At 40.7% G+C, this 72,089-nt stretch overlaps 1 protein-coding gene and 1 long non-coding RNA gene across 2 annotated transcripts; one reads left to right on the forward strand and one right to left on the reverse strand.

Moving 5' to 3' along the window:
- Positions 1-14,480: 14,480 nt before the first annotated feature.
- Positions 14,481-30,259, reverse strand: LOC142167428 (uncharacterized). Its single transcript, XR_012697564.1, has 3 exons — positions 29,992-30,259; positions 27,745-27,812; positions 14,481-14,786 (listed from the first exon to the last, which is right to left on the reverse strand). It is a non-coding gene; the product is annotated as an uncharacterized LOC142167428 (long non-coding RNA).
- Positions 30,260-47,089: 16,830 nt separating this feature from the next.
- Positions 47,090-48,276, forward strand: LOC142167191 (uncharacterized). The gene is made up of 3 exons (XM_075227350.1): positions 47,090-47,435; positions 47,669-47,742; positions 47,887-48,276. The coding sequence occupies exons 1-3, from the start codon at positions 47,090-47,092 to the stop codon at positions 48,274-48,276; spliced, it is 810 nt and encodes a 269-aa protein (XP_075083451.1).
- Positions 48,277-72,089: the final 23,813 nt, after the last annotated feature.

The raw sequence follows: 72,089 nt of genomic DNA on the forward strand, positions 1-72,089 counted from the left end.
CTATAGCCGACCCAATGCACTCTATAAGTGTCAAGCCTAACCCCGACGAGGTAGTAACAAGGATGAGAGAAGACACCTTCAATAAACCTGTGCAGTTAAGTAACGAGAAAGTAACGAGAGATATAACAATTAAGAGAACAAGAAAAATAGTAAGTAAGAAAACAAAATAGGTAACAAGTGAGATAACAAATGTAATAGCAAGAAGAAATAATACGCGAAAAAAGGAAAGGAGTAACTAAGGAATATAATGACAATAACCTCAAAATAACACCAAACAAGCCTTTCATAATAATTCAAGTCCTAGTAATTTTGCAATACAACCATGAAAAAACATAGCCAAGCTCTCAATCAGTATAGTAAAAGCAAGGAATAAGAGATAACAATCGAATGTCACAACATCACCCTTCATACTTTTACTCTTATCTTCACAAGTATGAAAATACCCTTTGTGCATATTCACACTTCCTCACAACGGAAAACACTCTCCGTGCAATAATAATAATATAAAGAAGCACATAAATATCTTTCGTGCACAATTACTCTCCTCACAAGCACGAAAACACCCGTCGTACAATTCACTCTTCATTACCAAGCATAAACATGTAAAGCAGTATCCGATAAGGTGGAAAGCACAAATAATATCAAGAAGAGTGATTGAACATAACTTGCCACATGAAAAATAGTCATCACTTTGTACCAATAGCCAAATCAATATTTTAATCGTTCTACTACCCAATATCACAACAAGCTCAACACGACTACTAAACATGAATAGGAATAGCCAATGAATCACACAATCTATTTAAAGTATACATGAAGCAACAAGATGTACGTAAACTAGTTCTATCCACATGCTTAACCTATAGCAAACGCATATATACTTGTCATCTTGCATATACGCCGCCCACAACGCATATAACACGTAGTAAATAGATAAATTATATTCTAATTTCCTCAAATTAATATTAACCAAGATACTTACCTCTTGGCAGCCTAAATTAACCCTCCAATACCGCCTTTCCTTTAGCAAAAGCTTCCAAACTACTCGGATCTAGCTAATTAACTCAAATAAGTCAAAATAGACTTTAGAAACTATCCTAGTATAAAAAAGGATCGGTCTTTAACATATTTGGGAAAGTCAACAAAAAGTCAACCTGGGCCCACATGTCAACCAATTCCCATTTATTCATTCTCCCCCAAATCCAAATATGTGGTTTATATCAAGATTGGACCATAAATCGAGGTTCAAATCCCCAAAATAATTCATCATAAGTTTTTTCCTAAAATCCCAATTTCTACACTTAAAAGTACTAGATTTAGGTATAAAAATCTCTGAAGAATCATAGAAATAAATCAAAAATAAGTTAAAGTTGCTAACCTATGAAGTTGGGATAAAACTCCTCTCAAAATTCTCCACAATCCGCGATCTAGGTCTCAAAAATGGTGAAAAGTGTTTGAATCTCATTTTTAGCCCTAGTATACCTCGGCGTTAGGTTCTCTTCACGTTCTCCAAGCACCTATCGTCTTTGCGAAGGTCATCGGCTAACTGGCCATCGCATTCGCGAAGGTTATCTCTCCCAAGACTTCGCATTCATGATCCACCGGTCGCGTTTGTGATGAAGACCTATCTACCAGCATGAGGGCTGCCGCATTCGCGAAGGACAAATCCCCCCATACCCTCGCCTTCGCGTGGTTTGGTTTCTAGAATTTTTTGCTATTCACGTCCGCTATTAAGGCACCAGCACTAGAAAACCAACAACTCCTAACATGAGAGAAATAGTCTAAAACATATCTGAAACACACCCGAGGCCCCTCGGGCCCCATCCAAAGAAATCAACAAGTCCTAAAACACAACATAGATTTGCTCGAGGTCCCAAATCACACAAAATAACATCAAAACTATGAATCATACCTCAATTCAAGCTTAATGAAGTAATTCAAATTTCTGAATTCCAAACTTATGCCGAACACGTCTAAACAACTCGAATTGCCATCAAATTTTACACACAAGTCATAAATCACCATACAAACCTATTCTAAGGCTCAGAATCCCAAACGAACATCAATAACCGCAAAGTGAACTATGGGTCAAACCTAAGAACTTCTAAACCTTCAATTTTTCAACTCTCCCTAATTAGAGCCAAATCAACCTAGGAACCTCCAAATTCAAATCCGTGCATACGCCTAAGTCCAAAATCACCATCTGGACCTAATGAAACTATTAAAACTCTACTCCGAAGTAAAATACATAAAAGTCAAACTTGGTTAACACTTCCAACTTAATCTTCCAAACTAAGAACTAAGTGTTCCAATTCAATCCAAAAATCTTTCCGAAATAAAACCAACCATATCCGTAAGTCATATAATAATAAATACACATGCGGGGGAGTATTAAATAGGGGAACAAGGCTCAAATATACAAAACGAACGGTTGGGTCGTTACACACAGCCCAAGAGCCAATCCCTCCTCGGGGATTAAACATGTCACTTCCTCCTCGAGTATGGCGATAGGGTAAGAATCTTCCTCATTGGAGTCGACCATGATAGGGTCAGGATGCACCAACCCCTAGATAAAACCATACCGAGCGGCCTGGGGACTGACCCGAGAAATGTTTCCATCAGTCGTAGAGCGTTATGTATTCTTTTCAGGAGTTCTCTTCGGTTTGGCGGTCCTAGAAAGGGGTGGTACAACAGGGAACTTGCCAGTACCCTCATGCGGGGCTTCAATAAGTAGTTACTGGATATTTTGATAACCGTATACCCCAGACAAAAGGATAGGAGCCCAAACTCGGGACTAGGGTTTTTTGTCAAGACCTACACTTGTAAAAACTTATCTTTTTTAGAGGAAAAAAAGTAGGTAAAATAAGAAGAGGAACACTCAAATCAGTAAAGAGATTACCATGGTAAATCCTCCGATACCCTCCCAGTTCGATCGCAATGGCTTTCAGGTCTTTGAATAATTGGTGGAGACCTGTAGAACCTTAAATATCCACTCTTTAATATCAGGTGCACTCTAAAGAGCGACTGCAACAACTGCAACAAAAAGAAGCTAGGAACGACCCTAAAATTACACTAAGAGGGAATGGTTAAAGTTCTTACGGTTGAGATTCCACTTCTCTGGGAAGTTAATTTTCTAGTTCGAGCAAAGAAACTTGGTATGCGCCACCAAGTACCTCTAGAAATATCTTCGATCAAAGTTATCACCTCAATCGGATATCAGGGTCATCAAATCCCGATTAGTCAGGTTGATTATCCTACCATGATAATTCTTAGGGAAGTAGAGACAAAGAAGGTATCAGAAAGTCAAATTGTCACTAGTATTCTCCTCCAGATAACGAAGGCATAAAACTAATCTCCAAACTTGAGGGCTGAATTGAGCCAGGCACAATTTGTAGAGGATGTAAAGCTTGGCTATAACTTCATCCATTGAGAGTTTGAAAAACATGGTAAAAGGGTATGTAGAGATGAAAGAGTGGTTAGGATGATGACTAGTAAGCCTTTTACCTTCCCGGGGAATCCCGAGGACGAGATTTGTTTTGTCGGTCCACCCATAATCCATTCGAACTCATTAAAGAATAGCACTAGTAATAAGGGAAGGATAAATAAACACAGGGGAGTTCCGTTCCCCCATCTGCTTCTCAGTATTCTCCCTGACATTGAAGTCGTTGTCCTTCTTTAATTCTTTCGACATGATATTGGAGACCGTCCATTCAGGCACGGATGCCAGGTCCAAACTTTTTGGAGGTCCTCTTCATGTTTGCCAGAGGGGATTCCATGTAGACCATCGTCTTTTCTATATCGCCGGTAATGGGAACATTCTCCATAGCATTGGGTGAAGGAACATAGGAAGTTTGCTCTTTTGAGGGGTATCGGCTTTGGGAATCCATTAGAGAAAACTGAAAGAGTTTTAAGAAAAGATGCAGAAAGCTTTTTTGAAAATAAAGGAAGATGAAATATTTTGTTGCTAGAGAGAGAGTTTAGAAGGAGTAAAGGTAAGAAAATAGACAAAGACTACTCTTTTTATAAGAAGTCATCGTCATCTTCTTGGCATCCGATGAAGGCCCCGATTAAAACTGGAACCAACCACATGTCGCATACATTAAATGAATGCGATGTCAAGCATCAGGGATTTGAAAGGACGTTTGGTAGAAGCAATGCATTTTTCCCGCTCAAAGGACTACTCTACTCCCAATGTACTTTAGAACCATCTGGATAAAGGTCTGATTCGGCTACACGCGGCACAAAAGTACCAAACGAAGACACAATTCTGATGCGAGTAAATCTCGGGACATTTGAGTACGGTGCTCGCCCTACGAGACCATACACTCAGGGACTGTGGAAGACTCCTCCGAAATGAGGATCCCCAATGAATCAATGATATTTTCAACATATCAGAGGCACTCGAGAATTTACAAATATTTATACAAAATATGCCAAAGAAACGCAAAGTAAGGGAAATGATAATTTTTATTCATTAAGAAACCCTTCCAATTACAAAATAAGGCATAGCCACAAACGCCCACAACTACCCATATAACACAAAAAAAGAGCATTAGTTGATAGAAGACTAAAATTTCTAACAAACGCCAGATTCTAGTCACTGCATATACCGAGGCTTCAGTGAACCCCAAATGAGAGAGAAGGAGATTGCGGATCTTGAGGTACTGGGCCAGAGGGAGACAGATCAACTAGAGGGATCGAAGGACCAGTATGCGACTCAGTAGGCCCCTCTTAGATATCCTCTTTCAGGAGGTCTAAAAACTATTCGCCCTCAGTGAATCCTTCCTTGTGGGAGGACGTAGTAAAATCTTGTCGAGCCACATCTCCACTATGTGTTTCATTTTCTCAATCTCTTCCTTCAAGTTAAGGATCCATGGATGAACACATCCAATGTTGACAACTTAGATCCGAAGAAGATAACATTCTAAGCTAGCTCTAATTTCACCTTCAACTTATCGAGCTCTTGGATTGCCTTATCCTTTTTTCCCCATAGCCTATATACTTCAGCCTATTGAGTATTGGTGGACTCCTTCTATGACCTGAGGTCCAGCTAAAGATATGTCTCCCACACTTTTGCCCGGGCAAGCTCATATGTAATCTTTGCATGCTCGTCGGCCAATTAATTCGCATGCGCCTACTTCTGAGCAAGCAATGCCTCAAGATGGTCGACCCTCTCCGTATACGTGGAAACTTTCTTCATAAGCTCCTCTTTCACATCCTTCACCTCATCCTTCTGCCAAGAACCGGCAAGTCTCTTTAGTCTCAAACACTATCCTAAATCGAGTCTCCCAGGCCCTAATTCTCCCTTTTAGCTCTTCTATTATTTGCTCATAGAGCAAGAATCTCTTTTTGATCTTGGTCAAAACTAAGTTATCTTGCAACAAAGTTACAACATAATCTCATTCACAAAAGGACAATAAAGTTCTAATAAAAAAAAAGAGGGTGAAATACTCTGAAGCATATCTGTAGGGTGCAATGAAAAATGTCACTCACAAGATCAGCATCAGATTGTCTATCCATCTTTTCCTTCTAAGGGCCTGAGCAATTCCTTCAACCATGCCATATCTTACCCTAAATGGTCCAAGAGATTTACCCCCTCTAGAAACTTAATCACAAACTTCCGAGCACCAATGTGTGATGAAGAGTCGAATGAGAGGAAAATTTAAGGCTGGGGGCTTCGATGGGAATGCAGAAACAGGCTAGGAAATCTTGGGGATAGACACTCTGGTAGGTTTGTAGCCGGCAACACCTTTCCCCCAATCTAAAAGAGGAGTTTCAACTCTCACATGATCTATACCTGGGGATTACACCTCTTCATCCTCGATAATTATGGGCATATTGTCTTGATGATGTGCGATTTGAAGGTCAACTCGGAGACTGCCCCGAATACCATCAGGCCCTATCCAGAAAGTGGACCTTGTCCTATTCCTCTAAAGGCCCATAGAACAACCTACCGAAATAGGTGCCAGTGAACTCACCTTCCTTTCCAAAGATGTACAATTGCTTGATCCTTTCTTGAACAGAGTCGATGGAAGTGGGGAGACTAATTAGAACTTCGGGGGTCTTCCTTGGAGCAATGCCTATGAAAGAAAAAGATGTGAAAACATGAAGCACTAAAGAAAGGGGAAACTGGGATAAGAGCTTACTATAGTCCTTGCCCTCAATCCTCAAACCTCTGAAATATGCCTCCAGGACCTCTCAGCTACCGAGGAAGAAGACTAGATCTTTCAAATCCATTCTTTAATGTCTGGCACTTCCCTGGATACTGCCAAAACCGTTGCGATACAAAAGCAATAAAGTCCAAAAATGGACGCTATATACCGACCCGAGTTAAATGTGATATTCTTACGCTTGTCATTCTACCTTTTTGGGACGTTCCTATCCTCAAGAGAAATCAGCTCATGGGTAGGGACCATAATAATTCGATTAAATCAGTCCCTATCGTGGTCATCTTCTACGTTCACTAGTGCTCGCTTTCCACGACTGATGGCTTAGACAATGCTACCTCTGAACGGCTTTAGAGAGTAGAGGTAAAGAAGGTGTTGAAGAGAAAAATTAACATTGGCCAAATTGGCCAGGAATCAGAAACATGCCACCAACCTCCAAACTCTTGGCCCAAATTAGCCTAGATAGATGTTGGAATGCCGACAAAAATCTAAATTTATGGAATTGATTGGGGACCTGAACCCAAAAGTGAATGGATAAGTGTATACAAAGGAAAAACCAGTCTGATGACTATTAATCCTATCATTTTTATGGGTAACATAAATAACAACATGTTCATCCCAGTGGCAATACCATTGGATAAGGGAAATATGGTCTTCATGGACGAGAGAATCAATGTTGTTCACATTAATGTCCACCAGTTGCTCTGATTCTTTGCTCCACAACTTGATATATGCTTCAAGGTCTATGTGTATAGGAAGAATATCTTAAACTGGGGCTCAGAACCATGCTTCTCTTTCCTTCCTTTGTGAGGCTTCAGAGCTTTTTTCCTATCATCCGCATGAGCAGTGGAGGGAATCTCTGTAGAAGGGGTTTCTTCTATAGGAACAGAAGAAGGAATGGTTTCTTGTAAAAGTATAGAAGTATCGCCTAGTTGGGGCGATACAGGATAATACGTTTCTACTGGAGAATTAAAATTCTGAGAATTTATAAGAACAATATAGAGAAAGATAGAAGAACAAAGAAAATTTAGCAAAAATACCGAGAAAATTGCAAGTGTAATTGGAGGGAATAATTAGCAGAAGAGTATTTGGAAAACGAATGGGTCTCATATCTATATATAGGCGGGAAGCCCATCTTTTCATAACTGTCAAACTTGAAAAAAAACTTCTATTATAAACAGTCATCATGAACTTGCAGTTTGTAATTAACGAAAAAGCCAATTGAGAGTTATCATGTGTCTCAAATAATAAATGTAGACTGCACACAAATTTTGTCACCTTAATGGCGTGATAATGTTGAGATTCCTTCCTTGTTAAAAAAGAATTCAGAGCAAGATTGACTCATGTCAAAAGATTATCACTTATCGGGCACATCTAGAGAATTACCTGACAAGTGGGAGGACTATCTACATTGACAAAATTCGGCCCCGGCCCGTGGCACAACAAAGTGACGACACGTGGAGGGTGAAGATCCGGAATCAACATCTGGGAATAGGGGAGTTATGACCGAAACCCTCCATTTATTCCGAAGCAAAAAAAGTTGAAGGAGCAAGTGCCCAAAGCAGGTCAAACACTCTCGAAGGCGTATTCAACTGTACTTGGATCCCGGCTAAGATCGTGGCCACCATCTGTTACGTTAAAGCAGTTCCAACTAGCAGAAATCTTGATCTTCCACTAACTGTACCCCTAACGTGCAGGCTTTGAGCTCGGAACAGCCATGCTCCACCTTGACTATATATATCCTATCGATATCCTTTGTAAAGATGATCTGAAAGAAAGTAGCATTTGCTACTAGTTTCATTGAGTTTATATTGTGTTTATCAGTAACATAGTCTTTTTGGTTGTTGAGTTTGTACCTCGTTCCATCATCATACCCTCTTGAGGCCTACGATCAATAAATTCCTTTTATCTTGATTTATATCTTATCTTATTACATTTATTTTATTGTATACGCTTTGGATTGATCCGATTGTTAGAGGCCTTAAAAATATAAATTTAATTTTTTATTCTAAAATAAATTTTTGGGTTAAAACAATTGAGTCTAGTTCGAAATTAATCCAATGCCAAGTTAGTCGTATTTAATTTTATAGTGAGATAAATCAAGATTTAAATATTCTTTCTTGTATACAGTTAAAATCGGGCCCACCCGATTTTACTATTTGACCAAGACCGGGAGGTTACATCGAAGGATGGCCTCGTAACAGAACAGACTAAATCACGAGGATAAGGTACCGAGTTCAGAATCGAGGTACCTATCGAGATCAAAGCTAGTAGCAATCGAAGCCAAATGAGGCAGACATCGAGCAAGATCGAAGATAGCACAATAACAAAAAGGTGAGATATCCGTGACTGGTCGAGGATCAGGGCATAAATCTCGGAACGGATCAAATCAGAAATGGTTAATTAGCTAATCATGAAATTTTCTTCTGTAATTAGAATTATACCATAAGTGGAATTCCACTACTATTTAAAGGGGGTTCTAATCATCTGTAATAGACATGGTTCACAGATATCAAAGCAATATAATTCTCTTTCTCGTTTATACTATTGTTCATCAGGATAATGTACATACGTTCAGGAATACAAACTTCTCTTTATGCCTCGTTATCAAACTCGTGTAATTATGAGATCATACCAAAATGAAGGAAGGGCTTAACCTTAACATACCTGAGTCGATTCTCTTGACTATCCTTCCAACACACGTTAATTACGGCAACATGTAATGGTGGATCTAAGTAGGGGAAAATCCATATGATATTCTTGAGAAAGATTGCACTATACTCCCTTAAAATCGCAAAATCCCGTTGCTATTACCTTATGAAATCACGTATGAATTTGTTGTAGCTTCATCCATAACTTAGCAAATATAAGCATTCCTCTTTAAAGCTTATGAATAATATTATTAAGTAGGAATGGAATGTTTGCTTAAAACAAGCAAGGAAATTATTATGGCCGTAACATTTTTGGCTTTCTTGATAACATTTTTTAACCAAATGAGATAAAGTGCTTATCTCTTTAAAGGTTGCCATCTTGCAAATTTATTTAAGAGTCACCTAATGGATCTTACATGGCTGCCACGTTGGGGGAAATTTCCCACTCAACAATTATCCACTTAATTCCTTAATTAATTAGGTAATATCCCATTACCCAATAATTAACCAATTACCCACATAATTAAGAATTATCTCAACTTACTTAAAACACTACTCACTTTTAACATACCTTATACACCTTACTATCATGGTCATGTAGTACCTTGTATGGCACTAATCCATAAATACGGGGTATTGTAGCTTGGACCGTATTTTATCTCAAAATGTCAAACTTCAACGAAATTCATTTTCTTCGATTTGCTTACCCTCTCACCTTCACGAATTTACTCGTCACTTGTTTGAAAAAGCATAATACTTATAATCTCCAAATAATATTGTCCTTGAACTGATGTCAATTATCTTATGTTAAATTCAGCGTACAATACTACCGGATATAACACCGTCGTAATATAATACTACGGAGCGTAACATCGACGTAATACTGTGGGGCTTAACATAATTCACCCCTTTGGAACATTCGTCCTCGAATGTTGACTAATAAATTTATCGGTCTCATAACCGGATGGCTCTTACAAATGATTTTAATATCGTCCTTTCCATTTAGGCAACTGTTCTGTGAATAAATCCAAAGGCCAGGGCATTCCCCCATTTTAGGCCTCTTTCTCACACCACGAATCGTGGTCAGAATCCTTCCAATCTTGTAACTGTTGCTACCTTTTATCATGCAGCCTATACGACTCTGACTTTGTAAGTGTGCCTATGCGACTCTTCTCTCCTTTTCTTTCCTCCAGCTTTTAGCCAATCTCTAGGCCTCACTTTGTAAACATATATATAGCTTAATAAGATGTCCCTCTTGGCATCTATAGGTATACTGAAGTTCTTCGCTCGGTACTTTGTCGAACTTACGAATATTATTATATTTTATTTCATAGACCTGGTTATTCATCCGTACGACTTTACTACATCTAGGTAGGTCATACTATATAATGACTCTTACCTTGGTTTTATTATTATCGAGGTCTGCTACCCAATTCCAGGTTACTCTCTTGCTTCTTATCATAGATGTATAAATCTAAGTCCTTTAATGCTTCCTCGTTACTGTTTATCTTAATAATGACAACCTACTCTCATCTCATACTTTATAACTCTTATCCATCCATTGTTGATTCACGTCAATATTGATCTATAATCTACCATTTATAACTTGACCTTTTATGTAACACTGCCGCTAGGGCTTACGTCTCATCAGGGAACATCTTAAATGATTAGATTGATCCATCTAGGGGCGATAATATACTTCCATAACCGTATTTTATAACATCCCAATGTGACTCACCTTACATGGGTATTTTAATCCCATACAATTCATGAAATCCTCTTCAAGTCATTACTCAATTGAAGGCCCAAACGTCATCCTTTATCTATCACAATCACACCCTCATTCTACTACCAGGGCAGCATTCCATCTCTTCTAAATGCTACTAGTCTTAGACTCCTTTGAGTTTATTCAGGCTATACTGAGTTTTCTATAACTTAGAGAAACCATCAACTCTTCTTGTTTTTTTAGGCTTAATCCCGAGGACTTATCCATTTTCGTCACCTTCCCACTCGCCTTTTCTTATCCTTACTCATGTCTTCCTAAAACCTTGTCGCTCTACCATACTTTAACTTGCGACATACACATATTCATTTATACTACTCGCAACCTTCCTTCAACTTGCTTGCACCATAGATTTCCTTGTGTCATTCTGGAACATCAAGCGGGATATCACATCGTTTCAAACTCTTATTTACTCTCTTAACTAGACCTCTCGATACATAGAAACCATAGGCTGGAAGGTATGCCACTAACGATGCTGCTATCATTCCTGGATACTATCCCAGCGCTTCTAGCCTTCTATTTGAAGTATGGACTATTATCACATCTTTTATATATTTCATAACCTTCCTTCCACATAGGTATAATTCGCATCCACAACTTGAAGCTCTATTATAATACTTGCACCTTTGGTGCATACACAATCCGGTGGGAGCTTCATACTAACTTCTTAGGAGGATGGTACTTCTTCTAACTAGCTTTATTGTAAAGCCGTTATAGAATATGGTTGTTGTACTATCTCTCTTGTACCTCTGATATTAGAGTAAGTCTACAATATTCTTTATCACGATTTCTATAATTTTCTGGGTCTAATAATCAGACTCCTGATTTATTTGGTTGATGTAACTCTTCAGTTTGCTCTTTCTTCTGATCAGCCTTTATGTAGGCTTGAGCTATTTTCCGATCTGCAGTTCCTGGTATTAGTTATTACTTTAGCCTTCGATGGGCGCTATAGAATATCCATGATATAATCTTCTAACAATTCAATCCTCTGTTTATACCCTAGGCTCAATTCTTTCTTTTAACTTATACCGGAGTCTTCTACGGCTGTATGAATGTCAGTATATATGCTGCATGGATAATATTCTGAAATCGTAAGTTCGTTCATGACGTAACTAATTCTGGATCACTGATCGAATAATTCCTTTCGATCCTTCTCAGCTTTCTTTAAATGTAGGCAATTACTTTTCCTGTTCTTTATGCCCCTTTGTTGCGTGCATACTTAACTTATCTTAGTGCCCATATATATTGGAATTCCATACCACTCATATGATCTTGAATATCGCTTTTGATTTTTACTTCCTGTCCGTTAGCCACGGTAGATGCCACTTTCTTATGGAGTACATACAACATTATTGTGAGATTGTTGTTATAAGATCACTTCCTCTTTAGGTCACTAAGCTTAGGTCGAAGCCTTCTTCCTTACTTCCTCAGCTATTCTTTCATTGTAGTACTTAGGGTGGACCCTCTGATTCATACAAGGCTACGAGCTTATTACATCATTTACCCGGCAAAATTTTTGATGTTCTTTCCTACTTGTAATTATCCTTACTTACTTACCTTCATGCCCTTGTGCTCGTAGGGTTGCTTTTGAGCTGATATTTTAATTGTCTTCCCAGTGGCACTCTCTTTTTCCTCCATAACACTCATACGATACCTTTAACTACCCCAACTCCTATCTTAATATTTCTCAAGGTTACGATGTCATATCTGCGAGACTGAATTCACTATATTGGGTGTTACTATATTTATCTTGCATGATCTGCTGATTCGTCTGTAACTACCTGTCTATCCATAACTAGGCTCTTCCTGAGTCAACTACTAACTACTCTTTGGCCCATTCTCATATAAATATTCCACGTAATCTTTCTTGGGTTATTCCTTTTGTCTTAACTTATCTCTCATACTGGCTCCTTATTTATCAAAAATATCCCGGGCCGGAACCCTTACTTACTCTCCTTGACATCGTACTTGCATAATGTTCTGGAATCGTAGCATATCTGTAGGATTTGAATAAGTACAATCTCACCCCTTTCTCATTTTTATCGCATTCTTCCTTTACCATTGCATAGTTACTAGAACCACTTAATTCTGACTTAATGCCACATCACTCCATATTCTCCCCTTTTGGGGAGTACTATGATTTAGTTCTACGATGATCTACGTATAGATGTTTTACCTCTTCATCTTTGGCGTCTTTTTATATCATCGATGACCCTTACTCGCCTCACGGTAATCCTTCTGTACCAAGGATAATAAATTTCCTTACTCGTGAGGGTGACACTTAGTATAACTGGCACATACAGTCCCTTAAGTTGAACTTTGCTCACATTTCTTTCTTTAGGGAAGCGTCTTCTTGAATTACCATTCTCTAAATTTCTCATGAATCTTCTTCTATTGTCCATTCTATTATCGCCGGAATGAAATATGAAATTCTCATGACGTCGACCATTATCAAATCATTCAGTCCCTAATTCATGTTTAGTTTATCTTGTTCACCAACCCATACTGATTTCTATTACTCTGGGGTCTAACTTTTCCTTCTGGTAGTCGCGTTGGAGTCACAAACTTATTTCTCGAAATGAGGATATGACTTTATGGCCTATACTCTTTTGTTTTCCCAAGGCCTGTCACCTCTCATCTTTTCCTTCACTTGACTATAGACTCTGTAATACTATCATCTTTTGATCTACCGTTGTCATCCATGTATTATATGTTACTCATAATGCTTCATTAACTCTTTTCTTATTTCGAGCAAACATTTATGTCTATCACTTTATTCTGAAAACTCGAACAAGACATTCTTTTGCTTTTAGCTCCCCTTTGCTCCATCCAGTGGCTCTTCGGGTTGCTTAACGTTCTCGTTCTACTAGGGACGCGAGCCACACAAAGGTAATATTTATCCCTTTCAGGCTTTCAGTGCCTATCTTCTGAATTTTTTTTTATCATGCTAGTATTCACATCTAGTTGTAATATTCTAGAGTGCACCATCTGGGTGCCTCACAAGGAGATCTATTAGCACCTTTATAATATCCTTCGTAAATGTCAACTAACACAAACAATCCATTCACCATTTTGGGTTACTCTAACCCTAGCCGAATCCTAATATCCCGTCTTTTTCTTAAACTACACTTGTTAGCCCCTAATAGGGTATAACTGAGATGGGTGTGGCCAATTCTACATACCTCTGTTACTATTGAAGGTAACTCACAATGCTTATATTTTTCTGCCGGAGTTGAAAAAACCGATAAACTTCATTAATTAGGTACTTCGTACCCTTCTCATCTTGCTCCTTTTACTTGTTGAAGCTTGTATCTATCTTCTGAATATCTCGTTGCCTTTCACCATAGGGGTGGATAGATATTCTTTGCCTTAAGGCTCCTTATCAAGAGGCTTACACGTCTTAGTACACACATGATATACTGAAGACCATACATTTACTCATCATAAGCATCATGAAAAATTGAGTTCCTCTGACTCAACTCTTCCACAGCTATATCTCTTACCAACCGTCTTTCTAGATGTAGGCATCGTCGTATTATGAATAAGATAGAGTTTAGGAAATTGAGTTCTTACAACTGAGCTCTACCACACGATCTAGAGTAAGAAGAAAGAGTGACAGTCCTAAATGCCCTGTAGCCTCCTGCTTATAAGTGTGGTGCACAACACACCCATAAACAAGACTCTACTAGAAACGGCTTGTAGATTCCCTAGGACAGAATTGCTCTAATACCACTTCTGTCATGCCCCGAACTTGGGGGGCGAGACCAGCACCCGATGCCTCACCTATCCTTGCGTACCAACTTGCGACTAAGGGACTTTGAACATATAATATCATAGTTTGGCCATGGGCCACATTGCAAGACAATTTGTGAACGCTGACTAAACATCAATATAAAGCTGGGCTGAAGTCATAACTATTACAACTTGCAAACCAATAAAATATATATACAAGGCTTACAAGCCCAACATACTGCACTAACTGGCAGGATATGTCTACAAGCCTCTACTGATGGATGTACTGTGATCTGAACAGGGCCTCGACCTATCCATAACATATATATACATCTATACACAATATGTACATAAAACTCTAGATCCGACAACTCCGAAGGACGGGGAGCTTACTGATCAAACTGAACTCGGGCACCACTTACTGATGAGGTCTATTCGTCTGTCTGTCTGAACCTGCACGCATAAAATGCAGCGTCCCCGATAAAATGGATATTAGTACGAAATAATGTACCGAGTATGTAAGGCAACAGAATAAGTGAAAGCTGAAATTGAACTAATAATATAATAACTGAAAGTAACTGGGAGTCAAAGATAATCTAAAGATATGCTTATCTGCTGATAGTGACTCAACTCTCTCAATATAGTAAGTAAAATAGTTGTCCGGCCTTATAGGGCTCGGTATATATAACTGCTCTGCCGTAGTAGGCTCGCTCATAGGCGCTCGACCATACTAGGCTTTGTTCTTATTCTCTCTTGATTGGAAGAAGACAATACTTAATTGAATATAAAGTCCCGATAAGGGAGAATACTATAATTTATGAGACTAGGATAATGTACATAAGTTCAAGAATATGAAATTCTCTTTATGCCTCGTTATCAAACTCGTGTAATTACGAGATCATGCCAAAAATGAAGGAAGGGATTAGCCTTAACATAACTGAGCCGATTCTCTTGACAATCCTTCCAACACACGTCAATTGCAGCAACATGTAACGACAGATCGAAGTAGGAAAAAATTCATATGATATTCTTGAGAAAGATTGCACCATACTCCATTAGAATCGCAAAATCCTATTGCTATTACCTTATGAAATCTCGTATGAATTTGTTGTAGCTTCATCCATAACTTAGCAAATATAAGCATTCTTCTTTAAAGCTTATGAATAATATTATTAAGTAGGAATGGAATGTTTGCTTAAAACAAGCAAGGAAATTATTATGGCCGTAACATTTTTGGCTTTCTTGATAACATTTTTTAACCAAATGAGATAAAGTGCTTATCCCTTTAAAGGCTGCCATCTTGCAAATTTATTTAAGAGCCACCTAATGGCTCTTACATGGCTGCCACGTTGGGGGAAAATTCCCACTCAACAATTATCCATTTAATTCCTTAATTAATTAGGTAATATCCCATTACCCAATAATTAACCAATTACCCACATAATTAAGAATTATCTGCACTTATTTAAAACACTACTCACTTTTAACATACCTTATACACCTTACTATCATGGTCATGTAGTACCTTGTATGACGCTAATCTATAAATACGGGGTATTGTAGCTTGGACCGTATTTTATCTCAAAGTGTCAAACTTCAACGAAATTCATTTTCTTCGATTTGCTTACCCTCTCACCTTCACGAATTTACTCGTCACTTAGTTGAAATAGCATAATACTTATAATCTCCAAATAATCTTGTCCTTGAACTGATGTCAATTATCTTACGACAAATTCAGCATACAATACTACAGGGTATAACATCGTCGTAATACTGCGACTGCAGAGTGTAACATCGACGTAATACTGCGGGGCGTAACATAAAGGTTGCGACTAGGAAGTCTGACCTCTTCAAGGTGAAACAAAAAAACAACGAAATATTGAGGGAATTCGTATCTCGGTTCCACATGGAATGCATGGAACTTCCACCGGTCACAGACGATTGGGTTGTTCAAGCCTTTACTCCAGGTTTGAACGAACGAAGTTCGGTGGTATCACGACATCTAAAGCAGAATTTAATTGAATATCCAGCGGTAACCTGGGCCGATGTAAATAATCAGTACTAGTCAAAGATCAGGGTCGAGGATGATCAATTAGGGACCCCTTCCGGTTCCGTTTATCCAAACAGGACCGTCGGCAGAACTCAAAGGGATATCGACAGAGAACCCTGGTCGAACAGAGGTCGGTATCAGCCATACAACATAGATCATAGAAACAGTGGCCCAGGATGCAATCCCATCCAAAATGATCGAAGGAACGAGCGAGGACAGAGCTCTCGAGGGCTTATGAGCAAAAGTGGCTTCGATAAACATGTCGATCCCACAAAAGCACCACGATTATCAGAATACAACTTCAGCATCGACGCATCAGGTATTGTGTCAGCCATTGGGAGAATCAAAGATACTAGATGGCCCAGACCCCTACAAACCAATCCATCCCAAAGAAACCCCAATCAAATATGCAAATACCATGGTACACATGGTCATAGAACCGAAGACTGTAGACAACTAAGGGAGGAGGTGGCCCGTCTATTCAACGAGGGTTACCTTCGAGAATTCTTGATCGACCGAGCTAAAAACCATTTCAGAGACAGAGATGCAAATATGAAAATCAAGCAGGAAGAACCACAACACGTGATTCACATGATCGTTGGTGGGGTCGATATTCCACAAGGGCCCGTGTTCAAACGCACTAAAGTATCAATAATCAGGGAAAAATGAACTCGAGACTATGTGGAAGAAGGCACTTTATCATTCAATGATGAGGAAGCAGAAGGGATCTCATAACCACGCAATGATGCTTTGGTAATCTCCATCCTTATGAATAAAATTCAGGTTAAACGTGTTTTAATTGATCCAGGAAGCTCGGCCAATATTATTCGATCGAGGTTCGTGAATCAGCTCGGCCTACAAGATCAGATCGTACCCGCAGCTTGGATTCTTAATGGCTTCAACATGGCAAGTGAAATCATCCTACCAATAAATGTAGCCGGAACTACTCAAGAAACAAAGTTCCATGTGATCGAGGGAGATATGAGATACAACGTACTTCTCGGAAGACCTTGGATTCACAACATGAAGGCGGTCCCCTCAACCCTACACCAAATGTTGAAGTTCCCAACACCGGATAGAGTAAAATAGTGTATGGGGAACAACATGCTGCCAAAGAGATGTTTGCGGTCGATGAAGTAATACCGGTATTGGCGCTTTCATCAACAAAGGGATCAGAGTTCAAAGAAAAACAGGAATCTAAATAGCAACTACAGCCACCAGCCTTGACTCAGTCGGAGAAGCAGGGAACGGACGAGGATGATGACTACTGGACCCCTCGATCTTTCATAATCCCCGAGGATTCCGACGCCACCAAATTGACAGTCGAAGAGCTGGAGCAAGTCATACTGATCGAGCATCTACCCGATCGAAAGGTATACCTAGGTACGGGGTTAAACCCCGAGCTCAGGGAAAAACTCATTAAATTTCTTATCAATATTATAGATTGTTTTTCTTGGTCCCACCTAGATATGACACGGATCCCGCCGGAGATCACTATACATCGATTGAGCTTGGACCCGAAGTTCCGCCCGGTAAAACAAAAGAGAAGGCCCCAGTCCGAGGTAAAACATGCATTCATCAAGGACGAGGTAGCCAAACTTCTTAAAATAGGATCCATTCGGGGGAGTATAATATCCCAAATGGTTAGCAAACATAGTCGTAGCCCCAAAAAAGGGAAATAAACGTAGAATGTGCGTAGACTATAAAGATTTAAACAAATCATGTCCTAAAGACTCCTTTACTATGCCGAATATCAATCGCATGATCGATGCCAAGGCCGGCCACGAGATCCTTAGTTTTCTCGATGCCTACTCCGGGTACAATCAAATACAAATGCACCCGGAGGATCAGGAAAAGACTTCGTTCATCACTAAGTACGACACCTATTGTTATAATGTAATGCCGTTTGGACTAAAACATACTGGTGCCACTTATCAACGCTTAGTAAATCGAATGTTCGAAGAACAAATAGGTAAATCAATGGAGGTTTATATTTACGATATGCTAGTTAAGTCCATGCGAGCAGAGGAACATTTGACACATTTGCAGGAGACCTTCAATATACTAAGGAAACACTACATGAAACTCAACCCGGAGAAATGTGCATTCGGGATAGGCTCGGGCAAGTTCCTCGGCTTCATGGTATCAAATCGGGGGATCGAAATGAACCTCGATAAGATCAAGGCAATCGAAGACATCACAGTCGTGGACAATGTTAAGGTCGTACAAAGATTAACAGGGCGCATAGCCGCCCTAGGCCGATTCATCTCAAGGTCTTCAGATAGAAGTCACAGGTTCTTCTCACTACTCAAAAAGAAGAACAATTTTGCATGGACCCCGGAATGCCAACAAGCATTGGAAGAATTAAAGCGGTACCTATCGAGCTCGCCACTGCGTCATACTCCGAAAGCGGACGAGCAACTCTACTTGTACTTAGCAGTCTCAGAAATCGCGGTAAGTGGGGTTTTAGTTCGAGAAGAGCAAGGTACACAATTTCCTGTTTGCTATGTTAGTCGAACTTTAAGTGAGGCCAAGACCTGGTACTCACACTTAGAAAAATTAACGCTTGCCCTAATAAGCGCCTCTAGGAAATTAAAACCATATTTTCAGTGTCACTCGATCTGTGTGGTGACTACTTATCCCCTTCGCAATATTTTGCATAAGCCCGAACTTTTGGGCCGATTGGCCAAATGGTCTATCGAGATCAGTGGGTACGATATCGAGTATCGACCCCGAACGACCATCAAGTCTGAAATCATAGCGGACTTCATGGCCGCCTTTACGCCAGCCCTCGTACCCGAGGTCAAAAACGAACTATTATTAAAATTGGGTACATTATCGGGGGGTGTGGACCCTCTTCACAGACGGCGCTTTGAACGTGAAGGGGTCCGGGCTAGGCATCGTTTTGAAGCCACCCACGAGTAATACAATTAGACAAGCATCAAAACTTCCAAGTTAACTAATAATGAGGCCGAGTATGCGGCCATGATTGCAGGTCTCGAGCTAGCTAAAGGTTTGAGAGCAGAGGTCATCAAGTCCAAATATGACTCCCTGCTTGTGGTAAACCAAGTCAACAGAAGCTTTGAGGTTCGAGAAGATCGAATGCAGAGGTACTTGGACAACCTACATGTGACTCTACATCGGTTTAAAGAATCGACCCTACAACATGTGCCTCGAGAACAAAACAGCGAGGTCGATGCCCTTGCAAATTTAGGGTCATCAGTCGAAGATAACGAGATTAGCTCGGGGGCTGTCATACAACTTTCAAGGTCAGTAATCGAAGAAGGCCATGCCGAAATCAACTCCACAAGTCTGACCTGGGATTGGAGGAATAAATATATCGAGTACCTAAAGAACGGGAAGCTTCCATCGGATCCTAAGGAATCGAGGACTCTACGTACGAAGGCCGCACGATTCACATTGGCCGAAGATGGAACACTATATAGAAGGATGTTCGATGGACCATTGGCAATATGTTTGGGACCAGGAGATACCGACTACATCCTACGAGAAATCCACGAGGGCACCTGCGAAAATCATTCTAGTGCTGAATCATTGGTTCACAAAGTCATCAGAGCAGGATACTATTAGGCTGATATAGAAAATAATACAAAAGAGTTTGTTCGAAAGTGTGACAAATGTCAAAGGTATACATCGATGATTCACCAACCCGGAGAGCAACTCCACTCAGTCTTATTCCTATGGCCATTCATGAAATGGGGAATGGATATCGTCGGCCCTCTACCATCGGCCCTAGGTGAAGCTAAATTTATTTTGTTTATGACTGACTATTTCTCCAAGTGGGTTGAAGCACAGGCTTTAGAGAAAATTGAGAGAGAAAGAAGTCATAGACTTCATCTGGGACCACATTATATGCCGATTCGGGATGCCTTCCGAGATCGTATGCGACAATGGAAAGAAATTCGTCGGTAGCAAAGTGACAAAGTTTCTCAAAGATCATAAAATAAAAAGGATCCTGTCGATGCCATATCATCCTAGCGGGAACGGACATGCCGAATCGACAAACAAGACCACCATTCAAAATCTAAAGAAAAGATTGAATGACGCTAAGGGAAAATGGATAAAAATATTGGCCGAATTCCTTTGGGTGTATCGAACAACATCGAAATCCAGTACAGGGGAAACACCATTCTCTTTATTATATGGCGCCGAAGCTCTGATCTCGGTTGAAGTCGGGGATTCTAGCGTCAGGTTTCGATATGCAACGGAAGAATCAAATCACGAGGCTATGAATACAAGCCTCGAATTGCTAGATGAAAAACGGGAAGCCACCCTCGTTCGAATGGCCGCACAGAAACAGCGGATCGAAAGGTACTACAATTGAAGAGCCAATCTTCGACATCTTAAAATCGGGGACTTGGTTCTGAGGAAGGTCACCCTCAATAATCGAGACCCAAACGAAGGAAAACGTGGCCCGAACTGGGAGGGACCATATCGGGTCCTCGATATCATCGGAAAGGGATCCTATAAACTTGGCACGATGAACGACGAACAATTACCAAACAATTGGAACATATCACTCCTCAAATGATATTACTGCGAAGGTACGACCTTCTCCATTTACGTTTATATTTTATACTAACCATTTGCAGGTGTTTCATCGAAGACACCAAAGGATTCTTCAAACACAAAGTCCTTAGGTCTGAAAGCATGCGTTGCACTTTTTTTCCCTTAGGCCGGTTTTTGTCCCAAATGGGTTTTTCTTGTGAGGTTTTTAATAAGGCAACCATTGTTCGTGCCAACTTAGAGCAGTTCAATAGTATCCGAGGCTCCTTTACAATTAACCTCAAATACTGGGGGGCATCACCCTCGGATAATTACAAGGAAAATATTTCGTGTTGACAGGGTCTCGATAGGTAAAGGAACAAACGGTCAAATGAACCGTGTCCATGTAGATTACTCGAAGCCTTAATGGAAAAAACCTAAACGCATGTATAATCTATTGAAAGAAGTATTTTTCCTTACCATATGTTCCATTCCTTTGAGAAATTTATACTTTACAATTTCATACTTATGATCTATTATACTTTACAATTTCATACTTATGATCTATTGTGGAAACTGGCTTAAGGAAGTTCAAACTGGCTTATGAACTGAAGTTCAAACAATTTACCCTATACTCGGGGACTGCCGTCCAAAATATCGACATGATCGAATTACTAAACCTCGAAATCGTAAGACCTTAAAAAGGCAATCCTCGATTTTATAGGCCACGGCCACCCCACTCGGGGATTGACACTTCAAATGAGTTCAAAGTATAGCAGGGAAACAAGCCTAAGGGGAAAATCCTAAACTAAAGGCTACAGCCAAATTAACACGGTTCGGAGACGTCTGAATTCCGTTATAAAACATGCCTTCAAATATTCTCATAAACTCGTTAAAAAAGGCAACCCTCGGCTGAATTACTAATGGTCTCGATAATATCGACCCTCGAAAAATCCTAAGGGGTAGCAAATTGTTCGAACTTCCGGACAATTTTGTGCTAAGGCATAACAAAGCAAAGGATTTCGATAAATCCTCGAAAAACCTAATGGGTACAAATTTATCTCGTGCTAAGGCATGAAAAATTTTTATGATTAATTTTTCAAGCCGAAAAAGGGAAAAGCCATTATTTTGAGGCCATATCGACCTAATTCAAGAGCCTAAGAGCCATTTTATTTTTTGAGTTCGAGAAATCGTCCTTACTCAACTAAAACCTAAGGGTCACTCTACTTTGAGTTCGAGCAAGTACTCACTCGATTTTAAAAACTACACTGGTGCGACTTCGGTCTAGTTGCCTAAAGTCCCAAACTTGTGAGAAAAATCTCTATAAGGCATGAATGAAATAGAATTTTCACGAGGCATGAAATAGAATAAAGATAAGTCAAAGGGAAAAAAGATGTTTTATCTATACGAAAATATTTACAAGGACCGACCAGGGTCTTGCACAAAAAATCAAAAAAGAAAAAGCCTAAGATTCCTAATTTTCCTCAGGGGAAGCTTTTTCTCCATCGAGGTCCTCCCCATTCTTGGACCCGCTCTTGCTGCCATCATTATAGTGGAATATGTAGCTCGGTACCTAAATTATCAACAGGTGAAGTATGAGAACCAGTGGCCAGGTAGGTTGCTTTAGAGGCTTGAGATTCCTGAGTGGAAATAGGAGCGAGTTACTATGGATTTTGTTGTTGGGCTCCCACATACTTAGAAGAAGTTTGACGCGGTATGGGTGATTAGGGATAGGTTGACCAAGTCGGCTCATTTCATTCTAGTGGTGACTACCTATTCCTCAGAGCAGCTGTCTCAGGTCTATATTCGCGAGATTTTCTGACTACATGGCATGCCGGTATCCATCATCTCTGATCGGGGTACGCAGTTTACATCGTGATTCTGGAGGGTCGTACGTCGTGAGTTAGGCACACGGGTTGAGTTGAACACAGCATTCCACCCTCAGACGGACGGATAGTTCGAGCGCACTATTCAGATATTGGAGGATATAATAACAGTTATGGAGTTCGAGAGTTCTTGGGATCAGTTCTTGCCGCTTGCAGAGTTTGCCTACAATAACAGTTACGAATCGAGTATTCAGATGGCTCCTTATGAGGACCTATATGGGAGACGATGTCGTTACCCAGTTGGTTGGTTTGAGACGGGAGAGGCTAAGTTATTATGCATGGATTTGGTTGGAGATGCCTTGGAGGATGTCAAGTTGATCCAGGATCTGCTTCGTACAGCCCAATCTAGACAGAAGAGTTATGCAGATCGGAAGGTTCGTGATGTTGCATTCATGGTTGGAGAGCGGGCTTTGCTTCGATTTTCACCCATGAAGGGTGTTATGAGGTTCGAGAAGAAGGGCAAGTTGAGCCCCAGGTATATCGGACCCTTTGAGATTTTTGAGAGGATTGGTGAGGTGGCCTACAAGCTTGCATTTCCACCTAGTCTAGCTGCAGTTCATCGGGTATTCCATGTTTCTATGCTCCGAAAGTATCACGGTGATCCGTCCCGTGTAATGGATTTTAGCTCAGTCCAATTGGATAAGGATTTGTCTTATGTTGAGGAGCCGATGACCATCTTGGATAGGCAGGTCCGAAACTTGAGGTCAAAGAGCATTGCGTCAGTGAAGGTTCAATGGAGGGGTCAACCAGTAGAGGAGGCGACTTGGGAGACTGAGCATGATATGCGTAGCCATTATTCTCATCTTTTCACCACTTCAGGTATGTCTCTATACTCGTTCGAGGACGAACATTTGTTTTAAGAGGGGGAGGATGTAACGACCCGGTCAGGAGTTCTGAGTATATTAGCTTTGTTCCCTTATTTATTGCCTTCTTTATGTTATATTGTGGTTATGTGACTTACCGGGGTGTTTGGTTTTAGTTCGGTTGAGTTCCGGAGTAAAATGGGACACTTAGTCCCAAAGTTGGAAACTTAAGTTGAAAGAGTTGACCGGAGTTTAACTTTTGTGTAGACGACTCTGAAATGGAGTTTGGACTATTCCAATAGCTCCGTATGGTTATTTTGGATTTAGGAGTGTATCCGGGTGTTATTTGGAAGTCCGTAGGACGTTTCGGCTTGAATTCGCAAAAATTAGAAAGTTGAAGGTTTGGAAGGCTAAGAAGTTTGACCAGAAGTTGACTTTATTGATATCGGGTCTGGATTTCGGTTTTGAAAGTTGGAATAGGTCTGTTGTATCAATCGATGCGCGATTCATAGTTTTAGTATTGTTTGATGTGATTTGAGGCCTCGAGCAAGTTTGTATCATATTTTAGGACTTCTTGGTATATTCAGACTGGGTCTCGGAGGGCCCCTGGTGTGTTTCATATTGAGTTCGGACCAAATGTTCTTGATTTGGGATTGCTGGTTTTTCTGAGTCTGGTTTCCTTCATCGCGTTCACGGAGGAGGTGCCGCGATCGCGTAGAGTAGTTTATGGCAGATGGAAATTTACTCTTCGCATTTGCGAAGTATGGGTCGTGATCATAGTGTTTTAGGAGATTGTGAATCGCGAACGCGTGAGGTGGACCACGTTCGCATATAAGGAAAGTGATGCTGGGGCTGAGGCAAGCAGTGTTCTTCGCGTTCGCGTGGCCTTGGACGCTATTGCGTAAGTTGAGAAAGCTGGTCATCGCATTCGCGACTGGCTTCACGTGATCGCGAAGAAGGTTTTATGAGCTGGGGAGATTTGTCCTTTGCGACCGCAAGTGTTTTACGCGATCGCGAAAGAGGATAACTGGGTAGCAATGTTAAATTTGCAAAACAAGGATTTTATCTCATTTATCATCTTTTGGCCTAGAGAGCTCGGTTTGTGGCGATTTGTCCAGGGATTTTCAAGAAAATCATCGGGGTAAGTGATTCTAACTCGGATTTAGCTATTATACATGAATCCATCGTTATTTGTCACTTAATTAGTGATTTGAGTTGGAAATTTTGGGGAAAAATTGTGAAACTTCATAGACCAAATTTCGGGGATTTGAAAGGCGATTTCAGGTTGGATTTAAGTAATTTTTGTATGGTTGGACTCGTTATCGAATGGGTGTTCGGATTTTGTAAGTTTGGTCGGGTTTTCGAGATGCGAGCCCGGGGTTGACTTTTTGAGTTGACTTTTTGTTTTTCTTTAGAGATTGTAACTTTATTGTTCGGAATAGTTTCCTATGGTTTGCATTTATGGTATAAAGTTATTTTAGCTAGATTCGAGCCGTTCAGAGTCGGATAATCGTAGAAAAGCCTTACTAGTGGATTGCGTAGCGTGTTTTGAGGTAAGTGTCTTGCCTAACTTTATGTGGGAGAATTACCCCGTAGTATTGGTATTGTTTTGTGTTAATTATGGTATGTGGAAGCCGTGTACGCAAGGTGAAAAGTGTATACACGGGCTAAATGTGGTAACTGACCTATTTTAGCTATGTAGATTCTTTCCATGCCTTTAATTGAGTTGCCATAACATGTTATATTCATCATCATTAGTCTATCTTCAAATGCTTTACTTGACATTGTTAATACTTGTTTTATCTCTTACTTGCTTATTGCCTTTACATGCTTAGTTGAAGTATTGCTTTCTCAATTCCTTATTCATTATTTAACTGTTGAGTTCCTTTACTTGAAGTTGTTATTTCTTGGCATATGTTGAATTATGGAGTTGAAGTTATAAAGGTCGTGATTCACATCGAGGAAAAGTTGTAAATTTGTCAAAATACCATTCTTGTTGAGTTGTTCACTTTCGGTTGCTATTGTTGAGACTCTTGTTCTTGTTGTGGTTGAGCCATGAGCTATTTATTGTGGAAACACTATTATTGTTGACTTCTTTGGCAAGTTGTGGTATTGGGCACTTGAGGTGCGATTTATGTTATGTTGTGATATTAATATGCATGTGGTGGTATACAAATAGGTATTGATACGCATGTGGTGAGATAAGGTGGGCTTGATACACATGTTGCTAGTAGGGGAACTACTTGAAGCCAAGCGGTGTGATAAGGTGAGCTAAAATGCGGGTAGCTATTTCGGGAAAATGATTTTCAAAACTAAATGTAAGGCTTCCGCGGTGATATAAGGAAAGATTGTGATTTGATTTGTGAAATGAGACTACGAGGCGGTACCTTGGTAGTGATTCTTGTTGGTACCTTTTATTTATATCACTTGTGTTTTGGTTGCATCATTTCCTTGGCATTCTTCTTATGTGTTTCTTCCGTGATGTCTTAATTGCCTTAGTCTCAGTGCAACTATTCTTGTTATAGCTCTTCCTTGTATCATTTCCCGTGTTTTCATTATCATACAATACTTTACATGATCCATTGCTTTACTTATTCCAGTAGGTGTCTTGGCCCGAGCTCATCACTACTCTACCGAGGTTAGGCTTGATACTTACTAGGTACCGCATTGTGGTGTACTCATGCTACGCTTCTGCATATCTCTTTGTGCAGATCCAGGTACTTTATATGAGCCTAACCACCAGTGAGTCGAGCTTGGATTGGAGACTTCAAGGTATACTTGCCGGCGCCCGCAGGCCTCGGAGTCACCCTCGATCTAGTTCTATTTCATTCTCATTTTATTAAGTATTGCTATATAGGGATGTTCAGTATACTCATGTAGAGTTTGTGACTCAGTATTACCGGATTTTGGGAGATTGGTCAGTTGAGTTGCAGAATCCTTTTATGATAGCTATTGGTTAAATTGAAAGTTTTTTTACTATTTGAGTTAAATTCTGCATGTATGCTAGGTTTACCTAATCTTAGAGACTAGGTGCCATCACGACATCCTACGGAGGGAGTTTGGAGTCGTGACAAAGGAAGATTGTGATTGTGACTTATGAACTTTGAATATGAGGTGTTGTACCTCGGTGTGATTCTTGTTGTACATTTTATGTTGGAACGGCTTGTTGATTTGAACGATTATTGTTTTTTTCTTAATTCACTTCACTTGTATTTTGAGTATAATTGATCATTTATTTTTTTTATCATATGTTCACTCTTTGTTGTCATTTATCGCTTTTACTTCCGTTGTTAGCCTTATATTATTATTCTACTTTGTTGTCATTTATTGCTTTTATTTTTCGTTGTTAGATTTTATTAATATTCTGTTCAGGTTTCTATGTCTTGTAGGTGTCTTGACCTAACCTCGTCACTACTTCACTGAGATTAGGCTTGATACTTACTGGGTACCATTATAGAGCACTCATGCTACGCTTCTGTATATGTTTGTGCAGATCCAGGTACTTTTGCCCATGCTGGATGCTAGTGAGTTTCTTCTGACTTCGTGAAGAATTCAAAGTATACATGCTTGATGCTCATAGGCCTCGGAGTCCCTTTCTAGTGATCTTATGCTACCATTTTCTTTTGTTTCCAAATAGTATTATAATAGACATTTCCTAGTATATTTCAGTAGAGCTTATGACTCAGCTCCACCGGTTTTGGAATTGTATGACTGTTGTTTCGTTTTGGTTTCATTATGTATTTATCAGTTTAAACTAATAGCTTAGTCGTTATTTCTGCTAAAATTTCAATGTATGTTAGGCTTACCTAGTCTTAGAGACTAGGTGCCATCACGATTCCTAAGGTAGGATTTTGGGGTCGTGACGAATATCAACCGCACGGCATGTTCACGTACCATAGTTATGAATCGCACGACATGTTTACGTGATATCAGTCCAATCCATATCACACAAAAAGCAGATATACAATACTACACGTACATGAACAATGGATATCTTAATAATCAATTCAAGGTATATCATAGTCTAAGCACTACCCCGATCATGAATAATACCTTGGTGCACGCACATGAGCTCAACCCCACACATGCGCGCCACCCATAGCACGTAGCTATCATAAATAACTCTGGCAACTGGTGCCTCAACCAAGTTTAGGTAAGATACTTACCTCAAACAAGCCAAAAAGATACTCAAAAAATGCCTTCCCGCATGAATCGGCCCCAGAACGGCTCGGATCTAGCCAAAAGCAACTGAAAAATATCAAATAATGCCACAAGAATCAAACCCAAACGCGAAAGGACAAATCTTTAATCAAATACTCAAAGTCAACCAAAATGTCAACCCGAGCCCGCACCCCGAAATCCAACCAAACCCACAAATTTCAACTATCCATTTGAATACATGTAAAACCGCACTAGTTTCGCTCAAATTTGACTTCGAATCGATGTTCAAATCTCAAAGATTCACTTTAGAAATGTTTCACCAAAAACGCCTAATTTCTCTTTTAGATTCATTAATCAAATGCCAAAATCGAAGATGAAATCATGTATAATAATTAAATCCGAGTCAGAATTACTTACTCTAATCCCAATCATGAAAATCGTCTCAAGAATCGTCCATATCCGTGCTCCCTATTTTAAAATGTGATAAAATGCATTTCTAGCCCGAAAATAGATTCTTATACAGTTGCTTGAGGTGTATCCATCGTGATCTCGAGAAAAAACTTTGAGATCGCGAAGCAATAAATGAATACTGGCAGAGAATACACTTCGTGTTCGCGTCACTACCTTCGCGAACGTGATGACCACATGTAATAGACCTTCGCAAATGTGTCCTCGTCCATGTAAACACGAAGATAAACTCCTCCAGCTCCCTCACTGAACTGCGATCGCAAACCATCTCTGCGAACGTGATGCCCAAGCCCCCTGAACCTCCGCGAACGCGATCCTCCAGTCGCGAACGCGAGGAGGAAAAATCACCCAACTCTAGTTTACACATCGCGATCGTGTTCTCCCTCTTGCAATCGCGAAGAAGGCACATAGCACCAGAAGTCAGGGAAAACCAGCAATGCAAACATGAGAGAAAATGGTGTGAAACCACCCCGAAACTTACCCGAGCCCCTCGGGACCCCTTCCGAACATACCAACAAGTCCTAAAACATAACATGGACCTACTCGAGGCCTCAAATCCCACAATATAACATCAAAACCACGAATCGTCGATCATGATTAGTCTCTTAAGTTCATAAACTTCAAACTTCAAACCAAGCGTCTAATTGAAGCCTAACTAATCCAGAATCCAAACAAACTTGCACACAAGTCCCAAATGATTTAACGAAACTATTCTAACTCTCGAAATAGTAATCTGAACTCGATAATATCGAAGTCAACTCCCAGTCAAATGTATAAACTTTCCAAACCTTCAAATTGCCAACTTTCGCTAATTAGAGCCAAAACCTTCTATAAACATCCAAATGCAAATTAGGGCATACGCCCAAGTCCAAAATCACCATTCGGACCTAACAGAACCATCAAAACTCTGATTCGAGGTCAAACACACAAAAGTCAAACTTGATCAACTCTTCCAACTTAAAACTTCCAAATTGAGAATCATTCTTCCAAACTAATCTCGAACCACTCAAAAACTAAAACCGACCATACACGAAAGTCATAATATATCATGTGAAGCTACTTAAGACCTCAAACCACCGAACGGAATACAAATGCTCAAAATAACTGGTCGAATCATTACAGGGAGCTCATCCAAGGTCGTAATCTCTTCGTGGAAGAAGACCCAATGTTCAAAACCCTAAAAGAATAGTCTTTCCCGAAAAAGAAAATTTTGTATTTATAGGCGACCGCGTGGAGTCGCATAGCGAAGCGAAACTGAGTTGTTTTCTATACTTGGCCTCTAATACTTTCCTCCTATCTTCTTGGCCAGTGTACTCACATAACTTAGTTCTAAATCATTGCTCAACACATATTTAAATATTTCTACCAACTTAAGACTTCGAAATCAATCTTACCATAAAATTTCATAGTCTGAATGTCTACTCAAGACTTCAGAAAACTTTATAATAGTCGGGGCTTTACAATAGGGGGCATTTATATATTATCTCTGTCAAAAATCCTTGTAAATTTATAAGGTTGAAACTTAGGCACCCGATTTGTTAACTTGAAGACCATAGCTATTAAGGTTCGTGCACCTTTTGAATTCACAAAATCTAGTTTTCAAGGAAATTGAGTTACAGTTATACCCGTCTCAAACACATGTAAATAAAGAATAAGAAAATTAAATTACACTCATACCTGATTCAGGCGCATGCCAATGAAGAATATATTGAAAAATTATCGTAAGTTACCATCAAAATATATTCAAAGTAAAACAGGAAACAGAAGTGATCGTTCTTACTCACATCTTCTTGACTTATTCCCCAATCACAAGTCTCCGCAGAGACGAAGCTGGCATAGAATCCATCCCAAAACTTTTCAGAATTTCAAATGAAGTTATTATGGTGGCTAGAAATTGAAAATCCTATCATTTTTGGCGTTGGTAAGATTTTGAAACGACATATTTTTTTGCTCTTTCCATATTTATTAGGGTACAGTTGACAGTGATTGGTTGTGTTAAAATGAGAGGGAAAATGCCAGAAAAAACTGAGATAATAGATAAATGTATTTTTTGGTCACTCCTCTCTAGACCTTCCTTTATATATGTAGATTGGTTTCTTGTCGCTTAAATGGAATACGATATTCTATTCATCATTTGGTTATTTGTGCGACCACGTGACCATTACTAGCATCTCATACCAACTAATTTCAATTGGAAAGATAATTTTTAATCATTCAATTATTTGTTTAACATATGTACCGTAAATTTTATGTTACTTTTATGGGTCATCATTGAAATTACGACAACTATTCTGAAGTTCGGTATAGTTTCCAAACTGCACGGAAATTCTATACGTTATCAAGGAAGACTTAACGAAATAAACTAAGTTGACGGATAGGTACAAAGTCTTTAGCGGCTGTCATCTCGCTACGGGTCCTAAAAAATGCACTTGGTCAAGTCAACTATTCCATTTCTAATTTGTTGTTGTTGTTGTTGGTAAAGAGAGAAATATTATTTTTCACATTTTTATGTTTGCTTACTTTTTTATTATTAATGCTTGCTTTCTTATTGTGCTGAATTACCATTTACTACTCCTGATCTGTAAATATTAAAAAATCTTGACCCGAGGTCGACGACCTGGCAGATAACACATTGAGAGGGAGGTATAAATTCTTCTACTGCGATGATACAAGTAGCAAATAAATTAGTATACTAATATGTAAAGGTCAATGACGGAATATTGAGGAGACTTTGAGCTAGCTATCCAATAGATTTTCAATGTAAATTTGAAAAATCTTCTGAGAAAGTTCCTTGACAAGCCGCCTAATATAAAAGGGACAAAAAACATTTTCTCAACTTTCACTTTATGTATCTCATTTAACTAAATAGTATTTTTTTCTACTTTATTGAATAAAGATGGATGAATAATATAAGCTTAGTTGTCACCTGGTTGGTTCACGGAAATACGAACAAGTAGAATCCAGATGAATCAAAGTGTAATATTTCGAACATTTGAATATATCATTTATGATTATATATGCAACTTGCTTTTTTGGGGGGGGGCCATTATCATATAATCCAAGGCAGGACTGTTTACCGAAAAAATCGGATAACGTTAGATTTGTGGATGGTTCTAAGGATATGCGATACAATTTGATATAAATCGCGTAGAGAAATGGAAATATATGTATTGTTGGCTGTGAGAATGAAAATAATAAGCAAAAAAGAATGAATAAGTAAAACAAACATAAGGGGATAACTATCAATATAAGAAGTGATCTTCCTTTCTCCTCTTTTTCCTCTGTCCCCTTTTGGCTTACAAGGATCCCCCTTTTATAGGAGATGATTATTATAAAAAATAATAAAACATATAGTGGAAGGCCCACGATGACTTGCCTCTTCTTCGATTCCCGCCAAGATTCTCTCTCTTGGTGCGGTTGCAACGGCTCTTGTCTGTGAGCTCGATACTAGCTCGAACTCGTTACTGGGTCGGGCCCTTCGGTCTCGGATCGAGTTCGACCTTCGAGATGGACGTCGTGTATTTCCGACCTCGAAGTAGTGCCTTGCGGATCGATTCGGTCACGGGCTCGATAGGATTATCGAGCCGCCTCCTCGAGTGACCTTCGGGCTCGAGGTTCGTTAGTACCGACCTCAGAACTCACTCCCAAAACCTCATTCCGGCTTTTTAACACTCGAACTCGATCGAACGTAGGAAGGCCGAAATCTATTTCGAGCGTATACAGATAGTCCCCTCGTTTCTCGGAAAAGGATGTGACGAGAAACGATATGATTTCCCAGCAGCTCGATCAGATATACACTGATGTTTTTATCGATCCGACCATGACGTATGTAATGCTCGATCATCTTATGCGTCTTTACAGTCCCCGACTTTATCGAGGATACCCGAATTTTTTCTTCCTCTGTGGGAATTGTCAGTTACCTTCGGTCCTTGGTGACCGCAGAAGATCAATCAGTGATGAATGCGATGGGGCCCGCCTGTCTTTTCAACGAGGCCCAACATGCTTTGAATCGGGTAACTTCTGATGGCGTTTTCACCGCCTCTGTACAAAAAATTTGTAAATACAAATCTTTCTTCTTTTTGAAGAAAAATGGCCTTTCAAACTAAATAGATAGTTTGAATTTAAATCTTTGTTGCCTTCGGGCCTCGTGGGTAGTCCCCTTTACTTTATCGGGCTCGAGCGTCCTTCAGCTTAAATAGTCAAGTGTTTGTTCTAACTCGAAGAAATGAGTAGTTTTGCTCGAAATAATGTAGCCCGTAGGCGTAATAGTCGAGCGAGTGATTGCTCGAACTCGAAATAGAGGTAGCCCGTAGGCTTGGCAGTCAAATGAATGATTCGAACTTGATGCAACGTAGCCCGTAGGCATAATAGTCGAAGTAGCTCGTAGGCTTTAATGGTCGAGTGAGTGATTGTTCGAACTTGAAATAAAGGTAGCCCATAGGCTTGGCAGTCGAGCGAATGATTCGAACTTGATGCAATGTAGCCCGCAGGCGTAATAGTCAAAGTAGCCCGTAGGCTTAATGGTCGAGTGAGTGATTGCTCGAACTCGAAATAAAGGTAGCCCGTAGGCTTGGCAGTCGAGCGAATGATTCGAACTCGATGCAATGTAGCCCGTAGGCGTAATAGTCAAAGTAGCCCGTAGGCTTAATGGTCGAGTGAGTGATTGCTCGAACTCGAAATAAAGGTAGCCCGTAGGCTTGGCAGTCGAGCGAATGATTCACACTCGATCCTGTTTGCATAATAAATCTTGAACCGTAGGCTGTAATAGTCAAAGTAGCCCGTAGGCTTGGCAGTCGAGCGAATGATTCGAACTCGATGCAACGTAGCCCGTAGGCGTAATAGTCGAAGTAGCCCATAGGCTTTAATGGTCGAGTGAGTGATTGTTCGAACACGAAATAAAGGTAGCCCGTAGGCTTAGCAGTCGAGCGAATGATTCGAACTCGATGCAATATATCCCGTAGGCATAATAGTCAAAGTAGCCCGTTGGCTTAATGGTCGAGTGAGCGATTGCTCGAACTCGAAATAAAGGTAGCCCGTAGGCTTGGCAGTCGAGCGAATGATTCGAACTCAATGCAATATAGCCGGTAGCTGTAATAGTCAAAGTAGCTCGTAGGCTTGGCAGTCGAGCGAATGATTCGAACTCGATGCGATGTAGCCCGTAGGCGTAATAGTCGAAGTAGCCCGTAGACTTAATGGTCGAGTGAGTGATTGCTCGAACTCGAAATAAAGATATCCCGTAGGCTTGGCAGTCGAGCGAATGGTTCGAAATCGATGCAATGTAGCCCGTAGGCATAATGGTCGAGTTCAAACTCGAAATAAAGGTAGCCCGTAGGCTTGGCGGTCGAGCGAATGATTCGAACTCGATCCTGTTTGCATAATAAATCTTGAACATAGGATATCGGTAAAGAAGAGAGCTTTCTTTGCAAGTCATTATACATGGGTTCATGTTTTGCGTCAAGGCTCGGGCCAACTGTATAAGCATGGTTCGTTTTGACCATTTGGCCCTTACGACGTTTCCCGTTGAGACATTGTTTGTCATGAAATAACGAAGTAACTTCCTTCGCACCGAACTTGATAATCATCACAGATGCGTTCAATGATAAAGCCTCCCTATGTATGAGGTTGATTTTAAAGAGGCCTCGGATACTCAGCAGTAGTATTGTTTCCGCTATATGGCTGGTATCGATCTCTGGTCCACTTTTGCTTTTTCGTGATGGACCTGGAAGTCAATTGATCATCTTCGACTCTTATTTTGAATTGATATCAATTGTGCACATCGGTCCAAGTAATAGCTGGGTACTCAATCAAATTTTGCTTCAGCCGCCGTGAAGCCCTCGAGCTTCGCTCATTTAGACCTTGAGTGAAAGCTTGAACAACCCAATCATCTGTGACTGGTGGCAGATCCATTCGTTCCGTTTGAAAACGAGCTACGAACTCCCTTAGCATCTCGTTATCCTTTTGCATTACCTTGAACAGGTCCGACTTTCTGGTTTTGACCTTTATGGCTCCGGCATGTGCTTTTACGAAGTAATCTGCAAGCATAGCAAAAGAATCAATGGAGTTAGATGGTAAATTATGATACCATATCATTGCCCCCTTTGACAGGGTTTCACCGAATATTTTCAATAATACAGATTCGATCTCATCATCTTCCAAATCATTGCCCTTGATGGCACACGTGTAAGAAGTGACGTGCTCGTTGGGGTCGGTCGTTTCGTTATATTTGGGTATTTCGGGCATACGGAATTTTTTGGGGATTGGTTTTGGGGCTACACTCGAGGGAAAAGGCTTTTGAATGAATTTTTTCGAATTTAGACCTTTTATTATTGGTGGAGCTCCCGGGATTTGGTCGACCCTGGAATTATATGTCTCTATTTTTTTATTGTTGGCTTCGACTCGTTTTGTGAGTTCCTCGAGCAATTTAGTAATTTCGGGAGTAGTCCCCGATTCTTGCTCATTTGACTTCTCTATGGCTGGTTCCGTTCTGTGGGTTACTTCTCGAAGCGGATTGGGCTCCGGCCTGCTTTGTACCTGAGTTTGGCTTTGCAACTGAGCTATCGCTATTTGTTGGGCTTGTAACTTCTCGAAGATCATCCATAAGCTGACTCCGATCTCCTCCACGTTATGGGTGTCTCGAGCTACAGATCGAGTACCGCCCTGAATGCTTCTTTCCAGTTCGGAACGTTGATTCGCCCCTAGAGCTATTTGTGAATTAAAATCCAATGGTACTTCGGCTCGAATTTTGGGTGCTTCGATTCGAGCCTTATTGCCATCATCGAGTGACCTTCCTGCCCCGGGTGCTAAGTTGTTGGCTTCATCTTGAAGGCCGGCTTCGTGGTCGATAGATGAAGCCATTGCTGATTTGAAGTTGCAAACTGGCGTGTACTTTAGATGTATATCAAACGATTACTGTTACCTTTAGCTCCACGGTGGGGGCCAAACTATTTACTGAAAAAATCGGATAACGTTAGATTTGTGTATGGTTCTAAGGATATGCGATACAATTTGATATAAATCGCATAGAAAAATGGAAATATATGTATTGTTGGCTGTGAGAATGAAAATAATAATCAAAAAAGAATGAATAAGTAAGACAAACATAAGGGGATAACTATCAATATAAGAAGTGATCTTCCTTTCTCCTCTTTTTCCTCTATCCCCTTTTGGCTTACAAGGATCCCCCTTTTATAGGAGAGGATTATTATAAAAAATAATAAAACATATAGTGGAAGGCCCATGATAACTTGTCTCTTCTTTGATTCCCGCCAAGATTCTCTCTCTTGGTGCGGTTGCGACGGTTCTTGTCTGTGAGCTCGATACTAGCTCGAACTCGTTACTGGGTCGGGCCCTTCGGTCTCGGATCGAGTTCGACCTTCGACATGGACGTCGCGTATTTCCGACCTCGAAGCAGTGCCTTGCGGATCGATTCGGTCACGGGCTCGATAGGATTATCGAGCCGCCTCCTCGAGTGACCTTCGGGCTCGAGGTTCGTTAGTACCGACCTCAGAGCTCACTCCCAAAACTTCATTCCGGCTTTTTAACACTCGAACTCGATCGAACGTAGGAAGGTCGAAATCTATTTCGACCGTATACAAGTTCATCAATTTTTCAGTTCAAAGTAACATATATTATACTAATTTCTTTTTAAAAAGGTAACAAAGATCTTGAAAAGATGCTCATGAAAAGTACATAAAGTTAAATTTTGTCTCCTATCAAATGGAATATCGTAAAATCATCGAATCAGGTTAAAATTAAAGAATTTTCAGGCTAAAGTCTCCTAATTGATTTTATACGTTTAATTCCAAATCCCTTTCATGATGAAAATTCCTATGTACTACTTCATCCATAAGGTCAGGACTTCTAAGTTATTCATTTTCTAAAAAATAAAATTTCAAACTGTATATGTATGTAAATGCCCGCTTGATTATTGAGATAAACAAATAAGAAATCCTTTTCAAATAGAATTGTTTTCCCTTAAAATTGGATAACAATTAAACTTATAATGTGGTTCTAAGGACACGTGATTTCACTTAATACCAATTGATAAATATGAAGATTAATAACATAAATGAACTATAAAGTAAAGCAAACCAGCGTTAGAATGGAACTCAGCCCTCGAGTTTGGATACCCTCAAACTGGTCGATGTAAGAACAATTAAAATATAACAAGCTGATGAACAATAGTATAAACGAGAAAGAAAATTATATTGCTTTGATATGTATGAACCATGTCTGTTACAGATGATTAGAACCCCCCCCTTTAAATAGTAGAGGAATTTCACTTATGGTATAATTCTAATTACAGAAGGAAATCCCATGATTAGCTAATTAATCGTTTCTGATTTGATCCATTCCGAGATTTACGCCATGATCCTCGACCAGTCACGGTTATCTCGCCTTTCTGTTATTGTGCTATCTTCGATCTTGCTCGATGTCTGTCTCATTTGGCTTCAATCGCTACTAGCCTCGATCTCGATACGTATCTCCATTCTGATTTCGGTACCTTATCCTCGTGATTTATTCTGTTCCAACACGAGGCCATCCTTCGATGCAACCTCCCGGTTTCGGTCAAATAGTAAAATCGGGTGGGCCCAATTTTAACCGTATACAGATAGTCCCCTCGTTTTTTGGAGTGAAATGACAAGAAATGAATTGAGCCTTAGATTTTCTACCTCGACCTGTCATGACGTCATCCTCGTGATGTAAGCAGCGGGAGGGACCGAAATATCCCGTCGGTACAGTTCCCCAAGTCATTAATGAGTGTTAGTTGGTGGTCGGCCACTAGTGCCTTTGAACCGTCGCCGTGAATCCAATAAATAGACCCCTTCCTCATTGATTCAAACTTTACTTTCACTTCCTTCTAATCTCCAAAGCTTTTACATCTCTTAAGTTCTTCCCTTTTACAAATCTTCAGGTTTTACTATTAATCCTTTCTCAAACGTCAAGTCCTATTATCTTCCTCTTCTTCAAACTCACACAAAAATGGAAAAAATATCAAAAACGGTATCACAAAAAGAAGCTGCTTCATCTTCTCAACCGGTCGGCGGGAAAACGCCGGTGGAACCCCATCTTGAGGAATGCATTCCTGGGGGGTGCGCTCTAAACTCCAATTTCAAGACCGATAATGCCTCGTCGATTCTTGGTTGATGCGCGCCAATGTCGATGTATATATGCTCGATAACCGAGGGATACCTTAAGTAGGTAAAGAAAGACTGCAATTGGGAGGGTAAAGAGGTGGTAATCCCGACCCCCGAAGAAGACATCACCAACCATGTGGAAGGGTTTCTAAGTGTTTACACTTACTCTTTCACGATGGGCCCCCTTGACCCCGTCATCATTGATTTTTGCCGTCAATATCAAATAACCCTAGGGCAAATCCATCCTCCCTTTTGGCAAAATATTATTCTGCTATGATTCTTCGTGAGCAAAGTTGAGGGGCTCCCTTTCACCCTCGATAACCTTATCAGATTGTATAGCCCCCGCCTCTATCTAGGCGGGTTAATAAAACTCCAATGTCGGACTACCAAAGTGTTGTTCTCGAGCATAGACGGGGACAAGGATCGAGTCTGGATGGGCCGTTTTGTTCGAGTGAGGACTTCCGACCTAATCCCAACCGAGAAGATTCCATTTCCTGAGAAATGGAACATGAATCGTAAGTACTGTCTCCCTATTAGCTTCAATGTATTATTTGTTCCTTTGTCTTTTCTCATTGATGTCTTTTTCCATGATGTAGCGGTCGCTTGGATGCCCCATGCGATTCCCGACCTCGAGAGCTGGGTTCGGAACCTAGCCTCGACCTCTACATACGCCGAGCGCTCATGGCGCGATTTAGAAAAGGGCCGATGAGAGGCCAAGAATCATGGTAAGCCCACTTTTTATGTATTTGATGATTTGATTAAGATGCCCTTCTCCTACTTATTCAATTTTCTCGTGTACAATCCTGGGCAAGGATGCGGTCATGAGGCCCCCGTCTGGTGAGAAGGAGACTTCGACCCCGGTTCAGAAGATGGTGAAGGATAAGAAGAGGAAAAGGACCTCAACCTCCGAGGATCGAAAGCCTAAGAAGAATTCGGTTCGTAAGCAAAAGAAAGGAAACGTTGCCCTACCTATGGATGTGATTCAAAGGCTAAGGGAGGAAAAAGAAGAAGATGAAGACGATGGCTCGGAACTAGCGGCCTGAGTGAAGAAAACCATCGAGGCCCCAAATGCCGCTGAGTCGGTGGTGGTTGAGGAGATTCCACCTCGAGCCAAGGGGGTCATGGAAAAGGACACGGACAAAGTCCCCGAGTCATAAAAGATATAAGATGCCTCCCGCCGAGATGAGCAAAAGGTGGGTATGTCTGAAGGGGCCAGCTCTGAGACCCTTCGCAACGAGGAGAACGCCCCAAGTGGCTCACTTGGGGCAATAGATATTGGAGACTCACCGATTCTCCCTACATTTTTCAAGGAGGCAATTCGGGAAGCCCAAGCTACGAGGACTCCCGAAGTAGACGGGGCCCATGGAGGGGAGGATCCCTTCCGTGGTTACTTTATCGGGGTCGAGGATGCTACCGACCTGAGTGAAGTATCGAGTCTACTCGATGAAGCTCAACAAGCATTGAATCGGGTGAGTCTCAACTCCCTTTGTCGATATCATACTTAGTTTATTTCTTCTCTTCCTGTCTAATTTCCTTTATTTTTTCCGTATAGGCTTTGGCGCTCCATCGGGAGGTATTTTCAAAGTACCGAGCAGAGCTGAGCCGATGTGAGGCCGACCTCCGAGGGCTCACGAAAGATAGAAATGCCCTTAAACTTCTCAGTGGGCAAAAAGAAGAGGAGATCAAGGACCTTCGAGCCGAGTTGGCCAAGGCTCACCAAGATCAGACCGACCTGATCGAGCAGGTAATGAAAATCTTAAAAGCTCATGGGCTCGATTCGGGAATGGTGGCTAATATTTCAATCACAACTGCAGCAGAAGGTCGAGAGGATCGAGCAGTTCCGCGAGGAGGTCAACATGATGAAGGCGGAGACCTTGGGGTGGAAAGAAAGTATAGAACACTTTATTGCTAAAAAAGAGGCTGCTCGAGCCCAATTGTCATCGGTTAAAAGTAAGTTTCGAGGCATGAAGGAGAAAAGCTCAGCTCAGGCAAAGAAAATAGAGGAGCTCGAGGCTCGGTTGGCTTCCGAACTTGCAAAGGCCAAATCTGAAGCCGAAAAGGCAAAGGCTAAGGTAGAGGCGATCATGGCCGTCTACCGGGCCGATGCTGAAGCCGCTCAAGTCCAAGCGAGAGAGGCATCCGAGACCGCTCAAACTCAAGCACATTGGATTGCTGAACTCGCCAAATGCCAATCTTGAAAGGAAACCCTCGAGGAGATCCATGCTCGATGTTTCGATCTTACCGACGAGATAATAAAGGCTAAAGAGCATGAAGCTGATGCTAGAGCGCTGGCCTTTTCCGATGATCTTCATTCTCCTACACCAATAGTGCTGCCTCAAATCCTGATACATCGTAGCGGCACCCGGATGAATGGAGTACCCTGAACTGCGGGCCTCCTGAAGAATCAACTGACGTAATCCATCCACATTAGGCTCACATAATCGGCCCTGCATCCGCAACTCATTGTCATCTCTGATAGACACCTCCTTGGCATCGCCGTGCTATATTGTGTCCTTAAGGACAAGCAAATGGGGGTCATCATACTGGCGCTCTCTGATACGATCATATAGAGAAGACCGAGAAACCACGCAAGCCAGAACTCAACTCGGTTCCAAAAAATCCAGTCTAACAAAGTGGTTGGCAAAGGCCTGAACATCCAATGCTAATGGCCTTTCCACTGCCGGTAGATATGCTAAACTGCCCAAGCTTTCCGCCTTTTGAATCAAGGCATCAACCACCATATTGGCCTTCCCGGGATGATATAGAATAGTGATATCATAGTCCTTAAGCAACTCTAACCATTTCCGCTGCCGCAAGTTAAGCTCCTTCTATTTGAACAAATATTGTAGGCTCCGGTGGTCGGTATAGACCTCACAAGGGACACTGTACAAATAGTGCTGCCAAATCTTCAAGGCATGAACAATAGCTGCTAATTCCAGGTCGTGGACCGGATAATTCTTCTCATGAACCCTCAGGTGTCTAGACGCGTAGGCAATCACCCTACCGTCTTGCATCAATACCATGCCGAGGCCAACACCTGACACATCACAATACATAGTGTAAGACAACCAACCCATAGGCAACACCAACACTGGGGTTGTAGTCAAAGCAGTCTTGATCTTTTGAAAGCTCTCCTCACACTCCTCGGTCCATCTGAATTGAGCACCCTTCTGGGTCAATCTGGTCATAGGTGCAGCAATAGATGAGAAACCCTCTACGACACAACAGTAATACCTTGCCAAACCAAGAAAACTCCAGATCTCAGTAGCTGAAGACGGTTTGGGCCAACTCTTGCACTGCTTCAATCTTGTTCGGATCTACCTTGATCCCCTCACTGGACACCACATGACCCAAAAACACCACCAAATTAAGCCAGAATTCACACTTTGAAAATTTTGCATACAACTTCATTTCTCTCAGGTGCTGCTCCTCATCCTCCCAGCTCCGGGAGTACACTAAGATGTCATCAATAAACACAATGACAAATGAATCAAGATAGGGTTGGAATACACTGTTCATCAAGTGCAGGAATGCTATTGGGGTGTTGGCCATCCTGAATAACATCACAAGGAACTCGTAGTGACCATACCGAGTCCTAAAAGCAGTCTTTGGAATATCCGAATCCCGAATCTTCAGTTGATGATAGCCTGACCGCAGATCAATCTTTGAGAACACTCCGGCACCCTGTAGCTGATCAAGTAGGTCATCAATGCGGGGCAATGGATATCTATTCTTCACTGTAACCTTGGTCAACTGCCGATAATCAATACAAACACACATAGAACCATCATTCTTCTTCACAAACAAGACTAGAGCACCCCAAGGTGACACACTAGGCCGAATGAAGCCCTTATCCAGCAACTCTTGCAACTGCTCATTTAACTCCTTCAACTCTGTTGGGGACATACAATATGGTGGAATAGAAATGGGCTGAGTGCCCGGCAACAAGTCAATACCAAAATCGATATCCCTATCAGGCGGCATGCCCAGAAGATCTGCCAGAAATACATCTGGATAGTCTCTCACTACCGGAACTGACTCAACTGTAGGAGTGTCAAAACTGACATCTATCACAAAGGCTAGATATGCATTACACCCCTTCCCAACCATCCATTTTGGCTTAAGGAAGGACACAACCCTGCTAGGAACATAATCCAAAGTACCACTCCACTCCAATCGTGGTAAACCTGGCATAGACAGCATCACCGTCTTGGCATGATAATCAAGAATAGCATGATAGGGCGACAACCAGTCCATGCCAAAAATAACATCAAAGTATACCATACTAAGCAACAATAGACCGAATGTGGTCTCAAAACCACCAATAACAACTAAACACGACCGATACATATGGTCAACAATAATAGAATCTCCCACAGACATGGACACATAAACAAGAGAACTCAAAGAATCACGAGATATACCCAAATACAGAGCAAAGTAAGATGATATATATGAATAAGTGGAGGCTGGATCAAATAAGACTGATGCATCTCTATGACAAACCATAACAATACCTGTGATAACTACGTCTGATGCAATCGCCTATGTCCTACGCGAAAAAGCATCACATTTGACCTGGCCTCCCCCTACCTGCATGACCTCTACCTTAGCTAGTTGTGCAGGTGGAGCAGCAACTGGTGCGGTAACCATGACCTAAGAAGTTTGGGGACCATGTGGAATACGTGGAGCCTGGGTAGTCTATGGAGGTGCACCCCTCCTGAGTCTAGGGTAGTCCCACACCATATGACGAGTATCATCACACTCAAAGAAAGCTCTCAGAGGACGTAGCTGCTGAAACTGGCTCCGGCCTGGTTGGCCGGACTGACCGCTGAAAGCACCCCGTGCAGCAGGTACACTAGACAATGGCAGTGCATAATGATCAACCCGAGGCCTGAGAGTTGCCGAAGTACCACTAGAAACTTGAAGTGCTGAATGAACTGGATGACTCACAAAGCCTCTACCATGATGGGCTGCAACTGGGGCATGGCCACCACTACATCTGCTAGAATCACGAGGTCTCTTGGCCTCCCTCTCCCGGCCCAGCATACCCTCCAATCCCCATGCGATCTCTACCACCTGCTGATATGGGGTATTTGTCTCCAACTCTCAAGCCATGCTGAATCTAATACCATAGATGAGGCCCTCGATAAATCGACGGACTCGCTCTCTGACTGTGAAAACCAAGGCAGGTGCATATCTAGACAACTCACTGAATCTGAGAGCATACTCTGATACGGTCATAGCACCCTAGTGCAACTACTCAAACTCTATGCCATGCATCCCGAAGGCCCTGGGGAACAAACTCTCTCAGGAACATCTCTAAAAATTTAGCCCATGTGAGTGAAGCTGCCTCGGCTGGGCTACCCTCCTCATAAGCCCGCCACCACTGGTATGCTGGTCCTGACAACTGAAAAGTAGTGAAAGCAACCCCATTCGTCTCCACTATACCCATGGTACGGAGAATACAGTGGCACTTCTCAAAAAATCACAGTGCGTCCTCTACAGCTAGGCAACTGAAAGTAGGAGGGTGGTACTTCTTGTACCTCTCGAGTCAAAGTTGCTTCTCCTCAGATACTGCTACCCTAACCTCGGGCTGAATTGGGACAACCGGCTGTAGTTGTATAACCTCTGGGACCTGGTCAACATGGACCCACTACTCTGGGATACGGGCCACGAAAGTCTGTGCTCCTCCCCCAGCCTGAGATGTGGCTGGTGCAAGTTGAATCAACCCTGCCTTGGCTAGAGTACCAAACATGCTCAGGAACTGTGCGAGGGTCTCCTAAAGTGCAAGGGTGGCAACAGGCGCCTCAGGTGCCTGCTCCCAATTGGAGCTACTAGTGACTCCTTTGTCGCAGCTTGGGCAGGTGCTCTGGCTGCACCACGTGACCCTCATCGGCCTCTGCCCAGGCCCCGCCTCTCGCGGCTTTAGCAGGGGGCGCGGGTGTCTGATCGTCGGATCCGGTGGTGCCTGTCCTCACGATCTGTGAGAGAATAGAAAGACAAAATTTCATAATTCGAAGTCAACAAATACACACAATAAGGAATCAAAGAAGTGAAGTTTCCTAACAGTTCCATAATCTCACGAGGATAAGTTCAGACTTCTCCGTACCGATCCACGAGACTCTACTAAATCTGCTTGTGACTCATAACACCTATGAACCTAGAGCTCTAATACGAACTTATCACGACCCCAAACTCCCTCCGTAGGATGTCGTGATTGCACCTAGTCTCTAAGACTAGGTAAGCCAAGCATACATGCAGAATTTAACTGAAATAGTAATCAAACTTTCAATTTAACCAATAGCTATCACAAAAGGAATCCGCAACTCAACTGAACCAATATCCCAAAATTCGGTTATACCGAGTCACAAGCTCTACATGAGTATACTGAACATCCCTATACAACAATATCTAATAAAAGGAGAATGAAATAGAACTAGATAGAGTGTGACTCCAAGGCCATCGGGCGCTAACAGGTATACCTTGAAGTCTCTGATCTAAGTTTGACTCACTGGTGCTTAGGCTGATATGAAATACCTAGATCTGCACAAACAAATGTGCAGAAGCATAGCATAAGTACACCATATTGGTACCCATTAAGTATCAAGCCTAACCTCAGTAGATTAGTTACGAGGTCGGGTCAAGACACCTACTGGAATAAGTAAAGAAATGGAGCAGGTAAAGAATAGTATGATAATGAAAACAAAGGAAATGATACAAGGAAGATAGATAACAAGAATAGCTACACTGAGACTAAGGCAATTAAGACATCACAAAAGAAACACATAATAAGAATGCAAAAGAAATGATGCAACCAAATCACAAGTGATGTAAATGAAAGGTACTAACAAGAATCACTACCGAGGTACCGCTTCGTAGTCTCATTTCACAAATTAAATCACAATCTTTTCTTATATCACCGGGGGAGCCTTACATTTAGTTTTGAAAATCATTTTTCCGAATTAGGTACCCGCGTTTTAGCCCACCTTATCATACCACGTGGCTTCAAGTTGTTTCCTTAGTAGCAACACACGTATCGAGCCCACCTTATCTCACCGCATGCGTATCAAACCCTATCTTTATACCACCGCATGCATATCAATATCACAACATAACACAAATCACACCTCAAGTGCCCAATAACACGACTTGCCAAAAAAGTTAATAATAATAGTGTTTCCACAATAAATAGCCCATGGCTCAGCCACAACAAGAACAAGAGTCTCAACAATAGCAACCGAAAGTGAATAACTCAACAAGAATGGTATTTCCACAAATTTACAACTTTGCCTCGATGTGAATCACGACCTTTATAACTTCAACTCCATAATTCAACAATAAGATATTCCAAGCAATAACAACTTCAAGTAAAGAAACTCAACAGTTAAATAATGAATAAGAAATTGAGAGAACAATACTTCAACTAAGCATGTAAAGGCAATTAGCAAGAAAGAGATAAGACAAGTATTAACAATGTCAAATAAAGCATGTGAAGTTAGACTAATGATGATGAATATAATATATTATAACAACTCAATTAAAGGCATGGAAAGAATCTACATAGCTAAAACCGGTCAATTACCATATTTAGCCCGTGTACACACTCGTCACCTTGCGTACACGACTTCCACATACCACAATTAACATAAAACAACACTAATCCTAAGGGATAATTCTCCCATACAAGGTTAGGCAAGACACTTACCTCAAAACATGCTAACTCAATCCAATAGTAAGCCCTTTCCCCGATTATCCGACTCTGAACGGCTCGAATCTAGCCAAAATAACTTTATACCATAAATACAAATCATAGGAAACTATTCTGAACAATAAAGTTGCAATATTTAAAGAAAAACAAAAAGTCAACACAAAAGGTCAACCCCCCTTCAAACTGTCAATGGCAAGACTATGCAATTGAATGGAACAGTCATTCTGCAACATATGGCAATAGTACAACCTTGTTTTAAATCCATATATAAGCTGCAATTCAGGATATCACAACAATCTTTGGGAGCAGGAATTCATAATGAAATGGTGATGAAAGAGACAAATGGAAAAGACTTTCAACAAGCTATGATAACTAATCAAGAAGGTGCAATTGAGGCTAATCCAATGCTATGTGCTTCTGATACTGGGAAGCCATTTCATATTCAGCTCAACATTCCCTTGAAGACACCTACACAACTCTTACATGATCTTGTAACCCATAATGTTGAACCAATTGCTATTGAGCAGGCAATGGGGGAACATGAACAATTTGAGGAAGAAGGTGATGATGAATCCACAACTGGCAACTTCAAGGCAGTAGCAAGAGAGGCTGATTTATCTCCTTGAGCTGGAGATAAGAGTGGAAAAAAGGGAAGAAAACAAATCCAATACAAAGAGATGCATCAACCAAAAAGAATTTTTCCTAGAAGGGCAACTTCACAAACCAAATAATGATCAACACTCTAATTTTGAACATAAGGTCTGTTCGTACACAACAGGCCATTCAGAGAGTTATCAATATGAAAAGAGAACATGGTTTTTTAATTGTTGCATTGATGGAACCTTTTCAGAATTGTAGACACATTCATAATTACAGGAGGAGACTGGGTATGAAAGCTGTTATGTCAAACATTAATGGAAAAATTTGGCTATTCTTTGATGTAGTTGTTGAATGGGAATTAGTGATGGACACTGACCAACTGGTTACTATTAAGGTATATCATCAAGACATAAGTTAGCATATCATCATGACTTTCGTGAATGCTAAATGTTCATCACTTGAACGACTGGAACTGTGGGACTATTTGTACTACTTAGCTACTGATATGGATCTGCCTTGGGTTGTTGGAGGTGATTTAAATGTTATTTTACATGAAGACAAAAATATAAGAGGTTTGCCAGTGTATCCACCCAATATGAAGATTTTGCCTTCTGTGTGAACTCCGGTGGGTTTTTTGATATTGGATACAAAGGAAGTCCATTTACTTGGTGGAATGGTAGACCATATGCACAATTCATCTTCAAGAGGCTGGACAGGATCTTTGTCAATCTTTCTTTCCAAACACTCTTCCCAAATATAGAAGTAGAGCACCTGATAAGGACTGGCTCTGATCATGCCCCATTGTTAATGAGTTGTGGATAGGAGGCTATGCAGTTTGTTAAACCATTTAAGTTCCTCAACTTCTGGACTAAAGATGCCACTTTCAAACAAGTGGTCAGGCAGAACTGGGTGGCAGATTTTGTTGATGATCCTTTCTTGATGTTCAAATAGACATTGGAGAGAGTGAAGACAACCCTATCACAATGGAGTAAACTTACTTTTGGAGATATATTCAAACATCAAGCTATTAGGGAGGATATTGTCATGGTTAAGGAGATGCTATTTGAAGAGGAACCTACAGTTGAAAATAGGATTGTGCTGCAACAAGCACAGGCTGAACTGAAAAAGTACTTTAGCATTGAAGAACAGTACTGGAAACAAAAGGCAGGAATGAACTGGTTTGCTGAAGGTGATAGAAACACAAGATTCTTTCACAATTATGTAAATGGAAGGAGGCAGAAACTGAAGATCAAAAGGATCTAGAATACATATGGTAATTGGCTTGAAAGCCAAGATACTATAGGTAATGCTGCATTGGAGTTTTTTCACAAACAATTCATACAAGAAGAGGATAATACAAGCTTTGAATTACTTAATAATGTACCTAGTCTGGTCACTATTGAATAGAACTTGGAATTGTTCAAATTTCCTTCCATGGAAGAAGTCAAGAATGCAGTATTTGCATTGTCTGGTGATAGTGCAAGTGGACCTGATGGGTTCATTGGATTGTTCTACCAACATTGCTGGGAAATCATAGGAGAAGACATTTTCATGCTTCTCCAAGAGTTCTATGTAGGGGCAACATTGCCAGAATCCATAACGCATACTAACCTTGTACTCCTCCCTAAGAAAACACCAGTCCAAACTTTCTCATACTTAAGACCTATAAGTCTAAGTAATTTCATCAACAAGGTATTCTCGAGAGTGTTACATGACAGAATGGAGAAGATACTACCATCTTTGATTTCTCCCAACCAATCAGGCTTTGTGAAAGGAAAGAGTATATTTGAAAATATATTGCTCACATAAGAAATTATCTCTGATATAAGATTGAGAGAGAAACCGGCCAATGTGGTAATCAAGATTGATATGGCAAAGGTTATAATAGGGTTTCTTGGAAATATCTTCTGCAAGTGTTGAGGAAAATGGGGTTTGCTGAGCATTTTATCTACATGATAGGGAAATTATTGGACAATAATTCGTACTAAGTACTAATCAATGGACAAGCTTCAGGCTTCTTCAAGTCCAGTAGAGGGGTGAAACAAGGAGATCCTCTATCTCCAGCATTGTTCATTCTATCTGCAGAGGTACTATCAAGATCACTGAATAAACTGTTCTCAGACAAGAATTTCATAGGATTTAGAATGCCAAAGTGGACAGATCCATTAAACCATTTAGCTTATGCAGACGACACAATAATCTTCTCATTTGCTGACCCTTATTCTTTATAGAAAGTGGTTGAAGTGCTCAAACAGTATGAACAGACTTCTGGCCAGTTAATTAACAAGTCAAAGTGCTCTTACTATTTGCATACAAAGGTGGCAAGGAACTTAGCTGATTGTGTTGGTTCAATGACTGGCTTCCAAAAAGGAAACTTCCCATTCACCTACCTAGGGTGTCCAATGTTTTACACAAGGAGAAGGAAGGATTACTATAATGATCTCACTAAGAAGTTCAAGGCAAAACTACACTGTTATAAAGGGAAACTACTATCATTTGGAGGCAAAGCTACTCTTATAACTAGTGTGCTTCAAAGTTTACCTACCCACTTGCTGTCAGTCCTAGATCCTCCAAACAATGTTCTGGAACATCTACACAAGATGTTTTCTATATTCTTCTAGAGTACTAATGAAGAAGGAAGAAGTAGACACTGGACTAAGTGGCTGAAGTTGTGTCTCCCTAAGGAGGAAGGAGGACTAGGTCTGAGGTCCCTATTTGATATATCCAAATAACTGTTTGCAAAATTGTGGTGGAAATTCATAACCTCAAAGTCATTGTGGTCAAACTTCATGTGGAATAAATATTGCAAGAAGCAAATTCCTACCTTGGAGCAATTTAGACAAGGATCCCATGTTTGGAGGAAAATGTTAAAAGCAAGAGAAGAGGTTGAGCATGAAATTCTGTAGCAAATAAATAGGGGTTAACAAGTGTTCGGCAAGAAAATTGGACTGGAATTGGAGCTCTATATCATGTTATCCCCCCCAGAGTTCAACATCAATGAAGATGTGCAAGAGGTGGCAGAATTGATAACAGAGAATGGATGGGATGATCATCTACTAGATCAAACATTCCCAGATGACATAGCTGACCACATAAGGCAAGAAATTTACTTGGACAATACTGATGTCTCCTGGGATACACCTAAATGTAGGCCAACAATTTTAGATAAATTTACATTTGGTAGTGCATGGCACATCTTGAGCCATAGAGAACCAACAAATCACGAACACAAATCACTATGGACTAAAGGTTTACCCTTCAAAATATCTTTTTTCCTATGGAGATTTTGGAGAGGAAAGGTTCCTACAGATAGCTTATGGAGGAGAAATGGATATCTGATTGTTTCAAAATGTTGGTGTCGCATTCCTCCTCAAGAAGAAACACTGCAACATATTTTTCTTACAAGTTCTACTGCCTCACAAATGTGGAAGGTCTTCTTAAATGCTGTTGGGATTGTGATCAACTTGATACAGATTCGTCAGGTTATTAGAGCCTGGCGGAAAGTTGAGTGTTGTGCTAAGATAAGGCTACTTATCCAGGCTGCTCCGGCCATTATTTCTTGAGAACTTTGGAAGAGAAGGAACACTATAAAGCATGGAGGAACAACTGTCTCCTTTAACAGTTGGTGCATGAGATTAACAAAATACTATACTATCTAGATAAATTAAGGTTTCATTGGGTACAAAATATACCTCTTCTTTGGCCGGATATGATTAAAATTTTTGAAGCCTATAAACCTTATATTATTACCAAAAGAGTTACATGGCAGCTACCTCATGAGAGATGGTGCAAGTGCAACACTGATGGTGCTTCTAGAGGAAATCCAGGACCTAGCTCATATGCGTTTTGTGTTAGGGATGGTGCTGCATATGTGGTTTATGCAAAGGTAGAGGAAATAGGGATTTCAACAAATATGGTGGCAGAGGCAAAGGTAATAATGGAAGGACTGCCATATTGTTTTCAAATACAGCTGCATCCCCTTACCATTGGGACTGAGTCAATGGCTATGAATGAAGATTATCGAATGTGAATGGGAGGTTCCTTGGAGCATTACCAAGGAAGCAAAGAAGATTAAGGAAATTAAGGGGGAATTCAATGTGATCTTTCAGCATGTCCTAAGGGAAGGCAATGCACTGGCAGATTTTCTAGCTAACCTCGTATTTTCTTTTGCAGGTACATTAGAATTCGAATCATTCAATGAATTCCCTACTACTGGTAAGATAATAATCAACCAAGACAAGACTCAAATACCTAATCTGAGGGTTAGGGTCGCAAGAAACAAAGCAACTGAATCATGAATTGTAGTGTTTACATGATGCCTATCAAAGCTGGCCTCATTTTGGGAACTCGACAATTCACATTCATCAAATTACTACATAATATATTAGACATCACATGCTGGTACACCTAGATGAAAATCATTCGAGTCAGTTCTGATCACTTAGCACTAAACATACAGATGTTATTAAAGCTTGGCAATGACATTTTCTTCATAGAAATTCTGGGAGTGACTACAACAACTACTACACTTGAAATGCTGGATGTTGGATGGTTACAAATCACTTTGGATAATTCTTTTGGACAGCTGATGTACTATGTGGTGTTGTATCATTTCTCAGTGGTATTAGCATTGTACAATGCTCATTCTAAGGTTGGAATGACAACATGTGGGAAACTGCTGTTCAATTGTCCATTCTTTCAGTTTATATATAAACGTGCAAATGTATTCTTCTGTGTATTTCTGGTAAAGTCAAGGCCTCTCACAAGGTTGCTGCTATGAGAAGATGCTCAAATCAGTCGAGACCAGTGTGCAGTACACATACATTTGTTATCAAAGGCTAAGGCTTATGGAGATTTATATTGATGCAACTGTTTGGCAGGCTGTCTTACACCATGCACAACTAGGAATTTCGGTCGCCTTCGAGTCAACTGTCACAACAAGGACGCGGGAACTAAAGTTCAACCAAAATAATATTATCATGTCCTATGCTCTGTGGTGTAATTGTTGTGGATTCATACTATCCTTCTTCTTTGGATTGCAAAAACTGGTGCCTGGTGAGAGCTTTGTAGGTGCTACATTGAGTATTTTGCAATGGATGTCTGAATTCACATGCATCACTATCATGTGGTCGAGTTTGTTACCACTTTATGTAATAGTTACCCTACAATCTGTTATTGCTAATTATGTAATAATTAGCTTTAACTATTTCCTTTCTTATTCTTCCTTTATTTAGACATTTTGTAATTTTTGGCCCAATTTGGGCTTTATTATATATAATAACTACTAGGTGCATAACCTAGTACTATAGTTGCTCAAAAACAAAGTGAAAAAAATAATGATGGATTCATGTATAATAGCCAACATATGTTAGAATCACTTACCCTGATGATTTTCTTGAAAATCCCTGGAAATATTGCCACAAATCAAGCTCTCTAGGCTAAAAGATGAAAAAAGAGATAAAACCTTTGTTTTTGGAAATTTAACACTGCTGCCCAGTTATCCTCTTTCGGAATCGCGTAAAACACATCGCGGAGAACAAATCTACCCAGCTCATAAAACCCTCTTTGTGATCGCGTGAAACAAGTCGCGAATGCGATGACCAGCTTCCTCAACTTACGCTATCGCATCCAAGGCCATGCAAATGCGAAGAACACCGTGTGCCTTAGTATCAGCCTCACTTTCCTTATACGCGAACGCTGTCCACCTCACGCGTTCGCGATTCACGATCTCCTCAAACACTGCGATCGCGACCCATACTTCGCGAACACGAAGGGTAAATTTTCATCTACCACAAACTACTCTACGCTATCGCGGCACCTCATCTGCGAGCGCGATGAAGGAAACCAAACACAGAAAAACCAGCAATCCCAAATCAAGAATGTTTGGTCCGAACTCAATTCGAAACACACCTGGGCCCACCGGGACCCCGTCCGAATATACCAATAAGTCTTAAAATATGATAAGAACGTGCTTGAGGCCTCAAATCACATCAAACAGTACTAAAACCATGAATCGCACATCGATTCAAGCCAAAGGAACTTATGAACTTCTAACTTCTAAAACTAATGCCGAAACATACCAACCCAACTCCGATTGACCTCAAATTTCGCACACAAGTAATAATTGACACAACGGGCCTATTCTAACTTCCAGACCTAAAATCTAGACCCGATATCAATTAAGTCAACTCCCTGTCAAACTTCTAAATCTTTTGAACCTTTTACTTTCTAATTTTCTCCAATTCAAGCCGAAATGGCCTATGGACATCCAAATCAACATCCGAACACGCTCCTAAGTCCAAAATCACTATACGAAGCTATTGGAATAGTCAAAACTCCATTCCGGAGTCGTCTACACAAAAGTCAAACTCCGGTCAACTCATTCAACTTAAGCTTCCAACTTTGGGACTAAGTGTCCCATTTCACTCCGAAACTCACCCGAACCAAAACCAAACACCCCGGTATGTCACATAACCACAATATAACATAGCGGAGGCAATAAATAGGAAAACTGGACTAAAATACTCAAAATGACCGGCCGAGTCATTACATCCTTATATCACCGCGTGAGCCTTGCATTTATTATAAAAAACCTTTTTCCCGTAATAGCTCGATGCGCTTTAGCCCCCTTATCTCGCTGCGTGTGCCTTAAATGAAGTGATTTCCCTTACTAGCAACACGCGTATAAATCCCCCTTGTCTCGCCGCATGCGCATGAATATCACCACCCTTATACCGCCGCATGCGCATCTTATCACTACACAATAATCAACTCTCTACCACACGTGACCATATGCCACAACATTGCCAAAAAAACAATACCAATATCTCCACAACACATAGTCCGCGGCTCAATCACAATGTGTAAAAGAATCTCAATAACAACAAAATGAATGGGAAATAACTCAACAATGGAAGATACTCCATGAAACAACAACTTCAATTAAAACATGTTAATAGCTCTCAATAACTACAACTTTAATAACTCAACAATAAAAGATATTTCCATGAAATGACAACTTCAATTCGAATGCATAACACAAACTCAACATTAAAAAAGATAGTATGTATTAGCAACTACGACTATATGCATGAGAATAACTCAACAATGAAGGAGATAGCATGTAATAACAACAACTACTAAATGCATACAAGAGTAACCTCGGCAATGAAAAGTAGAACTTGTAATAACAACTTCAATTAAAGCATATAAGGATAAACTTGACAACGAAAGATCGAACAAATAATAATAAATTCAATTAAATGCTTAGAAGTAACCTAAGAGTCTAAACCTGTCTATTTTCATATGTAAGCCCATGTACACACTCGTCACCGCATGTACACATCTTTCACATAATTCAAAAAGTATAATTAAACACAATCCTATGAGGTAGTTCTCCCACACAAAGTTAGACAAGATACTTACCTCAACTAAGCCAAATCAACACTCAAAATGGCTTTTCCCTTAAACTTCACCTCCGCATGGCTCAAATCTAACCAATAATGGCTTAATATCATCAAATAATGCAAGATAAACCAATTTTGATTAACAAAGTTAAGATCTTTACGAAATTCTCAAAAAGTCAACAAAAGTCAACCCTAGGCGCGCCCGGTTATAATCCGGGTCCAAGGCTAGATCTTGACTACCCATAACCCCACGAGTCCATATATGTGTTTTGTTTTCAAATCCAAGTTCAATTCGACTCTCAAATTTCAAATTTTTATTTTTTAAAACATAGAGATAATTCCCCAAATTTTCTCATTAAATTCCATGGATTGGAGGTTAAATCTCACAAATAATCATGAAATATAATTTAAAATTGATCAAAATCACTTACCCAATAGTTGTATGTGAAAATCCCCCCTAAAAATTGCCGCATACCGAGTCTAGGGTTCTAAAATATGAAAATGGAGCTAAGTCCCATTTTTCTAGCCCTTTTGTTCAGGTGCATAAGTCGGAATTGCGACCTGGGGTTCGCAAATGCGAACATACAATTACAAATGTGGCACCTGACAAGACTAGAGAAATATCGCAAATGCGACACTGACTTCACATTTGCTAAGTCAGTCCCCTTCGGAAATGTGGCCAGATGGTCGCAAATGCAAGATACCCAGCCAAAGGCCACCCTTCGCAATTGCGATCAAGGAGTCTCAAATGCGATACCAGAGACCCCCTTCCAACTTCGCAATTGTGATGCTGGTGCTCGCAATTGCGATAACTAGAGCAGCAGCGCACCAGCGACCTGGAATGAGTTCAAACAAATTTGAAACACGTCCGAAATTCACCCGAGCCCTCGAGGCTCCATACAAGTCTAAAAATATCATAGGAACTCACTCGCGCGATCAAAACACAAAATTAACATCCGAAACCACAAATCAGACATCAAAACGCATGAAATTCAAAAGGAAACTCAAGAATCTTTAGAATCACAACCAAGCGTCCGATTTTTATCAAACCAACTCGGAATGACACCAAATTTTGCAGACAAATTCCAAATAGAAAAATGGACCTATTCCAAGTCCCAAAACCAAAATATGAACCTGATAGCCATAAAGCCAACTTACGGTCAAACCTAAGAAATTTCTAAATATTCAAATTGGCAACTTTCGGCATAACAAGTCAATCAACCTAGGAACCTCCGAATTCAATTCTAGGTCAACATTTCGGGATCATTTTCACAAAAGCCATTCTGGGATCATTTTTACAAAAGTCAAACCTAGGTCAACATTTCCAACTTAAGCTTCTAAGCCAAGAACCAAAGGGTCCAAATCATTCCAAAATATCCTCGAAATGAAACTAACCATCCTCGCAAATCCTAAAACCACAAATACATATACGAGAAGCTTCAAAAGGGGAAACATGGCTCCAATACATAAAATGACCGGTCAGGTCGTTACATTCTCCTCTTGTAAAAGCAAAGGTTTGTCCTGGAACGTGCATAGAGACATACCTAAAGTTCCATAAAGGTGAGGATAACGATTCCGCATGTTGTGGTCGGTCTCCTAGGTCGCCTCCTCGACTGGTTGACCCCTCCATTGGACCTCAACTAAAGAAATGCTCTTTGACCTCAACTTTCGGACCTACCTGTCCAAAATAGCCACCGGCTTCTCTACATAAATCAAATCCTTGTCCAATTAGACTTAGCTGAAATCTAACACATGTGATAGATCACCATAATACTTCCGGATCATGGAAACATGGAACACCGGTGAACTCCCGGTAAGTAGGGTGGCAATGCAAGTCTGTAGGCCACCTTGCCAACTCTCAAGGATATCAAAAGGGCCGATATACCTAGGTCTAAACTTTCCTTCTTCCCGAACCTCATCACACCCTTCATGGGTGAAACTTTGAGCAGAACCCTCTCTCCCACCATGAATGCTACATCATGAGCCCTCTAATTAGCATTACTCTTCTACCTGGACTATGTTGTACAAAACCGAGCCTGAATCAACTTGACTTTCTCCAAGTCATCCCGAACCAAATCAGTGCCCCAACAACATAGCCTCCCCTGGCTCAAACTAACCAACTGGAGAAGGAAACCGCCTCCCGTATGAGGCCTCATAAGGAGCCATCTGAATACTCGATTGATAGTTGTTGTTGTTGTAGACGAACTCTGTGAGTAGTAGGAACTAATCCCATGAACCCCCAAAATCCATAACACAGGCACATAGCATGTAGTCCAAGATTTGAATGGTGCGCTTGGACTTCACGTCCGTCTAGGGATGAACTGTCGTGCTCAGCTCGACCTGTGTGCCTAACCCATGCTGCACAACTCTCCAGAAATGCGATATGAACTACGTGCTTGGATCAGAGATAATAGACACTGGCACACCATGAAGACGAACAATCTCACGAATATAAATTTGCACTAGCTGTTCTGAAGAGTAGGTAGTCACGACCGGAATGAAGTGTGCAGACTTGGTTAGTCTATCCATGATGACCCACACTGCATCAAATTTTCTCAAGGTTCGTGAAAGGCCAAATACAGAATCCATGGTGATATGCTCCCACTTCCACTCTAGAATATCAAGTCTCTAAAGCAAACCTCGCGGTCTTTGATGATCATACTTCACCTGCTGACAGTTCAAACACCGAACCACATACTCCATAATATCTTTCTTCATTATTCTCCACCAGTAGTGATGCCTCAAATCCTGGTACATCTTCATGGCACCCGAATGAATGAAATACCGCGAACTGTGCGCCTCTTCAAGAATCAACTCATGAAACCCATCCACTTTAGGCACACAAATCCGGACCTACATCCGCAACACCCCATCATCTCCAATAGACACCTCCTTGGCATCACTGTGCTGCACCGTGTCCTTAAGGACAAGCAAAAAGGGATCCTCATATTTACAATCCTTGATGTGCTCAAACAAAGAAGACTGAGAAACCACGCAAGGAAGAACTCGGCTAAGCTCCGAAACATCCAAACTCACGAACCGATTGGCCAAAGTATGAACATCCAACGCTAATAGTCTCTCTCCAACTGGAATATAAGCAAGACTCCTCATGCTCCCATCCTACCTACTCAAGGCATTGTCCACAACATTAGCCTTCTCGGGATGATATAGAATGGTGATATCATAGTCTTTTAATATCTCTAACCACCTGTGTTGCCTCAAGTTCTCCTTTTGCTTAAACGATGTTATAGACTCCTGTGATATGTAAATACCTGACAAGACACGCCGTAGAGATAGTGCCTCCAAATCTTCAATGCATGAACAATGGCTGCCAACTCTAAATGATGTACTAGGTAGTTCATCTCCTAGGTCTTCAACTGATGCAAAGCATAAGCAATCACTCTACCATATTGCATCAATACACACACAATTCCAATCCGCGAAGCATCACAATAAACTGTATAAGAACCTGATGTTGAAGGCAAAACCAGAACCAAAGATGTGGTCAAGGCAGTATTGAGCTTCTGAAAGCTCTCCTCACACTCGTCGGACCACATGAATGGGGCACCCTTATGAGTCAATCTAGTCAAAGGAACTACGATGGATGAAAAACCCTCCACGAAATGGCGATAATACCTGGCAAAGCCTAGAAAACTCAGGATCTCAACAGCAAAAGACGGTCTGGTCCAACTCTAAATTGCCTCCACCTTCTTCGGATCTACCTTGATCTCCTCACTAGACACTACATGGCCCACAAATGCCACAGAATCAAGCAAAAACTCACACTTTGAGAATTTAGCATACAACTTCTTCTCCCTCAAGGCCTGAAGCATGATACTCAAGTACTACTCATGATCCTCCCGGCTACGAAAGTACACCAATATGTCGTCTATGAACACGATGATGAAAGAATCAAGATATGATAGAATACACTATTCATCAAGTGCATAAAGGTTGTTGGGACATATGTCATCCCAATAACATCACCAAAATCTTATTATGCCCATAACGAGTCCTAAAGGCCATCATCGGAATATCTAAATCCCGAATCTACAACTGATGATACCCCTACCTCAAGTCAATCTTTGAGAATACCCAAGCACCCTAAAGCTGGTCGAATAGATTATCGATACGCGATAATGGGTACTTGTTCTTGATTGTTACCTTATTCAATTGCCTGTAATCAATACACATCCTTATAGAGTCATTTTTCTTCTTCACAAATAGGACTGGAGCAGCCCAAGACGAGACACTCGATCGAATGAAACCCTTATCAAGCAACTTTTGAAGTTGTTCCTTTAATTCCTTCAACTCCACTGGTGCCATGCGATATGGTGGAATATAAATGGGCTGGTGCTTGGAACCATGTCAATACCATAATTGATATCCCTATCATGCGACATGCCTAGTAGGTCTGCTGGAAACATATTTGGGAATTCTCTAACTACCAGAACTGACTCAACGGTATGAGTATCAGCACTCGCATCCCTCACAAAGGATAAATATGCTTTATACCCCTTCTCAACCATTTGTTGTGCCTTCAGAAAGGACACCACCCTGCTAGGAATATAGTCCAATGTACCTCTCTACTCCAATTGCAGTAACCCTAGCATAGCTAATGTCACGTCTTGGTGTGACAGTTCTGAATAGTGTGATGGGGCAACAACAAATCCATGCCCAATGTCATGTCAAGGTATACCATACTGAGTAGCATAAGAACAACTCTGGTCTCATAACCCTCGATGGTGACCAAACACGACCGATAAATACGGTCTACAATAATAGAATCTCTCACAGACGTAGACACATATACATGGGCGCTCAAAGAACCACGAGATATATCCAAATATAGAGCAAAGTAAGATCACACATACGAATAAGTGGAACCTGGATCAAATAAAGCTAATGCATCCCTATGACAGACCGGAACAGTACCTGTGATGATAGCATCTGATGCAACAGCCTCGGTCCTACTCAAAAAAGCATAGCAACGGGCCTGGCCTCCCTCTCTAGGATGACCTCTACCTGCCTGACCTCCACCCCTAGCTGCAGTGCAGGTGGAGGGGCAACTAGAGCATCAACTATAGTTTGTGGACCCTGCGGAATTCATGGAGCCTGTGGAGTCTATGGAGATACACCCCTCCTAAATCTGGGATAGTCCCTCACCATATGCCTAGTATCATTACACTTGAAAAAACTTCTCTGCGGGTGTGGCTGTTGAAACTGAGTCTGACCCCGTCAGCTAGATTGATCGTTAAAGGCCCCCCGTGCAGGAGGTGCACTAGAAAGTGGTTGTGCCCAATAGGTGACCTGAGACCTCGGGATAGCGGGGGCAATGCAAGTAGCTAGAAGTGCTGAATGAACTGGTCGACTCACATAACCTTTGCCATGACGAGTCGAAACTGTAGCACTGGAACCGCTAAATCCTCTAGAATCTCGGGGCCTCTTGGCCTCCCTATCCACCCTCTCCTGGCCACACATATTCTCCATCCTTCGAATGATCTCTACAACCTACTGAAATGGAGTATCTGTCTCCAACTACCAAGCCATACTGAATCTAATACCATAACCGAGCCCCTCAATAATTTTACGGACTCGCTCTCTAACTGTAAAAACCAAAGCGAGTGCATGACGGGACAACTCACTAAACTTGATGGCATACTCCGACACCGTCATAGTCCCTTGATGTAGCTACTCGAAATCTATGCACCACGCATCGCGAAGGGTCTGGGGAACAAACTCCCTCAAAAATAGATCTGAAAACTGAGCCCAAGTGATTGGCGCTGCATCAACTAGCCTACCCTACTCGTAAGCCTACCACAACCTATATTCTTCCCATGTTGGCTGAAATGTAGTAAAGGCAACTCTGCTCACCTCCACAATGGCCATGGTGCGGAGAATACGGTGGCACTATTCTAGAAAACTCTGCGCATCCTTAGTAACTGTGCCACTGAAAGTAAAGGGATCATACTTCTTGAACCTATCAAGCCTTTTTTGCTCCTCCTCTAATACCTCTGGCCTGACCTTAGGTTGAACTGGGATAATAGGTTGTGCTGGAAAAACTGCTAGAACCTGATCAACATGGACTCGCTACTTTGGAGTACGGGCCGCGGGAGTCTGAGCTCCTCCCGTAGCCAGAGATGTAGCTGGTGCAACTGGGATGAATCCTGCCTAAGTTCGAGTGCCGAACAAACTCAAAAAATGTGGCAAGGTCTCTTATAGCCTAGGGGTAGAAACAAGTGCCTCGGGTGCCTATCCCACAACCGGAGCTACTGGTAGCTCGTCAGTCGTTCCTCGGGTAGGTGCTCTAGCTGCAGCATGTGCCCCTCCTCGGCCTCTATCCCGGCCCCAACCCCAGCCCCGGACTCTCGCGGCTCTAACAGGGGGTGCATGTGTCTACTCATTTGATCAAGCAGTGCATGTCATCACCTATGACTCATAGCACCTATGAACCTAGAGCTCTGATACCAACTTGTCAAGACCCCAATTTCCCACATTAGGATGTCTTGATGGCACCTAGTCTCTAAGACTAGGTAAGCCTAACACATATTGATTTAATAACAGAATTGAACTATTTAATCATTTATCATAACCATTAAATGACATGCATAGCCGCAAGTGGTCAATAGTTATACATTTTCCCAAAACCAGTAGTACGGAGCACTACTAAAACACACTAGAATTTCTAAAATAATACTATTTTGAATTATAATTTAACAGTAGCATAATGAAGTAAGATGGTGACTCTGAGGCCTGCGAACGTCAAGCAGGTATACCTTGAAGTCTCCCGCCGCGTAGACGCAAATCTCAACAACACAATTAAAATACTTTGATCTACACAAAAATATGCAGAAGCATAGCATGAGTACAGCACAACGGTACCCAGTAAGTATCAAGCCTAACCTTGGTAGAGTAGGGATGAGGCCAGGTCAAGATGCCTACTAGACATAGAAATATGTTCAAGATATACATAAGCTAACAATGTAAAGAACATTAATGTAAGGCCAACGGTGGAATAATTATTGATTTATAACCAACAATGAAGTAATAGAAACATAAATGGCAGAAAGTAGTAAATGAATAATAAAGAAACAGCATAATCAGAAAACCGATGAGACGTAAATAAACTCAAATAAGGAAAAACGGATGACAACTTAAATAGTCAAATCGCTCCCAACGCATGGACTTACAACAAGAATTATCTAGAGGCACCACACCTCATAAACCACAAGTCATGGACCACAATTTCTAAATTTTACACATATGGCACCTCGTGCCTATAATAACAATCATCTTCGCACGGCAAAGCCCACATGCTACCATGTACTTTGCAACTGTGATAAATATTAATTTAGATGAACTAAAGATATATTTAAACACCGTAAAATATAATAACAATCTTGAATAAAGTAAGGTGTCAAATGAAATAAGGAGTTTATTTTAGAAATCAAGTAAAGTAAAATAATATACAATTTGTACGAAACAGAGTATAAGATAGGTTTAGTTTAGAAATCAATAAAATTGAGTAAAAATATCATTTTTAAACAAAGCAAAACATAAGTTAAATTAATGAATTAAATATAAAATTTGTTAAGGAAAAACATGATAACAGTTTTAAGTAAGGTAAACATCTAACAGGGTGATGAGTATAATTTGAGAACCCAATTTTAGTGAAAGTGCAATAACCATTTAGAATAGTAAGGCACCGAGTGAGATAACGAGTTCTATTTTAAGAGGCACATAGAATAAAGCATGTTAATAATTCTTTTATTTAAACCATTATGTTACCAACAACTCAATAAAATATGATATAGTGCCTCCACGCAATTAAATCCACATTGATAATCAATTCACCAAGCTATAACGGAGGCACAGATTGGCATGTTAAAGCAAAACAACAAATCATGTAGAATGCATGACTCACACAAGAAACCACAATCGTTCAAACACCAAAATAACAACGAATAACCAAACATAATCAAAATGCGGATGAATGATTGAAGGAAGAACAATGACCGTTCAAATCAACAAGTTGATCCAACATGGAATGTACAATGAAAATCACAACCGAGGTACCGCCTCATATTCACATTTCACAATTTCAATCACAATATTTTCTTTTATCACCGTGTGAGCCTTACATTTAGTTCTGAAACTCATTTTTTTCAAAATAGCTATATACGTTTTAGCCCACCTTATCTCACCACATGGCTTCAAGTAGTTACCCTACTAGAAAACACGTATATCAAGCCCACCTTATCTCATCGCATGTGTATCAACCCCTAGCCTTATACCACCGTATGTGTATCAGTATCACAACACAATCACAACTCATATCACAAGTGCCCATATGCCACAACTTGCCACAAAGACAACAACACCAATATTTCCACAACAAATAGCCCATGGCTTAACCACAATGTGTACAAGAATTTCAACAATAACGAAATGAATGCAAGGAAAGGTATCTCAATAATTAACAACTTTGCCTCAATGTGATAACGACTATTACAACCTTATCACCGAGAACTCAACAAGATGATATTCCACGAAATATCAACTTCAATTCAAAATGATTCAACAATTAAGAGGTAACAAGGACAATAAGGAAGGCAATAACTTCAACTAAAGCATATAAGAGCAAAATAACAAGTAATAGGTAGAACAAGTGCTAACAACATCAAATAGAGCATGTAAGAGTAGATTAATAATGAGAGATATAACATGTAATGACAATTCAATTAAAGGCATGGAAAGAGTCTAGATAATCTAAACTGGTCAAATACCATATATAGCCCGTGTACCCACTCGTTATCTTATGTACACGGCTTTCACATAACACAAATAGCATAATCAACCCAAATCCTAAGGGGTAGTTTCCCCCACACAAAGTTAGGCAAGATACTTAACTCAACTAGGCCAACACAACCCTCCGAAATAGCTTTTCCCCTAAAACTCGCCTCCACATGACTCAAATCTATCCAAAAATGACTTAATAGCATCAAACAATACAAGAGAAACCAATTACAATAAATAAAGCTATGGTCTTTACATTTTTCCCAAAAGGTCAACAAAATTTAATGTCGGGCTCACCTTGGATTCCGAATCCAAGCTTACCCGAGTGAAGCTTGAACCAATACAGGATCACACAAACAAAAACCGACTCAATCGGAGTTCGATAATCCAACGAATTTGCCAAAATATCGTTATTAGGTGTTCATAACCCAAGAGTCCAACTCACACTAGTTGGGCCCCATATATCTCGAAATACTCCTCCAGAACATGCCAAATTCAAGTATGTTAAAACCCCAAAAGGAATCGGGAAATAAATACCTCTAACTCATTTTCAAATTTTAAAATTTAGGACATAACCCTAGGTCTTGATTTAAAGAATTAAATGGGTTTTTATTTAAAATTATGGATTAAAGCTTAAACCAAGGGAATGAATCAAAGAGGAAATACTTAGGTTATGCTTTAGACCTTGCACCATGGAAGAAACTTAAAGAACATCCTTGAATTCTCCCAATCCTAAACTTTCAAGATGAGAAAAATTCCAACCACATTAATAGTCAAAAATGCCAAAGGATCCTAGAACTCACTTTTGATGCCTCCAATGGATTCCTCGTGAAATTCCAGTCAAGTTAGGCTTTTGAATCACTCCATTTGACCTTATAATGAAGGAGATATGTTGGTTTCAATATTTGGGAATAATGCAGATTTTTAAATACGAAATCATTGGCAATTTCGTAATTAATCTGAAAAATCTGGCAACCCAATTCTTAGTAACATGACCATAAATTCCTCATAAGATGTCGAAACTTGATGATTTTAGTTGTTATGGTTCCAAAATTATGATACGGATATAATGGTTTAGTCGAAACACGAACCAAAGGCCGTTTTCTCAATATGATAACCTTTATGCTCAAATCGATATCGAAATCGAAAACAATCACCATCCAATCCAAATATATCTAAAACTCATCAGAATTTAACCAAACTTTGTGGACATATCTAAAATCATCATACAAACTTATTAAAATAATTAAAACATGATTCCAAGCCCGCTTACTCAAAAGTCAAACCTTGGTCAATTCTTCCAACTTAAAGCTTCTAAAACGAGAATCATTCTTCCAAATCAATCCCGAACCGCTCAAAAATCGAAACCAACCATACACGCAAATCATAATACATATATGAAGCTACTCAAAGTCTCAAACCACCGAATGAAATGCTAAAGCTCAAAACGACCGGTCGGGTCGCTACATTCTCCCCCCACCTAAACATACGTTCGTCCTCGAACGTGCCAAGAGTCGTTCCAAAGCCATCAGATCGCCATATACCCTCACCTACATATAACCATGGGTGATCCCACGTCACCCCAATCCATATAAGCCCGACAACACCACCTAATAGAGGATCCTTACTTTGACCTTAGTCCATAAACCTTAAAACCCAAATCCCTAACATCCGGAACTCATTATATGACCCGATTCTTGCACTTATGCACCGTATAACTCTAAACAAGATGTATCAATCCATAACCATATCTCAAGACATGATCACATGATATACCACCTAACTCAAATACTTATAGCAATAACTTCCGACCGCAATAGCTGCTCAATAACCAAACTGACACCGGTAACAAACCTCATATCAACTAAAATCCTGTTCTGAAACTTCGTACACTGCCAATGATGAAAGAAACATACAGAATCTCATAACCACCCATCAGATTAACAAGTCGTGGAACTCTCTTGCCTGAAAAGAACCATAGCCAAAATCTAAGCCGACTAGTGGCACAATTCTTGCAAACATACCTTAATCAAATCCGATGGCACTCATTTTAGGCCCAATAACGTCATCTCATCCAGTACAAGCTACTCGACCGACATGTCACACAAATCCTACTTAGATCTACATACCATGCAATCCGTGCACCAACGAACAATAACTCAAATATGCCCAATGATGGAAAGTGAATGGAAATGAAGAAACCATCCCGCCAGCTCAATAGCTACCACCATGAAGCACAATGCTATCAATACACCGCACAAGGGGAAACATAACACACGAAATAAGCACGAAGGATCATATCCTAGCATAATGCCGTTGCGATGCATGACCCAATCTGACACCGGTCCACCTGGAATACGTCGAGCCATGATACTCACAATCAACAACCATAAGCATATCAACTTCAAACACACGAAGAGCATGACCATAACTATGGAGATATGGATATCACTATATACCAAAAACACGAAGACCATAACCAAGGCACAATCAACCATTCAACACCCCAAGAGCAATCGCGCTCGAATTTCGCTACAAAGCCCAAACATAACCGCATTGGTGTGTATATAACCAACAGATCATAACCCATCGCAGCATATGAGAGTAACACATGAGACATATCAGAACATGAATATGATCCACACTAACCGATAACATACCCCTCCACAATAATATGTCGAGTAGATAAATCTGACCCGATTTAGAACACACATCCTTATTAGATCTACTAGTAGCCTCCAAAGATAGCCTCTGAAAATCCCACAATAACATATCTATAGTACATACCACCAGTTTCCAACCTCTTAACAGACCTTCACCGTTCACAACCATGGAACAATATGCCTCAAGAACCCTCTTAGCCTTCAAATCCCTAGATTACTAGAATTTCCATCTTCGATCACTACTACACTACTCAAATAACTGACACATTTCTCACATACGATCATCCCATGAGAAGTACTTCTAAAATATTTTCGTGCCACAAAGCAAAATCTGGACATCAGCAGTCGATCTACCAGGCGATTACCATAATACCAGTCAGGCATCCATAAGTTGAAACACAATGCTCCTTTCAGAGTGCGCACCCTTCTTAGGTGGTATCAAATAATCATTCTTCTAAATATCTGAAATCATCTATGCTGTCTAGAATTTGTGACCCCATCCAAGAAAAAATCATAACATGCAACACGTTCCTTATGCCGGTAGTAGACATCTAGCAAAATCATAACACACGACACGTTCCCAACTCAACCAAGTCACATAAGTCGTCAAACCCAAGAGTATTGCCATAGAACGCTGGTGAAGCATTACCACACCAAAAGACCAGTTACCTTTGTTACTATGCTGACCCAACACCACCGAGCTAACCTATTTATTCTAATCATCCTCGACTTGTCTTCAGGTCAACACTTTCCCTTATCGGTACATAATGATCTGAAGTCAAAGCTCGCTGCGGAAGACCCTAGCACGAACCACATCGTCCGAAAACCCATAAACTGCTGTATTTCAACTGGAGCACCCAATAATTCTACAACCGAGTTACCCACTCTGAAGAGAGCTTCTGTGAATCTGAAAATGTTTCTCTAACCTTTCTGATACTGGAATGTAGATTAAGCAATGATACAGATATACTGCAAGTTCCAGCACCATCCCATGAAAATCTCAGATCTTAGTCATGTACAATTCTGGGGAACCCCTCAACACTGCATATATACCTCAGACCCAAGACTGATATGATACTTTCCCATGCAATCTAATCATCGATAGTAGACTCCCCCACTTGGCGAGGAGTCATAGGGCACAACATCCGATGATACATATTACCAACCTTCATAAGCTCGTACAACACCAATCAGATACACGAACCAATTGCATCCCACATTTGAACAATTGAACATCTACTAACACGTCTGCGTCCTTAGTCTGGACAATACCTCGAGACAATGATCGAGCATCTATGGGCCCCTCGTAGCCCATCCCCAGCATTACAAACCATCAAAGTATAGCTGATACCGAGTGCGCAACATCATATACGAGTGGATATAAAGGGATATAAGATATATTCTTCAAGCTCAATCAATGCCCTACGATAAGGAATGAAAGGATTCCTAATAGTTCTGTAGCCTCTCAAAGATAAGTACAAATATCTCCGTACCGATCCGCAAGACTCTACTAAACTTCCTTATGACTCTTAGCAATTGTGAACCTAGAGCTCTGATACCAACTTATCACGACCCCAATTTCCCACCTTAGGATGTCCTGATGGCACCTAGTCTCAAAGACTAGGTAAGCCTAACACATGCTAATTTAATAACAAAATTGAACTATTTAATCATTTATCATAACTTTGCCTCGACAAGGAAAGGTATCTCAACAATTAACAACTTCACCTCAATGTGATAACGGCTATTACAACTTCAACACCAATAACTCAACAAGATAATATTCCATGAAATAATAACTTCAACTAAAAGTGATTCAACAATTAAGAGGTAACAAGACAATAAAGAAGGCAATAACTTCAACTAAAGTATATAAGAGCAAAATAACGAGTAAGAGGTAGAACAAGTGCTAACAACGTCAAGTAGAGCATGTAAGAGTAGATTAACAATGAGAGATATAACATGTTATGACAATTCAATTAAAGGTATGGAAAGATTCTAGATAATCTAAACCGATCAAATACCACATACGGCCTGTGTACCTACTCGTCACATTGCGTACACGGCTTTCACATAGCACAAATAACACAATCAACCCAAATCCTAAGGGGTAGTTTCCCCCACACAAAGTTAGGAAAGATACTTACCTCAACTAGGCCAACTCAACCCTCTGAAATAGATTTTTCCCCTTACATTTGCCTCCACATGGCTCAATCTAACCAAAAATGACTTAATAACATCAAACAATGCAAGAGAAACCAATTACAATAAATAAAGCTATGATTTTTATATTTTCCCCAAAAGGTCAACAAAAGTTAATGTCGGGCCTGCCATGGATTCTGAATCCAAGCTTACCCAAGCAAATCCCGAACCAATACAAGATCACACGAACAAAAACTGACTCAATCAGAGTCCGATAGCTCAACCAATTCGCTAAAACATCGCCCTTGGGTGTTCATAACCCAAGAGTCAAAACCACACTAGTTGGGTCCCATATCTCTCGAAATATTCCTCCAAAACTTGCCAAATTCGAGTATGTTGTTCTCCTAATAAATGCCTCTAACTCATTTTCAATTTTTAAAATTTAGGACATAACCCTAGGTCTTGATTTAAAGAATTAAATGGATTTTTAATTAAAATTATGGATTAAAGCTTAAACCAAGGGAATGAATCAAAGGGGAAATACTTAGGTTATTGTTTAGACCTTACCCCATGGAAAATACTTGAAGAACATCCTCGAATCACAATCCCAAACTTTCAAGATGAGAAAAACTCCAACAACATTAATAGTCAAAAAGCCTAGCTATTCTGCCTCATTTCTAGTTAAGTTAGGCTTTTGAATCATTCCATTTGACCTTATAATGAAGGAGATATATTGGTTTTAATATTTGGAAATAGTGCAGATTTTTAAATACGAATTTGGTGGCAATTGTAAGGCCCCGTAAACGTTTTGCAAAAATAAAATAATGTTTCATGGTGCCGAATTGGTTTTACGTGTTGACTATGCGGTCGACTATGCGACTAGGAAAGAGAGGGTCAGTCTGGGAGCAATTATGCGGTCGACTATGCGAACGCATAACTATTATGCGATACATTATGCGCCTGCATAACAGTTATGCGGACCGCATAGTGACCGCATACACAGACTATTTTTTGGTCATTTTGGTTTGTAATTATGCGACCGATATGCGGTCCGCATATCTATTAAGAGGTCCGCATATCCATTATGCGGTCTCATATGCGACCACAGAACCTGTTCCGGAGCTTCATTTTTGGGTTTTTAAAACCCGGCCCTATTTCATTAAATACACTCCTTGGGCCATTTTTGAGCTATAATTTGACATTTTAGAGTGAGAGAGAGTACCCTAGAGTGATAAGGTGTTCTTCAATAATTGTTCTTCAATTCTTGCTTAAGTTTTGGAAGATTAAGAAGGGAAACTCACTAGGTCTTCATCCTAGAGGTAAGATTCTACACCCTATTCTCTAATAAATTATATGAAAATGGATAATTAGCAAGATAAATTTTGGGCACGAGAGTTGTTTATTTTACATACATGTTATATCAAGGGGTGTACGAAGATTGTTGAACTATGTATGGTAAAGATTGGGTTGTGGGATGATGGAATTCTCAATAAAAGGACTTTGAAACCTTATGCACACCTAGTGTTTGATAAAAATGCACAAATGAGCTAGAACCATGATCATCTTCCTAAATTTTGGTATAATTTGTTATATTTCTAAAATAGATTGAAGTTGCTAAGAATTCCGAAACATTTAGAGTGTAAGGAAGCTCAAGTGAGGTATGTTGGCTAAACCCTTCTTTAAGAATTGGAATTCCTATTTTCCTTTTAAGTTTTGAGATGTTGATTACAAATCGAGTATTCCGATAAGTTTTATGATGAAGATATATGTTAAGTTCATATTTCAAAATGCTCTTATCACATTGCATTATAAATTGAGGATGTGTCCCAAACTATGAATTGTGTATCCACATGTTATAATTTCAAGTGGTGATTTATGTGAAAGTTATTATGCCAAGTTGTATAGAGATTGTGATTGTGATACACCTCCACTTACATATATTGGGGTGAGGCGGCATGACCGCTTTGTGTGGGGATTATGGTATTCTGGGACTACACCTCCACCCGCATACATTGGGGTGAGGCGGTACGACCGCTTTGTGTATAGTTTTGGTATTATTGTGGCACCACCACCCTTATATATATATATATATATATATATATATATATATATATATATATATATATATATATATATATATATATATTGGGGTGAGGCGGCATAGCCTCTTTGTGTTGGCATTGGTATCGTTGATGCATTTCCTCCTGCATACATTGGGGTGAGGCGGCATAGTTTCTTTGTGTAGGTTCTTGGTACTGTGGTTATACATCCACCCATATATATTGGGGTGAGGCGGCAGGGCCGCTTGAGTAGAGTTGTGGTATTGTACTTATACCTCCACCTGCATACATCGGGTGAGGCAGCGGGGCTGCTTTGTGTGAAGATGGTTACAGAGGATCTCATCTTAAATCCTATAAATGTTATTTATAGCTCTTAATAAGCTTGCTCTTGTTTAAACGGTTATTTATATTATTCTATTGCCGCACTGGTTCATTATATTCATCTTGTAATTCTGAATTCTTAAATTAGTGTTTAGTTTTCATACTAGTATTATTCGACGGTACTAACGTCCCTTTTGCCGGGGGTGCTGCATCTTTAAATGAATGCAGGTGGTTCCACAACAGGAGATATTGATCAGTGATAGTAGTACACCTTCTTCCCAGCTGACTTGGTGAGCCCCACTTCATCTCGGGGTCATGTATCTTTTGTTCTTTGTGTATTCTGTTTGAGGTATAGCCGGGGCCTTGTTGCCGGCATTATCATTGTACTCATCTTTATCTATAGAGGCTCCATAGACATAGTGTGAGTTGTTTAATGGTGTTGGGGAATACAAACTCGTGTGTTGCGCTTGAATTACAATTTCCACTTCAGATTATGAAAAATGTGTTTGGAATTGAGACTTTAAAATAAAGTAACTGATGGTATGAAATTAGTATTGCAGACATGATCACTTTATTGGTTAAATAACGAAAACATATATATTCTCTTTATTGGTGAATGAGTTTGGGTAGAAGAAAATCTAATAGGCTTGCTTGGCCGGGTTCACTCGGTTGAGCGCCGATCGCGCTCCTCGGTTTTGGGGCATGGCAAACTTGGTATCAGAGCCTAAGGTTTTAAAGTATCCTAGGATATCTCGGAGTCATGTCTAGTAGAGTCCTTATTATTGGTGTGTTGTCGACCACATCTATAATTAGGATGCTACATGGGCATTTAGGAATAATACCCTTCTCTCATGTTCTTGACCGTGCGATAAAGCTGGTTGTAAGATTGTTCCTCCTTTAACTCATGAGTTGCTCTAATTTTCAGTACATGGAACCTAAGAAGAAGTCAAGAACTTGCCAAAGAGCCAATGTCACCCCAGGAGTGACAGTTGATCCTATAATTGATGATACGGGTGAGCACCCGAGGAGTGAGAATATTCCTCCAGTTACTATACTGCCTTATTCTACCACAGCTGATCAGACCGCACCTGTCCCTACACCTATTGAAGGTGCAACAGTTCTTCCAACTGATATTCCAGTTCCACCTCCAGCTCCAGCTTTCGATTCTGGTGTATCAGATGTTGATATTAGGGAAGCCATACAAATGTTGACACAGATTGTGGCTTCTCAGGCCCAGAGATCGAGTGTTGGGCCTACTTCTTCCAGTCATCCAGGGGAACCTGCTAGTTCCAGGGTGAGCAAATTTCTTCAGTTAGATCCTCCAGTGTTTACGGGTACTGATCTCGAGAAGGACCCCCAGGACTTCATTGATGAGATGCACAAAACTCTCCGGGTTATGCATGCTATAGAGACGGAGGGAGTAGAGTTGGCCTCCTACCGCCTGAAAGGGGTGGCTTATTCTTGATTTGAGTTGTGGGAGGAATCCAGTGAGGAGGGAAGCCCTTCGGCAAGGTGGGGTGAGTTCACAGATGCCTTTATGGATCTTTTCTTGCCTGCCAAAACTAAGGCAGCTCGCGCCACTGAGTTTGAGAGCCTGAATCAGGGTAGTATGAATGTGTGGGAGTACCATATGGAGTTTGTGCACCTGTCCAAGTATGCTATTCACATGTTGCCCACTATGGAGGCTAGAGCACGCCATTTTGTACAGGGCCTTAGCTCTTTGGTTATTAATGAGGCCTCTACGGCTGCCTTGAATTCCGATATGAACTATGGTAAGATGGTGGCATTTTCTCATGCCACAGAGACCCGCAAATTGAAGAATAGAATAGAGCGTCAGAGAGGCAACAAGGCCCGGTCTGCGGGCAACTTTGGTGGTTCTTCCGGTGGCGGTGGTGGTAGGTGGACATTCAGGGGAGGGTCATCATGACCATCCCAATCATTTGCCCTATCTTCGATGGGTGCACAGTCATCTGGACCCAGTCATGGCAACGGGGGACCCCATCAGCAGGGTCGGCCCGACAGAAGGTTTCAGTAGCAGAGGCTTCCATGCCCTAAGTGTGGGAGGATGCACTTTGGGTCCTATTTCATGGACCTACCAGTATGATATGGGTGTGGTTTGAGGGGTCACATTTCAGAGAGATTTCCGCTCGTCCCGCCGAAATATGGGCAGAGGTACGGCACAGCCAGCTAATTCTGCAGCTACTACATCCACAACACCTCCAGCTCGAGGCACCCCAGCACCCGCAAGGCGTGGTGCAGCTAGGGGTGGTGCACAAAATTCGGGAGGACCCGACAGATTTTATGCTATGCGGAGACGTCGGGAATTAGAGGCTTCTCCAGATATTGTCACATGTATATTGACTGTCCAATCTCATGATGTATATGCTCTTATTGATCCCGGTTCCACTTTGTCATATGCCTCTCCTTTTGTTGCTATGCGATTTGGGATGGAAACAGAATAGCTTTATGAGTCGTTCTGTGTATCTACTCCGGTTGGTGAGTCTATTTTGGTCGTGCGGGTTTATAGGAATTGTGTGGTCACACTGTGTGGTCGTGACATCGTGGCCGATCTCATTGAATTGGGGATGGTCGATTTTGATGTGATATTGGGGATGGATTGGCTTTATTCATGTTTTTCCAAGCTCGATAGCCGAACCAGAATTGTTAGGTTCAAATTTCCAAGTGAGCCAGTTATTGAGTGGAAGGGTGATGATGTGGTTCCAAAGGGTAGGTTTATTTCCTACCTTAAGGCCACAAAGATGAGCAACAAGAGATGTATTTACCATTTGGTCCGGGTAACGTACACCGATGCTGAGGCACCTACACTTGAGTCCGTGCCTGTTATGAATGAATTTCTGGGAGTCTTTCCGGATGAACTCCCTAGGATTCCACCAGACAGGGAGATTGATTTTGGGATTGATGTAATGCCAGACACGTATCCTATATCTATTCCACCCTACAGAATTGCACTAACAGAATTAAAGGATCTAAAGGAACAATTAAGGGATTTGTTAGAAAAGGGCTTTATCCGGCCGAGTGTGTCACC

Source organism: Nicotiana tabacum, chromosome 12 (genome assembly GCF_000715075.1).
Source record: "Nicotiana tabacum cultivar K326 chromosome 12, ASM71507v2, whole genome shotgun sequence".
NCBI lineage: Eukaryota > Viridiplantae > Streptophyta > Magnoliopsida > Solanales > Solanaceae > Nicotiana > Nicotiana tabacum.

Coding starts and splice junctions, on each gene's coding strand:
- LOC142167191 (XM_075227350.1), top strand. CDS start 47,090: ATGGAAGAAGTCAAGAATGCAGTATTTGCATTGTCTGGTGATAGTGCA. Junction 47,436..47,668: donor AGGCTTTGTGAAAGGAAAGA/GTATATTTGAAA, acceptor GACAAGCTTCAG/GCTTCTTCAAGTCCAGTAGA. Junction 47,743..47,886: donor TGTTCATTCTATCTGCAGAG/GTACTATCAAGA, acceptor TATTCTTTATAG/AAAGTGGTTGAAGTGCTCAA.